Source organism: Ricinus communis, chromosome 5 (genome assembly GCF_019578655.1).
Source record: "Ricinus communis isolate WT05 ecotype wild-type chromosome 5, ASM1957865v1, whole genome shotgun sequence".
NCBI lineage: Eukaryota > Viridiplantae > Streptophyta > Magnoliopsida > Malpighiales > Euphorbiaceae > Ricinus > Ricinus communis.
Window position 1 is genome coordinate 13,792,716 of NC_063260.1, and position 69,012 is coordinate 13,861,727.

Genomic DNA, 69,012 nt, shown 5'->3' on the forward strand with positions numbered 1-69,012 from the left:
AAGACAAAAGAAGAAGTGATACCTGCTCTTTCTTTTAACTTTATTTTATTCTCAATTATTAATATCAAGAAGTAAAGAAGGTCCTAAATTCATTTTTAAGGAAGGAAAATGATGGATTGAATGGATAATTACATAAATAATTAATTATATATTTATAAAATAGAATTGAAGTATTGATATGATAGAGAAAAAGATATTTTTTAATTATCATTACATACGCTATTTAAATACTTAATAATTAATATTGCATAAAAGATCTGAATTAAATTCAGGAAAATTCATATGTTTCATCACAAACTACTAGTGCATATTTGTGGGGCAACAAGAAAAAGTAAAAGGAAAATTCAAGTCTTGGACCTTTTTCTTGTCGTTTCTTGTACCAAAGCTTCGTTGGAAATAAAGAAGATTCAACCTTCCTCATTCCTTCATTCCATTTTCGAAGACTATATAAAGGCCATGCAATTTACCAGGAGGACACATTAAGCCGTTTACTTTCTATCACATTTTGCTTCCTTTTGCCCCCGAGAATGGCCAACCAAACCCCAACTGATATGCAGCAACTGAAGAATCAAAACCAACTTAGCGTGCAGCAACCACCGCCAAATCAAGCCCAAGCCAATCAGCAGCAACTGATGAATCCAGCCCCAGCCAATACGCAGCAGCTGACTAATCCAGCACTAACCACTATGCACCAATTACCCTCTGCTAAAATGCAGCAGCTGACTAATCCAGCACCAACCACTATGCACCAATTACCCTCTGCTAAAATCCAGCAACTGATCAAACAGACCCCAGCCAGTGCGCATCAACTGATCAAAGGTGACAGGCTCTTGTTCTCAAGCTCTGATGAAAATGCAATGACAAAGCAAATTCAGGCCACTCATTCTCCTGATGGACGTGAGTTCGACGTCAAACCTCTACTTAATATCGTTGAGAACATATTTGATCGTGCAGCCCCAACAATCGAGTCTCTTGCTCTACCAGCGGTAATGCTCTAATGATTTTCAAATGTTGTCAATATCTAATCCGCTTATGTTGCCAATAATCATTGAACAGAGAGGTATATAACAGGAGACGGTAATCTTTCAAAAAGACACCTGATAGAGAGCTTTTAGCTAACTAGCCATCTAAATAATTAAGTGCTAATCCATCTTTACAATAATGTAGGCGGCTCATCAAGCACGTCCTGATGCTTTGGATGACAAGACTTACCATAGCAGCTTCATGGCCATGCTTGAAAGTTTGTCATTTGTCATTGATCGAGTAGCTAGCGAGGTAATTAGTCTCCTTACATTTCCGATCTCTATCTAAATGCTTCCTGTATGCATCTCTAACTAGCGAGTTTCTTATTGTTTACAGATAACATACAAGTGCTCAAGTGGTGGTGAAGCGCATGCAATTACTATGTCAATACTCAACACACTATCAAGCTACACATGGGATGCCAAGTTGGTATTAGCACTAGCAGCTTTTGCAATGACTTATGGAAACTTCTGGCTGGTTGCTCAGAACTACACCTTAAACCAACTTGCAAAATCCATGGCAATCCTGAAACATATGCCTGATATTTTAGAGCATTCAAGCATGCTTAAGCCTCGATTCGATTCGATCAAACATCTCATAATGGTTATGCTAGCTATTGCCAAGTGCATCGTGGAGTTCCAGGAGCTTCCACCTCAGTACATTACAATAGATGTGCCTGCATTGTCTGCTGCGATTGCTCATTTACCAATTTCTGTCTACTGGACAATCAGAAGTATAGTGGCCTGCGCATCCCAGATTACTGGCCTTATTGGGCTGGGGCACGAGTATGTATTCGATCGATTGATGTCTATGAGGTTTTCTTTCTCTATCAAAGTTGCATGATAATAAAATTTATATAATTGACATATGAATTATATTCGTTGGTTATAGGCATATAGCATCAACTACAGAGGCCTGGGAACTATCGAGCTTAGCTCACAAACTAAGCAACATGCAAAGCCACCTACAAAATCAACTGGGACTCTGCTATAAGCACATTGGTAAGTTTCTTTAAGCAAAATATGCAAGGAAGAGAATCCATTGCAAAAGAAATGGGTCCAATTAATTAGTTGAATGTTCAAATATTTACCCTGATAAAAATGATCTCCGTATAATTAATGCAGATGAAAGGAAACATATGGAAACTTATCAGAACCTTCTACGTTTGTTTGAGATGGCTCACATTGACAACATGAGAGTTCTGAAGGCATTGATTTATTCGAAGGATGATATTCAGCCACTTCTTGAAGGAACCACCAAGAGGAGGGTTTGTGCTACTTTCTTCCCTTTCACTAATCAATTCAATTGATTACCTTCTTAAGAAAAGTGATGCTCTTTCACGATAGGTTATAGTTCTAAGCTATGTTTTGTCCTTCTGCTTGAAAAACAGGTGAACATTGACGTCCTGAGAAGAAAGAATGTACTGCTGCTAATATCAGATCTTGACATTACACAAGATGAGATTTCAATCCTTGAACAGATCTACAATGAATCACGGCTACATCCTTCCAAGCAGGAAAGTCGATATGAGATTGTCTGGCTACCAATTCGTGATCCAGCTGTCCCTTTCAATGATAATATGCTAAAGAAGTTTCAGGCTCTGCAGTCTGGCATGACTTGGTACTCAATCTACCACCCTTCTTTAATAGATAGGGCGGTGATCAAGTTCATAAAAGAAGAGTGGAACTTTGGCAAGAAGCCTATTCTTGTTGTTCTCGATCCACAAGGAAGGGTTGCCTGCCCAAATGCACTCCACATGATGTGGATCTGGGGCAGTGTAGCATTCCCTTTTACCACCATAAGAGAAGAAGCTCTATGGAAGGAAGAGAGTTGGAGACTTGAGATCCTCGTTGATGGCATTGATCCAATAATTACGAATTGGGTACGTTCGCCTGGCATAACATTCTTAGTTTTCATCAGCAGTTAATATTATAAACTAATATATACTAAGCATATCTCTCTCGCTTTTTAAAAGTTTTGATCTATGGTTTTATTAGATCGATGAAGGAAGATACGTATGCCTCTATGGAGGAGAGGACATGGAATGGATTCGAAATTTCACCAACACTGCACGTGCAGTAGCACAAGCTTCAGGTATCCCGTTGGGGATGGTTTATGTGGGAAAGAGCAACCCGAAAGAGCGAGTCAGGAGGAATGTCTCAACCATCATGGTAGAGAAGCTCAGCCATTATTGGCAAGACCTGACTTCAATTTGGTACTTCTGGGTTAGGATTGAGAGCATGTGGAGATCCAAGAATCAACTAGGAAAAAACTCTGAGAATGATCTCGTAATGAAAGAGATCATGTCAATGCTCAGCTTTGATAGCAGTGAAGGTGGATGGGCTATTTTCAGTAGAATGGCAGATGAGGTAGTGAAAGCCAAGGGAAACATATTCTTAACTTGCCTGTCAGATTACACTGTTTGGAAAGATCAGATTCAGCAGAAGGGTTTTCTGCCTTCAGTTAAGGATTACCTTAAAGGCCTACACACTGAACATCACTGCAACCGGCTCATTCTCCCCAGTTCGGCCGGAATGATACCTGAAAAGATAGTTTGCACAGACTGCGGCCTCAACATGGAAAGGTACATCTTGTATAAGTGTTGCGATGAATAAATAGCCATTTAAAGGGCAGATGTTACAGGCTTATGCTATATATGTCACTGCGGTAATGAATAAGCAGCAGTAGCTGCCACTATATAACTTACGCTATATATACAAGTGATGGTGGTGACGATGTTCAGGTTGCTTGATATACTGAACTTTTTGCTATATACTATGATGAAGAGTGAAATTTACTCGAGAAAGTGTTATTTATATATGCAATGTTGTGACTTGCATTATTATTTGTTGCCTTCACTATGCAATTTTGCATGATATAATAAAATCCCTATTTGCCTTCATAATTATGTCCTCTTTGAATTGGTGTTTTGGATCTATTTCGGGAAAAATAATGTTATGATTATTAACAATATAGTCCATAAATGCACAAATAAATTCCAAATAGTCTCATATTTCTACCCTTTTTCTTATTTATTATTTTAAATTTAAATCTAAAGTAATTAGAAAGTAATTGACATGTTTTCTTTCTCAGATTTTAATTTTATTACAGAAGTAACATAAACAATAATTACTTATAATCGAATCAAAACAAAATTTGATACATAAAAACAAATGATTTATTAATTTTATATCTATCATTCAATATAGTAACTATAAATAATCAAACACTTCGTATTAATAAACTACGAGCTATTGCTTATTTTTATAACAGTTTCGATAAACAGCTTAGCCAAAAAAAGCCTCTGTATGTTCATTCTAAATTAGGAAAGATGCTTAGCATGAATAGTCAGATAAAAGAGAGTAAAAGATATCAAATGGTTCATCTTTATTTATTAATGACTTATTTTATAAATTAAGCTTAATTGCCAGACTGCCATCTGTTATTAAAATTAGTATATAAATTTTTAAATTTTCAAATTTTGACACTATGCTAATATTGATTTTGATTTTAACTTTCAGTATAATTATTAACCAAATTTATTTACATGATATAACATGAATTTCGACGATAATAAAAAAAATTAAATTAATATTAGAGTGGTTAACTCGTCTTATTATTAAAATATTATTATTTAAATATATATTATTATTAGTTTTTAGTTATAGAATTTCATTCATTTTATAATTTCACAAACGGCAAATTTAAACTTAGAAAAATTCTAATAAAAATATAATATATGTTGATCTATATAAAAAAACTGATAAATAATTAATACATATTTTTTAATTTTAAATAATTAAATAAATATCAATTATTCAATCATCCAAAAAAAGAATTGCCAAGTTGATAAACAATTATGCTTTTTACCCTCCCACAATGAGGGCCCTGTTGCCTTGGGGGGCGTTGAAGCTTGCTTCATCTCCAGAATTTTCTTGGCCATCAATGGGATATGTCCTTAACAGAACCCATCTGATTCTCTGAACTCACTACTAATCATTATTTTTCATTTGAGTCCTCCTAAAATATTTCATCAAAGGGGCAGACCTAAACTGGGGCCAAAATCTGTCCCCTCAAAAGTTGAAAATTCACTATAATCTCAAATTGGTCTTTTAAAACTTAATATGTCTGAATTTCAACTTCTTAAAACATAGTTTAATTTGTAGATTTTCAAATCCCACACTATACTAACATGAACTCTTTTCCATTTTTAAATATTATATAAAGATAAATAAAATGCTTTTAACCAGTATGTATTTACATTATTAATAGAAATAAACCTAATAATATTTAATGGCATGAAGAAGTTAAATGTTTAAGATTTTCTTAATTATAGTATTAAATGGAATAAATAAATTCAGATACTTGCTTGAATTAAATTTTGAAAAACCAATAATTTCATTATCACAGAAAGAACTAAATTCTATGTTGGGAAAATATATAATTATTATTAAGAATTGAGAATTTATATTTATAAAGAAATCCATATAGTAAGACCAACTAAAGAGGATTCGACATATCTCTAAAAAATTAAAGGATTTGAATAACATCTGAAAATAAAATTTAATAAGTTTTTTTTCTCATTACTTTTAGTAATTTTCCTTCTATCAATTTGCTTATCCTTTAACCCATTTTCTGAATCTTAGTCTATTCTCCTCTATGTCTCATATTTCTTATTTTTTCATCAAAATTTTATTCTTTTGGCAGGCCTATTACCTTCGGTTATTGTATATTTTTCTAAATTTTATATTAGTTAATTTTAATAAATAAATATTAACTTAATTTTTTATAAAATTGTAGAGTTGAATTATTTTTCTATAGAAACAATAATATGGATGTTAAGTTCTTTCCATGGAAGTGGTGTAAAAATTAAAATATGTTATTCAAATAACCGAGCTCATAAAAGAATATTTATGAAATCGAAATATGAGTTAGTGTCACTAAGTAAAACGTATTGTAATTGTAATTTAATATTCCCTCAAATTATTATAAATAATACTTTTTATATATATTTTATAATGTTTAATATTTATTTTTAACTTGTATATCAAAATTAACCTATTAATTCTACGTCTATATATTTTTTTAAAAATAATTTAATACTTCAAATCTAGAACTTGAAATCAAATGAATGAATTTGAAGTGCAATGCAAGCAGACTGAGAAAAATAAAGGAACTTACATACTTTTTGCAATTAGAGAGTTGTAGCGCTTTTGAAATAAAAAAATATCGTGTGATTTTATTTTTTTACATTTTAACTATTTTATAAATTAATATATTTATATTTTTATGATTTAATATTAATATAATATTTATTTTCAATAATAAATTTTTTTATAGATGATTTGCTATTAAATCAACTATCAAAATACTTTTAAAATATATTATAATTTTATTTTAAAAAGTATTTCAATTTATTTTTAATAAATTAAAATTATATATTAATTTATTTAATATGAATTCAATGTAGTTAGTTATATACTAAATTATTTAATTAATGATCTTATTACAAAAAATGAGAATTATATTAATATTAAATTATAAAAGTTTAAAAATATTAGTTTATAAATAGTAAAATGTAAAAGAACTAAATTCTATAGTATTTTTTGTTATGAAAAAAATTAAAAATTTAGAATATAAAGTGTTAAATCACATTAATAATTTTTTATTTAAAAAAATAAAAATAAATGAAGCATTATGAAGAGAGGTGAAAGAGGAGAGGAAAACAAGAGTTTATGACTTGATTCAAAATCCTTGTTTGATGCTTAGATGTTAAGGATATTGAGTTAAAATTTTGTTTCCTCCTATGATATGTTAGGATTGACAATTATGTCATGCCTCCTAACAACCACCCTCGATTTTTGCTAAGATATGTCAAATTTAATATATTATAATTATTTAAATTGACTTATTTAAAATTTAACGATTTATTCATCGAAATTTTTTATATATAAATCTTCTAAATTTACAATATAAAACTTTTAATGTCATAAAATGAAATATTTAATTCTGAAATCCTAAAGTGAAGCATTGAATCTCAATTCTTAAAAATCAATTTCAATGGACTGATATTATAGACAATCAAAAGAAAAAGCATTCATATATTTAATTCTTTATATCTACTTATATACTCGTTATTTTACAATTAATATTCATATTAATTAATTTAATAGCGGGACACTCATTTGATATTGAAGTTCTTGCTAGGAACGGATCACACATTCTTAAGTAGACATGTGGACATGTAAGAAATGTAAAGAAAATGATAACTTAAATACAAATAAGTGTAAAAATATTACTAATTTGGTGATTGGACAATTTTTTATTTTCTATTTTTCACTTTTTTCTTTCTTATTTATTTATTATTATTATTATTATTATTATTATTATTATTATTATTATGATAATGATAATGATATCTTGATAAATATAAAAAAATAAAGATAATTAATATAAATTAATTAAACTGAAAAAGAGAATGTTATTATAAAAACAAACAAATAAAGAATAAAAAAGAAAAAAGAGAAAAAAGACAAGAATCAAGATTCATTATAGCCTAGAGAATTTTTAAAGCCTAAAATTGGATTTGGTCTTAAATTATATTAATAATTTGGTTAAATGTTATGATGACTAAAATATTGGCTTGTCAATTTTTTTACGACATGTGTTAGTCTTATATTTAAATGCTTTAGATATATTATTATTCCAATAAATTAAATCATCAAATTTTTAAATAAATAATTATTAGGCTAATTAATTTAAAATTAAACGATTGCAATGAAAAATAAAACTGAATAAAAAGTTAAATCATCGTCGTATAATTATCCCCTGAACTTTAGAAGAATTTGAAACTTGATTCTGCTGAAAGAAGATTTGACAAGGATTAGAAGCAACCACAGAATATGGAAATCAACTCCTCAGATAATCTATTACTCAGATTGGGTAGGTTAATGGGATCAAACTGATAATAAAAATATTTCTTCCTTTCCACATGCACCAGCAAGTGATACCAATTCTAGTATATAGTGAAGTCCTATCCAAATTTTAACCATTGACATCCACCAACTAGCCATATAGAAATAATAATGTTACTATTAAGCATATACATAAGGAAACCAAGTCTGTCTAACTTCTGATTGATATCATCTTATTATAAATTCAAACTTTAAACTTTTTAGAAAAATTAAAATCTATCTTCAGAAAGTGCTTTTCTAAATAAAATATAATTTTTTAAAAAATTAATTAAATATTTAATCAATGATGCCAAACTAAGTTCTTCACTAGCAAGTACGTAATTTTTTTAAAAAATAACCATTTTTATTTTTTAAATTTAATATTAAGAGTTAGTTTAACTAATTTAGAGTGTGCCGAGTAAAACCGAAATTATTCAACCTAATTTAGAGTATGCTAGGTAAGATCCTTATGAGCGCTAAAATAACTGCATATCCAAAACTCAAACTCGAAACTTTAATTGAACTAGAATAGATCTTTATCATCTCACCTAAATGCTTTTTGATAATAATTAATTTATTTTATTATCAATGCATATACACACACATGTGTATAATTTATATATGTACTAGTTCATATATAATTTAAAAACTCTAAGCAAGATAATTATACCAATAGTCACTTAATTTTATATTAAATTTCGTATCGATCATATATGTCTTTTTTTTTTTTACAGTTATTTAATTTTAAGTTGAATAGCAGATTAATCATTTATCTAAAATCTGGCGGTTTAATTCATTAGTATAATGACAAGTTTTAAACATTTAATGTTAGACTAACACATTGTAAAAATTTGATAAATCACTTTCCTCATCATCAAATCATTCAATCAAACTATTAACCTAACCCAAAACCATTCCATCTTTAGGATTTAAAAATCCTCTAGACTTTGATAATAAATCTTGGCTCTTATTTTTTCTTTCATTTTCTTCTCATCTTCTATTATTTATTCATTTATTGTTATAATAATATTTTCATTCTCATTTTTCAGCTTAATTAATTCAGCTTAATTATCTTTTTCTTTATTTATACTTTACCAAGACACTATTTTCAAAATAATAATAATAATAATAATAATAAAGAAAGAAAAAGGTGAAAAATAGAAAAAGAAAGAGTGTTCAACCATCAAATTAATAATGTTTTTGCTCTTTTTTATTTTTAAGCTATCATTTTCTTATTCTTTTTTACATGTCCACATATTTATATAAGGATCTACAATCAGTTTTAGTTTAGTGTAAGAACTTCAAAAATCAAATGAGTGTTGAACCACCAAATTAACTAATATCAATACTAATTGCAAAATGACATAAAAAATTTACAGTTTATGAGTGCATTTTTTTCTTGATTGTCTATGAGATCAGAATTAAAATCAATTTTTGAAAATTAGATTCAAAACTTTACTTCAAGCTTCAAAATCTGAAATTTTGTTTTATAGAATTAGTGATTTTATGTTTTAGATTTAAAAAACTTTAAGATTTTTTTTTTCTCTTTTCTGACAATTAAATCAGATTTTGGATGAACTAAAAAAATCATATGACCAAAATAGAACTTAGTATAAATTAAGTGATAATTGATATAATTATCTCGGTTCTTGGATTTGCCAAAAGGAAAAAAAAAAAAGAAAAGGAAGAAAGGAATAAACAAACAAACAAAGCACAAAGCAAAAAGCATAAGTGATACTCTACCCTTTCTTTTAACTTTGTTTTATCCTCAATAATTAATAGCAAGAAATATAAACTATCAAGTAAAGAATCATTTAAAACAAAAAGTTCAAAGAGTTATTTTGAAAAGCTACAGTGCAGATTCGTGGGGCAGCAAGAAAAGGTAAAAGAAGATAAGGGTGTAATGATCATCCATGTCCAGGACTTGTTCCTGTCGTTTTTGTACTAAAACTTCATTGGAAATAAACAAGGTTCAACCTGCCTATATCCTTTATTCCATTTTCGAAGATTATAAGGCCATGCAATTTGCAAGAAATACACATTAAGCGCTCTACTTTCCATTGCACTTTGCTTCCTTTGCTCTCTTTGTGTAATCCCAAAAATGGCTAACCAACCTAGTGTGCAGCAGCCATTGACGAATCAAACCCAAGCCAATCTGCAGCAACTGATGAATCCAACCCCAGCCAATACACAGCAACTCAACAATCCAACTCCAAGCACTCTGCAGCAATTGGCTAATTTAACCCCTGCTAACATGCAACAATTGATTAATTCAACTCCAGCCCGTATGCAACATCCTATCAATCCAACCCCAACCAATATGCACCATCCCATCAATTCAACCCCTACTAACATGCAGCAACCGACCAAACAGACACCAATCACTATGCAACAACAGCTCAAACAGTCCCCAGCGAGTGCGCACCAACTGATCAAAGGTGATAGGCTCTTGTTCTCAAGCTCTGATGAAAATGCAATGACAAAGCAAATTCAGGCGACTCATTCTCCCGATGGACGCGAGTTCGATGTCAAACCTCTCCTTAATATCGTTGAGGACATATTTGAGCGTGCAGCCCCAACAATCGAATCTCTTGCTCTACCAGCGGTAATGCTCTAATGCTTTTCAATTGTTGTCCATATGTAATCTGCTTATGTTGCCAATAATCATTGGACGGAGAGCTATACAAAAGGAGATACAAATCTTTCAAACTTGAGACCTGATAGAGAGCTTTTAGCTAACTAGCCATTTAAATTAGTAAGCCTAATTCATCTTTAAAATTTGTAGGCGGGTCATCAAGCACGTCCTGAAGTTTTAGATGACAAGATTTATCATAGCAGCTCCATGGCCATGCTAGAAAGTTTGTCATTTATCATTGAACAAATAGCTAGCGAGGTAATCATCTTACTTTCCTGATCTCTATCTAAATGCTTCTATATGCATCTCTAACTAGCGAGTCCCTTATTTTGCGCAGATATCATACAAATGCTCAGGCGGTGGGGATGCACATGCTACTACTATGTCAATACTCAACATGCTATCAAGCTACACATGGGATGCCAAGTTGGTTATAGCACTGGCAGCTTTTTCAATGACTTACGGAGAATTCTGGCTGGTTGCCCAGAACTGCACCTCAAACCAGCTTGCTAAATCTGTGGCAATCCTGAAACAATTGCCTGATATTTTAGAGCATTCGAGCATGCTTAAACCTCGATTCGATTCGGTAAAAAGTCTCATAAAGGTTATGCTAGCAATTGCCAAGTGCATTGTCGAGTTCCAAGATCTGCCCCCTCGATACATTACAATGGATGTTCCTGCATTGTCCACTGCAATGGCTCATTTACCAATTTCTGTCTACTGGACAATCAGAAGTATAGTGGCCTGTGCATCCCAGATTATTGGCCTTATTGGGCTGGCGCACGAGTATGTATTTGATCGATTGATGTCTACGAGGTTTTCTTTCCCTATCAATGTTGCATGATAAGAAAATTTATATAATTGACATATGAACTTCATTCGTTGGTTATAGGCATATAGCATCAACTACAGAGGCCTGGGAACTATCGAGCTTAGCTCACAAACTAAGCAACATGCAAAGCCACCTACAAAATCAACTGGGACTCTGCTATAAGCACATTGGTAAGTTTCTTTAAGCAAAATATGTAAGTAAGAAAATTCATTTCAAAAGAAATGCGTCGAATTAATTAGTTGAATGTTGAAATATTTACACTGATAAAATGATTCCCATATAATAAATGCAGATGAAAGGAAACATATGGAAACTTATCAGAACCTTATACATTTGTTTGATATGGCTCACATCGACAACATGAGAGTTCTCAAGGCATTGATTTATTCGAAGGATGATATCCAGCCGCTTCTTGAAGGAACCACCAAGAGAAGGGTTGTTGCTACTTCTTCTAAGCATTTTTATTTATTACTTTCTTCGGAAAAGTGGTAATTATAATTCTAAGTTATTTCCTACCTGACAAAACAGGTTAACATCGATGTCCTGAGAAGAAAGAATGTGCTGCTGCTAATATCAGACCTTGACATTACACAAGATGAGATCTCAATCCTTGAACAGATCTACAATGAGTCGCGACTCTATCCTTCGAAGCAGGAAAGTCAATATGAGATTGTCTGGCTCCCAATTCTTGATCCAGCTGTCCCTTTCAATGATATCATGCTAAAGAAGTTTGAGGCACTGCAATCTGTCATGACTTGGCACTCAATCCACCACCCTTCTTTGATCGATAGGGCAGTGATCACGTTCGTCAAAGAAAAGTGGAACTTTGGCAAGAAGCCTATTCTTGTTGTGCTCGATCCCCAGGGAAGGGTTGCCTGCCCAAATGCAGTCCACATGATGTGGATTTGGGGCAGTCTAGCCTTCCCTTTCACCACCATAAGGGAAGAAGCTCTATGGAAGGAAGAGAGTTGGAGACTTGAGCTCTTGGTTGCTGGAATTGATCCAATAATTACAAATTGGGTACGTTCGACTGGGATGACATTATTCTTAAATGTCATCAACATTTAATATTACTATATTATAGATTAACTATATATACTAAGCATATCTCTCTCGCTTTTTAAAAATTCTCAACTTTGATTTTATTAGATTGAAGAAGGAAGATACATATGCCTCTATGGAGGAGAGGACATGGAATGGATTCGAAAATTCACCAGCACTGCACGTGCAGTAGCACAAGCTGCAGGTATCCCATTGGGGATGGTTTATGTGGGAAAGAGCAACCCGAAAGAGCGAGTCAGGAGGAATGTTTCAACCATCATGGTTGAGAAACTCAGCCATTATTGGCAAGACCTGACTTCAATTTGGTACTTCTGGGTTAGGATTGAGAGCATGTGGAGATCCAAAAATCAACTGGGAAAAACCTCTGAGAATGACTCGTTAATGAAGGAAATCATGGCAATGCTCAGCTTTGATAGCAGTGAAGGTGGATGGGCTATTTTTACTAAAGGAACAGAAGAGCTAGTGAAAGCCAAGGGGAGTGTATCCTTAACTTGCCTGTCAGATTATACTATTTGGAAAGATCAGATTCAGCAGAAGGGTTTTCTGCCTTCACTTAAGGATTACCTCAAGAGCCTTCATACTGAACATCACTGCAACCGGCTCATTCTCCCTAGTTCCGCAGGAATGATACCTGAAAAGATAGTTTGCACAGAATGCAGCCGCAATATGGAAAGGTACATCTTGTATAAGTGTTGCGATGAATAAATAGCCATTTAAAGGGCAGATGTTAAAGGTTATGCTACATATGTCACTGCAGTAACGAATAAGCAGCAGTAGCTGCCCCTATAACTTATTCTATATAAGTGATGGTGGCGATGATGTTGAGGTTTGCTATATACTATTATAAAGAATGGAGTTTTACATGAGAAAGTGTTATTTATATATGAAATGTAATGCCTTATATTACTATTTGTTGTCTTCACTATGCAGCTCTTCATGATATAATAAGATTCCTGTTACCTTCATAATTATGTCCTCTTTGAATTGGGAAACAATTGGTGCTTAGGATAAATATTCGGGGATGGAGAAAATCATTATAAGAAAAAAGAAAAATCTATATCAAATGCAGTAATTCATATCTCCCGAATTTGTTAATGACACTGTTACAAGAAAATAAGTTTTTTTTTTAAAAAAAAAAAACTAAATTCTTTTAAACTTTAAAATTGTGAATTGTATTCTATAAAAGTCATAAAATTAAAAGAAATTGACTAATGATTTAGATCTTATTTATTATAGAGTCAAAGGGTAAGTATTTAACAATATTTCCTAGATATAAAAGAATTATGTTTGATCTTCATTATTTTAAAGGAGAAAAGTAATTCAGAAATTTAACCTTTTGAATTGAATTTATTTTTTATTCTTTTATTCTATTTTCAAGTATCAATAGATGTTTTATTAAGGTGCTCGAATCCTTCTCCTAGAATGTTACATCGAAATCCTAGCAGGAACAGATTGCAAACAGAGGCAGATTCAAACAAGAGGCCAAAATTTGCCTCCAGCCCCGGTTCCCTCAAAAGGAATAGATTACTTTCAAAATTCAGCATCTCATTTTGGGAATTTCTGTGTCTAAAATTGGTGTGATTTTATCTATACACCATTAACATAATTTATTAATTCTAAATGATTGATTGTTTAATATCAAAATGTCAATACATATATATTATTTTTTTTATTAATTGTGACATATATATCAAATTTACATAAGAATATTGTATAAAAGTAAATATTCATACCCCACCCCACCTATAATAGTAACTTGTTTTTAGGGATTTAGGTAGAAAATCCGAAAAGAAGGAAGTAGTAATATAATTCACAATGGTTGTTGGAGAATATGTGGAAAGGATATATGAAGTAGGGCATCTAATTGAAGTGTCCTTGTATGACATGATAGGATAGGACTTTGTCAATATATACGGTGACAAACTGACAAAAGGAATGATGTACATGGGATTAACCTACCCCAGCTTTTGCCGGAAATCAGAAACATTCCTTAAAGTAAAGTCTTGCTGGGCCAACCCTTTTTACCCTTTACACCTTTCAATAGTTCAAAATAGTGATTTTTCATTTCAATTCTCACTTTGTTCTTTCAGACCTCACAACTGTCTCAGCCCATAACATACATCTAAATAACGATTTTCACTGGGAAAAAAATTCCTTATTATATATTCTTTTATTTATATTAATTATTATATATTATTTAATATTAAAATATAATATATATCACTTTTTATTAGTTATAGTATATATATATATAATATAATTAAAAATTTTGAAAGAAAAATAAAATAAAATCATATGCTACAAGCTTAGATGGCAATTTATGTTCCACACTCCAATCCACCCTATAGTGTGGGCGGGAGACAGGAAATACGTGCAGGACTTTGTCCCGCTTCAATAGATTTGTTTCTTTTATATATATTTAAATTTATATTAAAATGAATTATAAATTACATATTAAAATATATATTAAGTAAATATTTTTATATTAATAAATATTAATTTTTTATTTATACATCATATGATTGTTATAATTATTTTAATTTTAAATAATAATATAAATTATTTTATAAATAAAATTAAATAAAAAATTTAATATTTTATAGATATTTATGATTTTTTAAAAATAAAAAATTAAGTAATTTTAATGTCTTTTTTAATTTTTTACATAAATTTAAATTTTATGTGTTAAAATAAGTACACATGATAAACTGTGTCAAAATATGTTAAAAACTTTTAAATCAAAATTATATATATATATATATATATGTATATGTAAATTTATTTATTTATATTATAGTAAATAAAATTTTAAAATTAACATAATTAATAACACAATTTTTTTATTTTTTAATTAATCATATTTTAAAGAATTAAAAAATCGATATACTTTTGATAAATAATAAAATACATTATCTATTAAAATTAATATAATATAATTTTTAGAAAATTTTTATATACTAAAATTTTATATTATTGGTGAATAAAACTAATTTTCTTTACACATTTGACAATTTTAAGAACTTTTTCAATATGAAATTGATAATTTCATAACTAAAGTATTGCATTTTTATAGTGGATATCAATATATATTTATGATTTATAGAATAATATTCATTGTTTACTATAATGATTTTTATTTTATATTTCGTCAATTTTTAAATGCTCATTATTTTAGTGAAGAATATTCATAATTTATGATCTATATATTCATTAATTTGTTCTTGTCAATTTAATAGTTATAACTTTATTCCGATTTTTGTAAATACTTATGTATCAATATCTCCCCCAGCCTCGGTTTAAAAAGCTCCTGCCCTTCTTGCAGGCTCTCAATGAAAAAATCTGGTTTTGGGAGTTGCCGGTGTGAATCCCGTTCGTTCCTTTCTTTCTTTTCTGAGTCAAGTGCTTGGGTCACAGCAAAGAAAAACAAGAAAGCACAGATATATTGAAACCTTACGGTCAGATAGGCGTGTCAGCAAAAGCTGTCGCACCCTCAAAAAAAATCCTACTCTATTTCAAAAATTTCCACAATTGCAATTGTTTGGAATATAAAGGGCGTCAGCAATGACCCCACGCGTAGATGTCTCGACGATCTTGCTCGGACCAGGCTTTAGTCCTTGGTTGTCATCCTGAAACCAATGGTTAGAAGATCCAACTATGTATCAAAATAGAAGCAAAAATTGATTTCTCAAATTACTATTAAATATTTATTTTCAGATGAAAATGATATTAATTTTTTACAGAAGTTAAATTCATTATTTTTATGATGCATGTTGAAATATTTTTATAGTTGATATAAGTTTTCATCATTTATAGGCATAATATTTATTAATTTGTTAATAGATATTCATAATTAATGAATACTATATTTATTAATATATTGAAACAAACATATATAACATAAACATAATTAATGAATATTATATTTATTAATTTATTGAAACAGATATATATAATATAAACATAATATAAATCGTTTTTAGAGTTAGTAATTATCAAAATTTATATTGTGGTACAAATATCTTTTTAATAAAATAAACTTAATAAAAACTAAATATTTAACTTTTAAATAATGAACATTCACTATATATTTAATGAATATAAATTAATAAATATTCAATACTGAAAATCAAAATTCTGACTCACGCGTTACATCTACCTGAACCACATTAATGTAGTCCGTAATGCATGATATAAGGCTCCAGGTTAGATTAGCTCAGATGGGGCACAAGTAAGGCAAGCAAAAGAAAGGCTTCTTTTCGACGATTGGGAAGGCAGCCATCTAGTTGGCTTATTTTTGTAAGTAAACTTAGCAAAGCAAAAGGAAGAAAGTGCTCCAAAGGTACTGGAGCACCCGAGTTTCTCCAAATAGAAATAGACAGGTTTTTTTTTCACCAAAAACAACATAATTATCTGCATGCATGATTAATTAAAACATGATAACCAACCCTGATACAAGCAGCTTGATTTCAGCATAAGATATGGCTATATATGTCAGCTTTCTCAGAATTTCTGTCCATTTTGACTGCAACGTGAGCCTGAAATTGGGAAGAAATTTGAGACTTGATTCTGCTGTCGGGGAGATTTGACAGGGACTAAAAGCAACCACAGGATTACAAGATATAGAAATCAACTGCTCAGCTAATCTATCGCTTACATTGGCTGGGTTAATGGGATCAAATCTTTGCTTTTTCAAAGTAAAAATATCCCTTCCTTTCCACATGCACTAGCAAGTGATACCAATTCTTTTAACATGTGCATAGTCGAGTCCTCTCCAAGTTTTAACCATTAACCACCAGCTAGCCATACAGAAGTAATAGTATTACTATTAAGGATGTATATATAAGCAAAGCAAGTACGTTTAACCAGAGAGCAAAGTTTGTTTAACCTGTGATTGATATCATCCTATTACACTGTTACATAAATCAGAACAATATGTGTATATATACATACGTATCAGTTACTTTTAGCTTTTTAATTACTTCATTGATATGTATTAATCAGGTTACTTTAATAATTATTTATTTAAGCTTTGAGGCAAAATCAATATATATTTCAGAAAGTACTTTTCTACACAAATTATCAAAATGAAGAGTTGAATTCAATATTTTTAATCGATGGTGCCTAAATTATTTCCTAAAGGAGTATGTACTTTAAAGAAAATTAACCCATTTTTTTTATTAACAAACTAACAAACAAACAAACAAAAGCCAAGGGAAAGAAAAAGAAGAAGAAAAGAAACAAAACAAAGAAAAAGCAGAAGAAAAGAAACAAAACAAAGAAAAAGCAGAATTGATACTTTTCCCTTTCTTGTAAATTTGTCTTATTCTCAGTTGCAAAAGATATAATTATCAAGTAAGAAGCAAAATATTTTAACTGGGTCCAAGAATCATTTTTAAACATACGAAATTTTAATGTTACAAATCATCTCTGCATTGAGCTTATCTCTATTTCACATAATAAAGATCTTAAATAATATTCATATGTTTTCTCAGAAACAGCTGGTGCAGTGGGGCAGCAAGAAAAGGTAAAAGGAGATAATGGTGTAATGATAATGCATATCTAGGGACTTTCTTCTGTCGTTTCTTGTTCTAAAACTTCATTGGAAGTAAGGAAGATTCAAACCTGCTTCGTGCTTTATTCCATTTCTGATGATTATATAAAGGCCATGCAGTTTGCCAGAACACATGTAGCGCTTTACTTCATTCGCATCATTTTAGCTTCCTTTGCTCTCTTTGTTTAATCCCAATAATGGCCAACCAAACCCTAGCCAATATGCAACAACTGATGAATAAAAACCAACCCAATGTGCAGCAACCGCTGCCGAATCAAGCCCAAGTCAATTTGCATCAACTGATGAATCCAACCCCATCCAACATGCAGCAAACACCAGCCACTATGCAGCAATTGACCAATCCAGCCCCAGCTAACATGCAACAATTGATCAATCCAACTCCAGCCCATATGCACCATCATATCAATTCAAACCCAGCTAATACGCAGCAACTGATTAAACAGACCCCGTTTACTATGCAACAACTCCTCAAGCAGACCCCAGCCAGCGCGCATCAACTGATCAAGGCTGACAGGCTCTTGTTCTCAAGCTCTGACGACAATGCAATGACAAAGCAAATTCAGGCGACTCATTCTCCTGATGGACGTGAGTTCGATGTCAAACCTCTCCTTAATATCGTTGAGGACATATTTGATCGTGCAGCTCCAGCAATAGAATCTCTTGCTCTACCAGCGGTAATTCTCTAATATTTTTTAAAATGTTGTAAATAGTTTAATTAAAAGTTAAATTTTTTAAAATAAATTAAAATCTTGAGATAATATTTTGTCACTCTTAAAAAGTGGTTTTAGAGTGAGACTTGTCCACCAATTAGATTTGTGAAAAACTAACTTTTTTTAAAAAGATTAATTTTTTAAGAAATTCTATAATTATTAGAGGTTTTTTTTAGAGTATTAAGAGTTTTTAGGAATTATTATCCAAAATTTGATTAGGGAATTTAAAATTGTAATTTTAATAAAATTAAAACTGATATACTCAATTATATATTAATTTTGTATTAGAGTATTTTAAATTTAAAATATACTTCAATCGTAGTTAGTTAATAAATTTTTTGAATGATAATGAATTTTTTATCAAATTTTTCTAGGGTAAGTGATTAAGTAAAATTAATTTTTAAAATTAAGAAATGATTTATATACCTATAAAAAGTACAAATATCATCATTTAATAAAATACCATGTAATCAAATTGATTTTTAAATTTTTTATAAAAAGACATAAAAAAAAAAATAAAGCTATGAAGATAAAAGAAAATGAGGGAAAGAAATAAAGAAGAGTAGAATGAAATAAGGACAAAGCTTGCAAAATTTCCGCTGAACCCTATGTTGTTGCTTCAGCTCTCTGTCTTCCTAAAATTGAAATTATGTAAAATTTCATCCTAAAACGAGAACGTTTTCTAAAAACTTTAAATTAAGAAAAATCCCATGATCCTCTTATGTTTGCCAATAATCATTGGACAGAGAGCTATAAGAGGAGACGGAAATCTTTCAAAGATGAGACCTGATAGAGAGCTTTTAGCTAACTAGCCATCTAATAATTAAGTGCTAATCCATCTTTACAATAATGTAGGCGGCTCATCATGCACGTAATGAAGCTTTGGATGACAACACTTACCATAGCAGCGTCATGGCCATGCTTGAAAGTTTGTCATTTGTCATTGATCGAGTAGCTAGCGAGGTAATTAGTCTCCTTACATTTCCGAACTCTATCTAAATGCTTCCTGTATGCATCTCTAACTAGCGAGTTTCTTATTGTTTACAGATAACATACAAGTGCTCAAGTGGTGGTGAAGCGCATGCAATTACTATGTCAATACTCAACACACTATCAAGCTACACATGGGATGCCAAGTTGGTTATAGCACTGGCAGCTTTTGCAATGACTTATGGAGAATTCTGGCTGGTTGCCCAGAACTACACCTCAAACCAGCTTGCAAAATCCATGGCAATCCTGAAACATATGCCTGATATCTTGGAGCATTCAAGCATGCTTAAACCTCGATTCGATTCAGTCAAAAATCTCATAACGGTTATGCTAGCTATTGCCAAGTGCATCGTGGAGTTCCAGGAGCTGCCACCTCAGTACATTACAATGGATGTCCCTGCATTGTCTGCTGCAATGGCTCATTTACCAATTTCTGTCTACTGGACAATCAGAAGTATAGTGGCCTGCGCATCCCAGGTTATTGGCCTTATTGGGCTGGGGCACGAGTATGTATTCGATCGATTGATGTCTGTGAGGTTTTCTTTCTCTATCAATGTTGCATGATAAGAAAACTTATATAATTGACATATGAACTTCATTCGTTGGTTATAGGCATGTAGCATCAACTACAGAGGCCTGGGAACTATCGAGCTTGGCACACAAACTAAGCAACATGCAAAGCCACCTACAAAATCAACTGGGACTCTGCTATAAGCACATAGGTAAGGTTTTTTTAAGCTAAATATGAAAGGAAGAACATTCATTGCAAAAGAATGCGTCCAATTAATTAGTTGAATGTTGAATTATTTACACTGATAAAATGATTCCCATATAATAAATACAGATGAAAGGAAACACATGGAAATTTATCAGAACCTCATACGTTTGTTTGAGATGGCTCACATTGACAACATGAGAGTTCTCAAGGCATTGATTTATTCGAAAGATGATATTCAGCCACTTCTTGAGGGAACCACCAAGAGGAGGGTTAGTGCTACTTCTTTCCCTTTCACTAATCAATTCAATTTACTATATTCTTAAGAAAAGTGATGCTCTTTCACGATAGTTTATAGTTCTAATTTATGTTTTGTGCTTCTGCTTGAAAAACAGGTGAACATCGACGTCCTGAGAAGAAAGAATGTACTGCTGCTAATATCAGACCTTGACATTACACAAGATGAGATTTCAATCCTTGAACAGATCTACAATGAGTCAAGGCTCCATCCTTCGAGGCAGGAAAGTCAATATGAGATTGTCTGGCTCCCAATTCTTGATCAAGCTGTCCCTTTCAATGATAACATGCTAAAGAAGTTTGAGGCACTGCAATCTGTCATGACTTGGTACTCAATCCACCACCCTTCTTTGATCGATAGGGCAGTGATCAAGTTCGTCAAAGAAAAGTGGAACTTTGGCAAGAAGCCTATTCTTGTCGTGCTCGATCCACAAGGAAGAGTTGCCTGCCCAAATGCAGTCCACATGATGTGGATTTGGGGCAGTCTAGCCTTCCCTTTCACCACCATAAGGGAAGAAGCTCTATGGAAGGAAGAGAGTTGGAGACTTGAACTGTTGGTTGATGGCATTGATCCAATAATTACGAATTGGGTACGTTCGCCTGGCATATCAATCTTAGTTTTCATCAGAATTAAATATTACAGACTAGCCATTAAGCATCTCTGTGTTCTCCTTTTAAAATTTTTGATCTGTGGCTTTATTAGATTGAAGAAGGAAGATACATATGCCTCTATGGAGGAGAGGACATGGAATGGATTCGAAAATTCACCAGCACTGCACGTGCAGTAGCGCAGGCTGCAGGTATCCCACTGGGGATGGTTTATGTAGGGAAGAGCAATCCAAAAGAGCGAGTGAGGCGGAACATCGCAACCATCATGGTAGAGAAACTCAGCCATTATTGGCAAGACCTAACTTCAATTTGGTACTTCTGGGTTAGGATTGAGAGCATGTGGAGATCCAAGAATCAACTGGGGAAAACCTCTGAGAATGATTCCTTAATGAAGGAGATCATGGCAATGCTCAGCTTCGATAGCAGTGAAGGTGGATGGGCTATTTTTACTGGAGGAACAGATGAAATAGTCAAAGCGAAGGGGAGTATTTTTTTAACATGCCTGTCAGAATACACTTCTTGGAAAGATCAGATTCAGCAGAAGGGTTTTCTGCCTTCACTTAAGGATTACCTCAAAGGCCTTCATACTGACCATCATTGCAACCGCCTGATTCTCCCGGGTTCCGCCGGAACGATACCTGAAAGGATAGTTTGCTCAGATTGCAGCCGCAACATGGAAAGGTACATCATGTATAAGTGCTGCGATGAATAAATAGCCCAAAAGGGCAGATGTTACTGCAGTGATGAATAAGCAGCAAGGAGCAGCCAGAAGCATACACTATATAACTTATGCTATACAAGTGATGATGGTGATGATGTTGAGGTTGCTTTATATGTTGCAGCTTTGCTATATGCTATTATGAAGAGCGAAAATTTACTCCAGAAACTCTTATTTATATATGCAATGTAATGGCTAGTATTTCTATTTGGTCTTTTCACTGTGCAATTCTTCATGGTATAATAAAATTCTTATTACCTTAATAATTATATCCACTTTGAATTGGGAAAATATTGGTGGTTAGGATGAATACTTAGGGAAGAAAACAAAGAAATTAAAAAGAAAAAGAACAATTCATATCAAATGCAATAGTATGCGTCTTTCTTATTTATTAATGAGCTATTACATTTGTTATTTTCCATTTATTAAGAAGCTGGAGGATACATAAACAGGCGCTAAACTTCATTCCTTGGGGTGAGAAAACTTTTGAATAAGAAAAAAAGAAATAGGTTATGTTGGATAAGCTGTTTCGGTTTAACCCAGTTATCTAAACTGGAGTAGGTTATATTTTATATCTAAATTGAAGTAAGTTATATTTTATATGAAACTGAACAGTGTTAACGATAGTTTTTCAAAGTCAATGGTGACAGTGAAATAGATGCAATAACTATTAATTTTGATTTTTTAATAAAACATAAAATATTTGATATATAAAATTTTAAAAATTTAAATTTAAATTTTATTGAAATATTAAAAATTAATATTTATTTAAAATTTATTTTATTTATCTAATTTAAATAATAAGTATGATAAATATATTTATAATTTTTTCAATATTTAATTCTATTTATTTCTTAAATAGAAGTTATGTGCTTATTAATTAAAATAATTTAATTAGAATTATTTGATCCTAGGCTACAAGTTGAAGAGGAATCCTTTATCCAATGTATTATTGAGGAGCCAAAAACTTGTAGTTGAAGTAAAATCAGAAGTGTAAACTAAGAAAATGATAACATTTATGTTACATTATTTTACTGTGCGTACACATGCAAATTGCCAGCAAGAATTTCAAACGAACAAGTGGAATACATATCAGTGAAACTTAAATTAATCTATATAAAGTTGGTTATTTTGTCAATTTGATTAATTCAAAAGAGAAGGAAACAACTCTTGTAGCCGAGTTGAACCATCTTCTTCGTCTGTTTTAAGCACCTGTTACAATTGATTCTAGCAAATTCATCAAAACTTCAGACCCTTAATCCACTGGACATACAGAGTATAGCAAATCCTGATTAAGTAGAGTAAAATTATGTCTTTATTGAAGGCAAGAATTGTAGATGCATAAATCAGAAGAACATCAATATATACTAATGTTAAATTTATTTGTTTCATGGTTCAAAAGAAGCCAGACATGAGTGATCAATCCTCCCCCTCGCCTGAGCTGTTCTGTGTGCCGAACCCATGGACAATTACTGGCAGCATAACAAAGCATTTCAATCCATATGCTCGCCAGGAGACTCCATCTATCTGCCCTGTCTATCAGAAGCTCAGCAAGTAGTTTGGCTTCCATTACTACATCCCAGTCTGATATGATTGCATCGCTCGTATGAAATCCGTCCACTACATCATCAACATCAATCGTCACCTGGTCGCCAAATGCACTATCTTCGAAACGACTTTCTAGCAAATTCCTTGAAAAGCAATGTATCATAGACTCTGTTTCTTTTCTAGTTGATTCTATGTTCTTCAAGAAGATTGCCAATTTAGCACAAGCACCTTCGAAAAGAACGTTCCTTGTGCCAATGGAAAGCATGCAAGGACGTTCAGCTAAGAGAAGCATCATGTAATCTGATAGATATTTTGCCATTGCAAGCTGTTGTTGATGATCATAATTGGTATTCTTACTCTTATTAAATTTTTCCGGTGCGTAATACCAAACATCAGTTGCAATATGCCATATGATTATAGCCCTTCCGAAACTGGTTTGCTGGTTTGCTTCAGTGGTATAATCTGTCTGTATGCTCCAGTTGAATTGGTCTAGACATTTGAACCTCTCCAGAGCCCATTCCCCTCTTTTGCTGAAAGGTTGCCAAACCCTCTGTCCAGAAACCTCCTCTATCTGTTCAATTATCAATTTCTTCATGTTTCCAGGAACTATAACGTAACTTGTTAAACGATACCTCTTCAATCTTTCATCCCAGCCCCTAATCTTGAGGATCCTACTGATTAGTCTACCAGACAAGGTAGGATCATGGTATAGACAATATTGCAGCAAATTTAACTGCTCCATACAATTGGACCACCTAGGCCACCGCATTGGGACCTGACGAGCGAAAAGTTGAAGAAGATTTTCCACAAAAGGACTCTTGCGATCTTTAATCATATAAAGTAGTGCCCAATCTGAGTAAAGGATCGATGCGAGTGCATAAAGCTCCAGTGCAATTGCTCCAGATAGCAGCAGATAGGTAATGGCAATGTCTACCATTTTGTCATATTTTCTTGAGACAAGAATAGTTAAAAGCCGCACATCAGCGTTCCTGAACAAGATTGCAAATCCACACAAGCTGAAAACTAGAGAAAGGAAACAAATGAAACGTCGAAGAAAACTTGCCCAGGAATAATTAATGGGAGATCTAGTGAAGAGGACATCATACATAAAGCCTAACTCAAATTCTGCTATTCTGAAAACATCTTCAGGATCATAATAATATGTGCTCATTGAAGGGAAGTTTATAGACAAAGGGTGACCTATCCAATTCTGAAGATGTGGCTTTAAATGCTCGAAACGTCTATAGGCCTTCACAAGCAATTCTAGACCTGGAACGGAGGACTTGAGAAACCATACCCTCTCTGCTTCAAGAATATCGCTGTTTGATAAAGTATCAAAGACGGATTGTGTACTAGCTGAGCACCTCAGACACCAAACTCTCTCAAGACTTTTAATTGCTCCACCAACAAGCAAAGTCAGGGCTATGATTGAGAGCCAAGAATTGTTCCAAGCCTTGAGAAAGATTAACAGGACAACACCTATCTGGACTCCTAATTCAAGAAATTGTCTGTAACCCAACCTATTATCTTCCACTGCGTAGGCGGTAATGCTATCAGGACCGCCAATGTGCACCAGAAGCAATGGTGCCCATATAGCCCTGAGCTCATTGTTTGTGACGTTCACTTTGCGAACATCGCCGTAAGTGATATTGGTAAGAGCAATGGAGTCATTACTGGTTTCAGTGAGCTTGCCAAGGGCAACTGTGGAGACGTATGTGCCCATTAAATAGCAAAACCAAACAATGAATCGGACATAAACTCCTGAGTTGTACTTCCTGCGTCTGCCATATACTGCAAGTACCATTTGAAATCCTAGACTTGTCACTACCAGCGCTTGGATCTCAAATGCATCCCATAGTTGCCTCACCAAGTCTGAGCTAAATATTTCTTTGGCAACCTCCCAACTCATTCTTGAAAATTGCTATAGATCAAGAAAGCTAAATGTTCATCAGCGAAAGACAAGAAAACATAGCATATTTAAACACAAGATAAGAGTAGAAATTGCTAATGCGACAATTAAAATCATTCTGATTTATTTGTTTATTTGTGTTTTATATTTTCTTTTATCCCTTGAGGTTTAGTCTAATACATAAATTGGTCTCTACATCTTCTTTTATTACATCAAGATACCTTTGAGTTTTAATAAAACTAACAACCAGTCTCTGCCGCGATAGTCGAAGGACAAAACTAGTAATTTAAAATTATAATTTGATCTTTAAACTTATTATCAAGTACTAGACTCATTCAAAATTAATTTTATTATTAAATTAGGATAAAATCATATTTTTAGCACAAATTAGTTTTAGTATTTAATTAAAATAATAAATTTAAAATTCTTTTACTTGTTTATGTCTTTTATTTTTTAACATAATCTAATTCTATAGAAATTTAAATGTATTAAAAGCACTTATTTTTATTTAATATTTTTAAATTACTATGTAGTATAATTTTAGATTTTAAAATAAAATAAATAGTTAAAAGTAAATATTTTTATTAGACACTAAAATGTAATTATATTAAAAATAAAAAATTTACTCGTATTAATTTCATTTGAATGGTTGATAAACAGTTTTATTTTAGACATATAAGATTATCATGATCTTCTTTATTAATAATAGACTTGTCAACTACAGGAATTTTTTTGTAAAATTAATTGGTGTCTAGATTACTTTTAATGTAGTCTAATTATAATATATAATAGAATAACAATAGAATGGTATTACTCTAGTTTGATAATTATTTATTAATTAATTAATTTAATTAGAAACTAAAATTAATTTGTGCTAAAAAAATAAAAATCTTATTCTGTTTTAATAATAAAGTTAATTTTATATGAGTTTGATATTTGATAATAAGTTTAATGATCAAATTATAATTTTAAATTATCAGTTTAATTCACCGACTACCACACAAAGGAAAGTAGTAATTAGTTTTATGAAATCTTAAGAGGTTTTGGAATAATAAAAAAATACAGTGTTCAACTTGTATATTAGACCAAAACTCAAGAGAGAAATAGTACTGAATTCTATTTTTTTATAGAAAATTATTAGACCTTTTATACTTCAAAGTTTATATACTCAGGTTTACATTTTTCTATAAAAAAGAATTATTTTTAAGTGATTGTAACCTTCAACTAATTATTGTGAAATCAATAAATAAAAAAATATATCAATGTTTCTTTTCCTAAATTTGACTAGGGGTAATATTTTAAATAAATCATATTATATTTAAGACTTTTAGCAATCAATTTGATACAAAATCACTTAAGAAATATACAAATTTCATATTATATTAGCACAAAATAAGAACATTAGTTTGATTTTATATTAAATTATAAAATGGTAACAACTGTAAATTTAAAATTTATAAAGAAAAAGAAGAAACCATAGACTATGAGGAAAGAAATCAAGCAAACAGAATTGACCATAAATGAACTGAGATTGAAATAAAAACATCGATTAATTAAATTGATAAATTCGGTTTTGGTTTATATTTTGTAAAAGAATTTGGTTATATTTTTAATTATATAAAATATATATAAAAATTGTTAAATAATGTTTATTTAATGTCTTATTTTTATTTGAAAGTATATGGAGAAAAAATGCAATGTAAATGAAGAACGTCTGAAAAGTTTGAAAAGAAAGCTGCCAATTAATACCTGAGTGGCGGCGGAGCTGAGTCCGAGTAATTAGCAGAACTCCTGAAGACAAAAGGGAGTACGAAAAACGTTAATTCAATTTCGAAGACTCTGAAAGTTGGTTTATGTATCTAACAACTACCTATATATATATATATATATAAACAGAAGATGACATCATATTAATTCCTCTCCTCTCTCTCTCTCTCTCTCTGTCCGTTTCCAATTTAACAAAAGTGAAAAAGAAAAAAAGTGAAAAATTGAAGTTCTTATTCTAAATGATGCTTTGCTTGTTGAGCTCTGTTTCAAATTCCTGCTCTTTTCCATAAGATCCAAGCTTTTTATTTGTTTCATCAGTGGTCATTAAACAAGTTTTACTTAGTTGTAGTTTGATTATTTCACTATAATTTTGTTAATATTTGTTGCAATTTGGTCCAATTGTCATCGGAATTTACTTAAATTTACTTTCCACTTGGGCTTTTAACATTGCTTTGCAGTTTATAAGTAATTAAATTACAATAAATTAATACTTTAATGATGGAAATGAAATCAAGTACATACAGGATGGAAGTGTAACTCACTATATTCTATATCAAACATCGGATAGTTCAAAAAAAGAAAGGAAAGGATATAGAAAAGAAAATAAATAAAAGATTAGATAAAAATAAAAACATGATATAATAATATAAATGGTGATTAAATTTAATATTTTATTTCATTTTAATTATAATATTTTAATTTATTTTTATTTCAGTCATTTAATTTTAGTTTTATTTCACTTTAACATATGGCAAAATAATTAATAAAATTAAAATAATTAAAAAAAATATGATATGCCAATTTCTTATTTGCAAAGTGACTAAATTATAACTAAAACTAAAGTTGAATGATAAAAATGAAATAAACTAAAATTTTATAACTAATATGATATTGCCAATTTCAAATTTTTTAAATTAATATGAAACTAGTACAAACTTTATACCCATTATGAGTAAGGAAAGCCCATTATTAAGCTTATAAACAACCTTATTTAAAATAATTAAAACTAATCACTTAAATAATAATAAATATTATTATTATTAAAAAGAGATATTATTTTAAAGATATAATCACATTTATATACATAGACCTTCAAATAGTGAAAAAAAAAGAAAACCGTTTGGTTTGGTTTAGTTTCCTTTTTCTTTTTTTGTGTGCCTCGCTATCATATTCTCTTTTGTCCTTGCAGAATTGGTATACATAACACTACTATAACTAGTGAGCATTCAATGAAATTAAATTCGATTTATTGATATTGAAATCTTCCCTAGAATTGTAGGATCTCAGGTTCAAACCCTACTTAGAGCGAATGAATTGAAGGAAAAGAAAAAAGAAAAAAAGAAAAGCTAAAGCAGCCCCAAAATTAAAGTTCGAATGATGGGGTAAAGAGAATACAAAATTCTCCAAGGCTTCATATTTAACTTTCACCAAGTTTGAGAGGTGGACCACAAAATTCTCCAAGGTTTCATGTTTAACTTTCACCAAGATTGATTAAAGCGGAAGCAAGGAAGTTATTCCATTTATATATAACGTAATGCAGCAAGAAAACAAGCCACAGACCACACCTGTGCTTGAAATCAATTACCTTATTTTGCTCTAAAGTTTAAAACAAAAAAAAAAAAAAAAAGAAAATGAGCCAAACCACGGTATCACATTCGGAGCTGAAAAAAAAGCCACGATCGGCAAGAAATCTTGACGATAACTCGATCATGGAGGACCTCAAGGTGGAAGGTACGCCTGAGGATCTCCAACCATTTGATGTCAAGCCTCTTTTCCATCTGGTGGAGGACATCGTCAATCGTGCAATCCAAAATGTTAATAGCAGTGTCATGGTATATATGTACATTCATATACATTGCCAAGGCATAAATGCTTTTTTTTTTTTCTTAAACCAAACCAAGTATGAGGTACGTGCCTTGTCACTTTAATTGTTGTTGATTGTGCAGGACACTAGAGCATACATGGAAGACAAGACCCACAAAGAAGAAGTCATTCGTATACGTGAAAGGTTCTCCTTTAAGATGGATCAAATCTCGTACAAGGCAATTGCCAAGAAGCAACTTCTGATTTGAGCTACTTCGTACAAATTAACATTATTTTTTGTTTAAGACTAAATATTCATATCTGTGAATTTGCAGATAGCATACAACACTTCGAGCGGAGAAGATGAACACGCCACACTACTCTCAATAATAAATAAAATTCTATCAGGGCATTCCTGGGTAGCTAAATTAATATTAACTCTAACAGCTTTTGCTTTGAACTATGGAGAATGCTGGCGTCTTGCTCTCATCTATTCTTCAGACCAGCTTGCCAAGTCCATGGCAATTCTAAAGCAAGTAGCTGACATTCATAAGCTATCTGGACTCTCTGCTCCTCCGTTGGAAGCTGTTAACGATCTAGTCAAAGCAATGATGGACGTGACGAGGTGCATCATTGAGTTTCAGGACCTGGGAGCCCAACTTGACAAGGCACACCAAGTAACAGCATATTCTGCAGGACTAGCCCAGATCCCACTCACTATCTACTGGGTTATCAGAAGTGTATTGGCTTCTGCATCTCAGATTACCAGCCTCACCAGCTTGGGCTTTAAGTATGCTTTCTGATGATCTTGCACCAGTAACCACTCAACTTTAATTACACTTGCAGTACGTAATTTTGGTCATGACAAAAATTTAATCCCTGATAATTTTAATCTCATTAATCTTAAGCTTACTTCCAGTCAAAATGTAACTTGAATATCACATGATGCCCGATTGAAATTCATCTAGATGGTCTAATTTGCTATGAAAATTGAAATATAGTGATAGTTGTCTATTAAATATTTTGGGCTAATAATATAAATAGTCACTAAATTTTATAATAATTTTTATTTTAGTCATAAAATCATATTTAATTTCATTTAATTATTAAATTTAATCTTAATTATATTTTAGTCACATTATAGTAGGAAACTAATATATTATGTTTCTTTTTATTTATTCTTTTTTCATTGGTTGTGTTTTGACACGTGATATTCTTTTATTTTAAAATAATTAAATTAAAATACAATTAAATATAAATGATTGAAATGAAATAAATTAAACAAAATAAATTAGAATTCTGTGACTAAAATAAAAATTAATTTAAAATCTAATGACTATTTATATTATTATTTAAATATTTTATATTACTATAACTAGCTAATGATAGTTATTACAGATGCAGTGATAATTATAGTAAAGTTATAACACTATATGTGAATAATGATGATTTCAGCTATGTAATATCAAGCACAGAGAAGGAAGAACTAATCTTCTTGACAGAAAAGCTTAACAACAAGAAAAAGGAGATTAAGAAGCAGCAAAACTTATGCCTTCCGATCTTAGGTAAGCCGTAATTGATTAATTAAGTAACTAATCCTAGTCTAAACTCTAATTGATTAAGGAGGCTGTACAAATAGATGAGTAGTAATTGTGTGTGAATATAATGCAGAGAAGGCAACCATGAAAAAGCGTCTGGGTATAATTAAGAGCCTTCTTGAACTTCCCCAAGTTGACAACATGAATATTCTCAGGGCAATTATTTACTATAAGGATGATCAACAACCACTTGTTGATGGTTCCAACAAAAAGGTTTCTTTTTTTTTTTTTAGTTTCCTTACCGAGTTTATTGATTGCATTATCCAAGTTCAAACTTTTTATTTTTCCTTTTTGTAAATTTTATTAAAGAATTTGCTTGAACTGCTATTTTGTAGAGAAATATCCTGAGAAATAATAGACTCAAATTATGGTAAAATAATTATGTCAATCAGCAGAAATCATTCGTCACATAAATAATAATTATTAAATCCGCAATATATAGACTTATCTAATTCATTATATATATCATAATAAATAGTGAATTGTATGTAAATTGAATATTTTATAGTCAATCATTCACTACTAATAAATATTTTATTTTAATTTAGTATGGAACATATTCACTCAAAATAATTAAATATTTTTATTTTAATTAAAAACTATTAGATTTCAAAAAAAAAAATAATGAAATAAAATAAAATTTAAACAACTTAATAAAATAAAATTGAAAATTCAGACCCTTAATAATAAATTTTGCTTAAATAATATTCTAAATGTGGCAGGAAAGATTTGAATCAAATTACTCTTCTAAATTTATTTTCCGGACTCACAAGTACTAACAAAATATTGAATGGTAATTGCTTGCTTCTAATCGGCAAGAACAGGTTGACGTCGACGTCCTGAGGAAAAAACTGGTGCTGCTGCTAATTTCAGACTTGGACATTCCGGAAGATGATGTAAATGTGGTGAAACAGATATATGACAAGTCAAGGAACATCGAACAAATAAAGGGTGAAGACCAATTTGAGATCGTTTGGCTCCCAATTGTTGACCCATCCTCCTCTAACTCTGAGACTGCTAAAAGAAAATTTGAGGAGAAGAGGAACTCTATGCCTTGGTATACTGTGAACCAACCTTCACTGATTGCTCAGGAAGTTATCAAATTGGTTAAGGAGGAGTGGCATTTTGATAAGCAGCCAATTATTGTGGTGATAGACGCGCAAGGCCAGGTTGCCTGCCCAAATGCACTACCCATGATGTGGGTCTGGAGGAATGTAGAATACCCTTTCACTATAGGAGCACAGGAAGCTCTATGGAGAGAGAAGAGTTGGAACCTTGAGTTGCTGGTGGACGACATCTTGCCATCAATCCTTAAATGGGTATGTGTTTTACTTATCAATAAGAAAGATGATTGGTGAAGTACCCAAATATACAGTGTTAATTCTATCCCAGTTTTTAGAGTAAACTAACATAATATCCATTTGACAGATAGGTGATTTAATATTTATTATAGCTTGGTTTCATTACTGCGACTCGTTACATACTCTGATAAGAAATTCTTAAATAAATTCGGTCTATCCCGTCACGTGGCAGACAAAATGTTAACCTCCTTAATTGCTAATATCATTAATCATTACATATTTCACACACAAACCAGTATCCAACAAAAATTAAATGCATAATTGAGCACCTAATTACTAAACTTCAAGCTACTGTATATTTATTGTTACAATCATCAGATGAGAGAGGAAAAGTGCATATGCCTTTATGGAGGAGAAGATATGGAATGGATCAAGATGTTCACGACAAGAGCACCTTATGTAGCAAAAGCAGCTGATATTTCGTTGGAGATGGTGTACGTAGGGAAGAGAGAACCTAGTGAACAAGTTCAGAGACACATTACAACGATAACTAGTGGAGGACTCAGCCACTCCATGACAAGGGAGGAACAATGGCGCTTTTGGAAAAGAATAGTAAATATGGGGCATTCCAGGATGCAGTTAGGCAACACTATTTATGAGGATCCCATAATGCAGGAAATCATTTCATTGCTTAACTTGGATGCCACCGCAGGCGTATGGGCTGCTTTTGGTCATAAGTCAGATTTAATCATCAAAGCAAAAGGAAACGAAATCTTGAACAGCTTAATTCATTTTGTTGAGTGGAAGGGTAGTGTGGAAACAAAAGATCGTTTCGTTCCTGCCCTTCAAGATAGCCTCATTATGCATCAAGGCCAGATTGGTGAGATTACTTGATATACTTACTGAATTATTGGTCTCGCATTGAAAAGTAGAGGTTCTAATATAATTTTCCAGTATTGCAGATGTAATTAAGCACATCGAATCTTTCGAGAAACTGGTAAGTCAATTTAAGACGACCCAACAAATTGACTGCATGAGGGTTCTCAAGGCTTTGATTTCTGGGAAAAATCATTCGCAGCCACTTGTTGATGGAGCCACCAAGAAGAGGGTAATTTGATTTCATTCCTTTCTACAACCCGATTCATTAGAAAAATATAATATCAAAGGAAAACTTGATTTTTAATTATTCACTAATTTTTCATTATCAGCTTGATGATCTTGTCGATTTCCCCAAACCCCCAGCCCCAAATATTAACAACTTCCTGTAGAACAATAATTGGTTACATTAATTCGGTCCAACTGTTGACATAGCCCAGAGCTTATGGTTTGGCTGTTGAGTGGTGCTTGAACTGGCTCAGGTGTTTGTTCGTATGACCCTGAAATTCAAAAATTTAGACCTAAATATAGTTAAATTTTTTTGTTAAAGAAGGAAAAAGAAAAAGAAGTTAACTGTACAGAACTACAAATGCTCACTCGATGTAACTCTATATTTGGAAATCATTGAATGTAATTTAGGTATGTTTGATAAAAACAGGTTAACATTGATCTTCTGAGAAGAAAAGAATTGCTATTGCTGGTGTCAGACCTTAACATAGAGGAGATGGACATTGTTGTAAAGATATACAATGGTATTCATCAGCAGCAACAGAAACAGAAACCAGAAAGTTCATATGCGATTGTATGGCTTCCAATAGTAGACCCAGCTATCATGCGGACGTCAGAGAGGGCGCTAAAGCAATTTGAGAATCTGCAGGCCCAAATGCCATGGTACTCAGTGCACCACCCTTCAATGATTGACCAGGCAGCCATGAAGTTCATCAAAGAAGTGTGGGGTTTTGATCAAAAGACTATTCTTGTGATGCTTGATCAGCAAGGGAGGGTTGCATGCCCAAATGCTCTTCACTTAATGTGGAATTGGGGCACTTCATCCTTCCCTTTAGCCAACTTAAAGGACAAAGACCCCTGGAAGGATATTAGCATTTTGAAGCTTGAACTGTTGGTTGAGGGCCTCGATTCGCCAATTATAGATTGGGTATGTTTATAAATATAAAATCCTTTTTAATTTTGATAAAACTCTACTTTGGCCCTTTTCTTTTTATGATTTTGTTAAGTCTTGATTTCTAAATTATAAATTTTCCTTCTAATCGAAGTCATATATTTAGTACTCATTTATTTTTTTCTGGCAAAAAGAATTGAAATGTTGTTTGATGTCAGATTAAAGATGGAAAATTCATATGCCTGTATGGCGGAGAAGACATGGAGTGGATCCGCAAATTTACTAACACTGTACGTAAAGTGGCAGAATTTGCTAGAATCCCTTTGGAGATGCTGTATGTGGGGAAGAGCAATCCGAATGAACGAGTGATGAGGAACATGGAAACTATCAAAACTGAAAAGCTTAGCCACTGCTTGGAACAACGGAGTCTAATCTGGTTGTTCTGGTACAGGATACAAAGTATGTGGAACTCCAGATATCAACTAGGGAAAAAGATTGAAGATGATCAAATAATGCAAGAGCTGACTTCGTTACTTAGCTTTGATGGTATTGATGAATGCGGATGGGCCTTAATTTGTAAAGAAACAACTGAAATGGTAAAAGCCAGGGGGAGCGACTTTTTGAATTGCTTGTTGAATTATAGCGAATGGAAAAAGAATGCATTGCAGAAGGGCTTCTTGGCTGCGTTTCAAGAAAAGCTTGTGGGCAGTAGTGCACCGGAGGAGTGCTACCAGCTAGTGCTTCCTGAGTCGGTTGAGAACACATTAGGAAGCGTTGATTGCTCACAATGTCACTACCCCATGGAAAGGTTCATCGCATTTAGATGTTGTGGCTGATCATATTCTTTATCGTTCCCAGGAATTCATGTCCTTCCCTATTCTTGTTTTTCCTTCTCTCTTTTTTTTTGTTTTTTTCTCTTTTCTTTTGTTTTTTTAAGTTTTAAATTGTCCAATGGCTACGTCTATAATGTGAAACCTAAATTATCATATCAGATACATTTTGAAGTTTGGTCTTTTGGCACATCAACTCTAATAATTGTTTCCATAAAATAAAAAATAGAAGTTATTTATACTTGATTTACCGCATATTAAATATTCTTTATTGTTCTTCTACTTTCCAAGTGATGTGAGAATTTTCATCTCAAAAGAAAAGTGATGTGAGAAATTCTTTTCCAATCCTCTCTTTAAATGCAACTAAATACGGAAGAATAAGAAAATGAAAGGCATGAATATTTTACATTTTAGCATATTAAATAATTAACTCATATTTAATTATTTAAGAATAATAAATACTACATCTATTAGCTCGGTTTATAGATTGGAACATCCACCTAGACTAAGTATGATTTTAATCAATGAATTTAGGATCAGCTTTAACTCAAATGGCCAAATACATATTTATATATTTGAACTTTAGTCATTTAGTCAAATTTAACACTTGGACTTTTGATTTAGTCTAACAAACACATAAATTTATTTTTTTATGATATTTTAACACTTTTTCACATGTATCTTTATTTAATATGTCTACATATATCATACAAAAATATTTAAATATTATCAAAAAATAAAGTCCAAGTACATGTCAAGTTAAATTGAAAGTTAAAAATGTTTAGATATTAAATAAATAAAATTCAAGTATCTATTAGGTTAACTCGGAAATTAAAATGCTAAACCGACTGATCGATACAATTTTAAAGGTATAAAATATATATTTAGCCAATTCAAATATAAGAAATTATGGTGAGTCTGGATTTGGAATGGGTTTTAGTAATTGTCACATCTAGTACTGTTTCTCGGTAATTCAAAACACAAGACTTTGCTTTAAGATAGTTTTAAGGATTCAAAATATTTGGAGATGCATGTAAGAAAAATATGTTTAAATCTAAATGTTTTTCGTGTTATATCATTGCAATTGTAGCCAATGGATCATGTAATTATTAATTTGTCCTTTATAAGTGGAGCTTCCAAATGCAAAAGCATAAAAGTAGTGAAACTCTAATCTTCAAGGCTTTCAAAATTCATGAATCTTTCCCGTGCGTTACTCCAAATTAAGTATCATCTTTTTAAAATGAGTTACTCCTTTTCAAGAGAATTTCCACATAATCTAATGATTTATAGAAAATTATAACTATGTTCAGCTTGTTTGTGTCTTTCACTATTAGGCCTAATTGAAATTGAACCCAACCCCTTGTGTTTCTTTGATTCAATTTTGATTGGTTTACCTCAATGGGCTCCGACACTTTAATAAAGTTAACGTCAGAAAATCATAGATATATTATATAGTCCCTTTCGAACAAAAGAAAAAGAGCCTACAGTCTTCTCTTTAATGTTTAAATTCCAAACGAAGCAAAGAATTGTTTTTTGTTAGAATAGAAACTTTATTCCATTTGCGATTGCTATAAATAAACGGGAGCTTCAACAGATATGGTTAGTGAAGGTATTGAAACATACGATCTCACAATGATCCGCTGGGCCAAATCCTCGTTAACTGATGATCAGAAAATGAAGCAAATTTTGGCAACTCATTCACCAAATGGCCTAGAGATTGATATCCTACCTCTCCTAAAAATAATTGAAGATGCTTTCTCTGATCGGGCCATACTTCATGTTGCTTCACCTGTAAGTACCCAGCTAAGCTTCTTCTTTCTTTCCTATACTTTTATATAAGAATAATTTCTATATAATGATAAAATTTACGGTTTCAATTTAAATCAGTTATATATAGAAATAAACTCTATATTGTAATAAGTTATAAATTTTTTAAATCCCGTCTTAAGAAAATATTCCTCTATATAGTAATATTTTTATATATATAACTTCAAAAATTTTATGTTATACTATTTTTTATTTTATTATAGCATTGTTTTGCCTCATCAATTTTATTTATATAATATGACAAAAATATCTACATATCTCACATGTAGTTTTTATCATTTCACTAAGGAGATTAAATATTAAATTTTAAAAAAATTAATATCCAAACAAAGAAAAAGAACAATCAAAGAAACCAAGAAAAGATAACAAAAAGATAATAACAAAACAAGAAAAAAAAAAAAGGACAAAACAATAAAGGAACCAATTCTACCAAAAATTGTTTAATTGCCAAGTTTTATCACTTTCAGAAGCATGTGATGAAATTAAATTTATAGGTTTATATGTACAATTATTCATAGCATATTAATGTTACCAATATTTCCTCTAAAGCACAAATAATAAATTATTGAGTATTGCACTAATTAGAGAAAATGATAAACTATGACTGTTGTGCTATTTTTCTTCTTCCAAGAAATATAATTCTCTTTCTTGAAAATTTAGATTATTTTTAAAGCTATTTTTCAATGAAAGAAATTTTTAAAAAAGTACTATACGAAAGTAAATAAAGGTAAATATCAAAAGAAAAAATAAAATAAATAAAAGAAAATAGATTCTCATCATAAATGAAAAAAAGATATAATTAATAAATAAATAAATATGAGAAAAAGTTTACAGTTACTAGATGTGGAGGAAATTAATCGTCAAATAAATATATGCAATTATAAAATATTTACATATATGTAAGTAGATATTTTCCCAACTCTCTCTCTATATAAATTTATTTACACATATTACAAGTCATCTGTTTTCTTTTCTATTTTATACCATATGAAAAATTCATAGTTACCCACTTAATCTAAAATAAAAAAATAGTCAAAGATAGATCTAATTATGGTGACTTCTGATATGATGGTTTACAAAAGTATAAAAAGAAGAAAGTGGAGAGAATTATATAGATCTATAATGCAGATAGTTTTATTTTTATTGGCATATAATTTTTGAATTCGGAGAAAGCTGGGGCAAAGTTAGAATTTACTTTCAATGGATCAAAACAAAAATAAAATTGCAATGGATATAGGTTTTAAGTGAAGGACTTGATTGCACATAAGAAAACCTTTTTGGATAAAATAAAATTCTATTACAATTTTTATACTATAATACACTTTGTAGTGTTTCTTGCTTCTCTTGACAGTTTAATTCTTCAACATATTCTTCCTTCATTCTCAAGTTTAGAAACATCTTTTCATTGTCAGCACTTGTATTTGATTAGTCTTGAAATTTTTCTTCATAATTGAGTTCTTCTTTCAAAGTAAATTCTTCATATAAGCTCGATTCCATAACGTTTCATTTTTCTTTTTTTCACAAGACTCTTCAAGTTAACTTAGCATAGCTGAGGATGCCAACACATCCCTTTTGTCATCACTATCTATAGCTTCTTCAACGGCACATGATGTTTGGATGTCAAACTCCCAGTCCTCTTCGCTTTCAACTTGGGGCTGACTCGACATCACAACATTCCCTTCCTCTTTCTTATACCAGCAATCTCGAGCATAGTGACCTTGTTTGCCATAAACGAAATACTGAATATTCTTTCTACGATAAGAATTGTCCTTCTATTGATCTTGAGTTTAGTGAACTCCCCCTTACTGCCAGCTCCTTGTCATCTTTTCTACTTTGGTTTTTTCCATTTCTTGATCTTGCAACGTAAAGAGCCTTTCCCTTTTTCCTACTAAAGAGGCTTTCTTCTTTTATTGATTGATACTTTAGACATGATTTGCTAGTACATTTTCTAACTCATTTAAAGACGGCTTCTTAGACTATCCTCGAGTTATCACGATGAGTGCATTAAGCTTGAGACGTACCTGTGAATTATAATCCTCCCCGTTCTTGTCTCCGTAATTTGATTTTGAGGATCTAATTTTGAAACATCTTGACATAAAGTCTTAACTTTAGTAAAGTATTCAATCATTGTCACGTTATACTGTGAGATTAATAATATCTCGTTGTCGAGTTATTGTAGTTTAGTATCATTTGTTCGAGCGAATAATCTAGCAAGAGTGTCATATGCCTCCTTAGGTGTCTTTGCATCCTTGATGTACTGCAGTAAATCATCCTCTACAGATACTGACAAAGCATATATAGCTTTACCAACCTTGACCTTCCATCTTTTAGGATCATCATGATTTATTGGAAGTATCGTTTCACTCTCTAATAATTTTCCATAAATATTAACCGAGCGAATAAAATTGCATGCGAGTGTTTCAAGTGTTATAATTATTAATATTAAATTTTTCAAAATTACTTATCGAACTGGATATATCCGCCATTGTGACTTGGTTATCCTCTCTAAGTAACTAAGTAAGCTCATTTCCAAACCAACGAGCTCCATAGTTCAGACCGTACATCAGCAGCACCTCGACATAACACGATCCCTAATTGTTTGCCCTTAAAGCATTTGGAAGCCGGTCCCTAGTCGCCTGCTTTAATACCAACTTGTAGATTTTAAGTGGAGAACGTGATACACAAGCAAACTTCTTTGACTCTCACTCTCTCGCCACACACTATAATTATTCTGCACTTATTCATAAGCACATACCATACTAAGGAGCCAAGCTCCTTTTATACTGTTGCTGAGTAGGTTGTTATTGCCGACTTTATCAAATCGGTAATTTTTGTTTTAATTATTAGATAAACATTGGATGATTCTGGAGAAGGAATTCTCTAGAATGGCGGGCGACGATGTAATTTTTAACAATGGTACAATTTCAATTTGTACTGAAAATAATAATATAAAATTTGAAAAGTTTCTTAAAAACTTTTAAACTTTGTGTGGATCATTGAAGGTAATGTGGCTCTGTCAGTATTTACAGTCGGTTTGTAATTAGTATAACAAGCTAACGAAGAGTATGCCAAATTAATTTGATCTTCACAGCATCATATGTGGCAAAATTCACCCCTTAACCAAAAAATATGTGGCATATTGGATAGACTTATTTTATTTCAGAATATTCTTTTTGAATAAAAACCTATTATAAAAAGAAAAGGGAAAAGAATAGTTGGATTCATTTAAAATTTGGAAAAAGATGAAATTTAAGTTAAAAAATACTAGAAAAATCCAAGAATTATTATAAATAAATATATAAACTAAAGTTTCAGTTCGGTTAAAATGACTGAATTAACAATTTTTAATGTAAAAGTAAAAACCAGACTAAATATAAAGAAAATTAAAAATTAAAATAATACAAAACCGTTAATTGGTTTTCTTATTCGGTTTTGATGGGTTCGATTTTTCGGATCTTTTAGCTTGACCCGAGTAAGGAACTAAGGATGTTTTAGTTTTCTTTGGTTTTAGCAAAACGTCGTTCGGTCTATTATTGCAATTAATAACAGCTTTCGATTTATTTAGACTATAAATGCAGAAGCAGAAGCAGAAGGACAAAAGGAGGAAAAGGCTCTTGTTACTAAGCTTTCATTTGAAGCAGAATCAGAAGCAGAAAGGAGCAAGGAGCACAAGGCTCTTGTTGCCCCCCTTCCATCCGATATTGACAGAATTTCATCAGAGGTTTGTTTAAATGCTTATACAGTTAAAGTGTATATATCTATATATAGTAATACTTCTGTACAGTTATATATTTGGGACCAAATAAAATTTATTAGTATGAGAATGTTATAATTTAATAGAAGTCTGAGTAATTAATTTTCTTTTTAAACTTAATACTTAATCTTGTTGGTGAATTGATAAAAATCAGAAATAAAATAAATAAATATCTTATCATATTATATAAAAAAAATTAATGAAACAAAACAATACTATAATAAGATAAAACATAGCATAACATCTATTTTTTAAAGTTATATATATAAATATTACTATAAAAAAGTATATTTTCTTAAGAGATTTAAAAAATTTATAACATATTATAATAAAAAATTTATTCATTTTTATAACTAGCCTAAATTAGGACTGTAATTTTTTATTATTATATAAAATTATTTCTATATAGAATATTAATATAAAAATGTTTTACTGTATATATATATCGTAAATTAATTTCTGCACATAAATGATTCTTTTTACTGATTTAATAAAGTTAAATAATTTAAATTGATATGATTTAAATTGTTTTTCTCACACGATATATAAAAATCTAAAATGAACTTTGATCATGTTAATTTGTTACACTAATGATATGGTTTTTATTTCTTTGATATTTCAGATTTGCTACTCGACTCAAATTAATGGAGCAGATGTGGATGCAACGACGTTATCATTATTCAATATGCTAGCCAAATATTCATGGGACGCAAAGTTGGTGCTGACCATGGCAGCTTTTGCTTTGAACTATGCAAAATTCTTCCTCTTACTCCGCCTTTATCCCTCCACAAACCGAACTATCATCAAGACACTGGCAACCATCAAGGGATTGCCTTTCATCTTCGAATACACAAACGAATCAATTAAATGTAGGTCCGATGAAATCGACAAACTGATTCAGGCCATGATGGATGCCACTAGGTCTGTGGTTAAGTTCAGGAAGCTCCCCCCTGTGTACATTTCTCTGGAAGCATCAGCACTGTCCACAGCTCTTGCCCACATCCCAACTGTTGTCTACTTGATCATAAGGAGCATTGTCGCTTGCTCAACTGAATTTGCCAGTTTCACCAACGTGGCACTCGGGTAAGTCTGCAGACTTTGCAAAATTGGTTAGGCTCTTAACTTACAACTTCACAGCCTAGCCTGGAAATGACCCACTGCAATATCATCATTGGATCAAATGAAAAGAAAAAAACAATGTTAAATCTATCAAACAAAATTGTATTTTCGTAAGGATCAACGTTAAGGAATAAGGTGATATTGTGCTTCCTTGCCCCAGAATTGGCTAGTATATATGATTAAGTATAATTCCACTTATTTCAGGACTGTGAGGGAGCTGTCCGAATTGACTGAGAAACTAGTCCAAAGATGCAACGTTCTAAAGCAGCAGCTGGAAATTTGCCAAGAACACATAGGTTTGATATGCTTGCCAAATCTTCCTGATATGGCACATTTTGGATAACAATAGAATATAAGAATATACAGTGAAATGTTATTTTCGAGGCTTTTCCTACTTTGAATTTTTAGTTAAGGGTGAGGTTTTCTTTTCAATTATATTTTCCATATGGCTGCCTACCTATGTTCAAACGTAAATACTAAATTTGGAGATAATGATATAAATGGTCACTTAACTTCCACTTAGTTTTATTTTAGTCATAAAACTTCGACTTATTTCATTGTAGTCATTTAACTTTATTTTTTTTAATTTAGTCACTTTCCAAATAAAAAATTAATATGTGTTCAGAATAACCGATAAAAAAGTGTAATTAAATATAAAAAATTTTGACATATCAATTTCTTATTGACAAGGTAATTAAACTGCAATTAAAACTAAAGTCAAATGATTGAAATGAAACAAATTAAGATTTTGTGATCAAAATAAAATTAAATACAAAATTTAGTGACCATTTATGTTATTATCTTCCAAGTTTACTTAGATTTAAAAAACTATTACCAATAATTAGTACGTATCACTTAGTATAAGAAAGAACTTTTCTTTATCTAGACCAGCTTAGCTAAATATTTAGCTAACTAATTTTACAAACTGTCAAGAATATTTAAATTTTAAATTTTTGCTCGATATGAGAAGTTAACTAAAAATAATAATATGTTCTTATTTAGGCGCTCAATCACACTTATAAATTAAATAAAATCTTTCACTTAATAAATAATAATATTTATTATTATGAATGACATTATTAAAAAAACAATCCTTCAAAGTTTAGGCAATTTATCGTTTCCCATTTTAGTAAAGAGTTTTGATTTGAATATGCAGAAAAGAAGAGGAATGTTGAAGCCTATTTAAAGCTTCTAAATTGTTTCGATACAGCCAACAAGGACAACATAGAAAGCCTTAAAGCCTTTATCAAAGCCAAGGATGGCGATCTCCCACTCTTCAATGGAGCTACCAAGAAAGAGGTTTTGGTAGCTCTCTCCTATAGCATATTTAGTCATTAGCTAGCAAGCCCTTTCAATCTATACACAGGACTTGTTAATATATTTGTTACTGTATGTTAACAGGTTGACATTAATGTGCTGAGAAGGAAAAATGTTCTCTTGCTGATTTCTGGCCTAGACATTTCCCAAGATGAACTTTGGATTCTAAAGCTGATTTTCAGAGAGGCCAATATCATCGCAACCAGGCATGAGCGTCAGTATGAGGTGGTTTGGGTCCCAATAACAAACCATTCAGTCCAACGGACTGATCTAATGGAAAATGAAATAATTAAGAACCTGAAATATACCATGCCATGGTACTCTGTTCAGAACCCAACTCTGATAGACAAAGTGGTGATTAAATTGATCAAGGAGGTGTGGCACTTCCGCAATAACACTGTACTTGTGGCCCTTGACTCTCAAGGTAGAGTGGTTTCCCCTTATGCTCTCCACTTGATGTGGATCTGGGGATCGCATGCTTTCCCTTTCACTAGGTCGAGACAAGAATCTCTCTGGAAGGATGAGACATGGAGGCTTGAACTTCTAGTCGATGGCCTTGATGCAACGATACTCAGATGGGTAACATTTTCATACGTGTAATATAAATAAAAATGGAAAATGCTTGCATGATTTGTGAAGTGAATTATTGCAGGAATAGTATTTTAATGACTACCAAATAAGGTAACTATAGTAATAACTCAATATATTAAATAGTAGAACAATAAATTTTAGCTCAGTGGTAGACTGTAGTCCTTGTAAGGTTTTAGATCAGTAATTACTTAGTCGAAGTATATATTCTTGTTTGTGCACCAAACTGATAAATAATTAATGCATATTTATTAGTTTAAATTATTAAATATATGTCAATTATTCGATAATAAAGTGTAAAACACTTACATATATTTCACATTTCTATTTAATAAAGTAAATAGATAATAATTAGTCATTAGAGAATTATTAATCCATGATATATATCATTATTGGATAAAAGCTGAGGTGATTGATATAATAGCAATCATTATACACAGCAAATAAAATATGTGAGCATTCGTTTCATTCATGACTTTGTGCCAATTCGGTTAATTTTTTATTTTTTTTCGTTTAAATAATTGGCGTAGGCTTTTGAAGAAAAGCACATTTTCATATTCGGAGGTGATGATGTTGAATGGGTGAAGACTTTCACGGCCACCGCACGAGAAATCGCACATGCAGCACGTTTCCAACTGGAGTTAGTCTATGTGGGAAACAGAAGCAAGAGGGACAAGATCAAGCAAATCATAGATTCAATAGAAAAAGATAAACTCAATACTTACTTCTGGCATGACCTTACCGCAATATGGTACTTCTGGACCAGGCTAGAAAGCATGCTATTCTGCAAGATTCAGCTAGGAAATAAGTTTGAAGAGAATGATGGAATCATGCAGGAACTCAAGAAACTTCTTAGCTATGAGAAAGAAGGTAGATGGGCTATGCTTACGAGAGGCTCTAATATTATGGTAAACGGTGCCGGTGCTAAAGTTCTGCATGCGTTAACAGAGTATGACCCATTGAACGATCTCAATTCTCCTAATCAGGACTTTGGTCTATCCTTCAAAGACCACTACAACAAGATTAATACAGGCACTAGTGTTCATTCTTGCTGCCGCTTCAGTTTTCCCACTGCTGCCAGAAGGTTCCCTAAGCGCACGACATGCCCCGAGTGTCACCGCATAATGGCGAAACAGATTGTGTTAAGCTGCTGCCACAAGGGCATCTCAGAAATACCCTTTTAATTAAGGGTGTCACTCTAGCATTCTTGAAAAATTTCTCTACATATTGTTTGTCATTTGTTGTTTATGATATGTTTGGTTAAAATTTTGAAATATATAGCTCTACATCTTCATTTTATTGATTTTAATAAAACCATTCTCTTCATTTCTTTTATTGATTAGTCTCACTCAGATTCAAACTTGAGAAATTTAATAATTATGTAGACATTATTTCAATATAGTGTTGAGACTTGATAAAGTAAATTAACTTTCTATCGGCCATAAAATAAAAAAAAATCAGAAAAAAAAAAAAACATCGTCCAACGTCTAAACCATTTCAAAGAATATAAATCTCATACGATTAAAGAAAAAAAGTAATTAATATTTCTTAATATAAATCAGTAAGTGATAAATCTTTTTGAGGATACTACTTTATTTAGCCCAACATACAACTTGACAATCTGTTAGTAATTTCCTGAAAACAGTTACAAATCAAAGTAGTCTTCCAGAACCAAAAACAAAAAAATAAAATAGTAAGTGAGAGGGTTCAAAAGTCCATGGACTTTTCTACACCCTAAAGATATAAAGATGTCCACCAATTAAACTAAGTCTAATCCGCATTTTGAGTGTTCCATTAAGAAAAATATACAGATTACGACATTAAAAATTGATGACCATAATTGTTAGGGTAAATTAATTAAAGACAGTGATGAAACTCATCAGCTGAGGTCCTATAATTCTTAGTGAAAGAGGAGATGGGACATAGAGTTCACAAAAGTGCATATGGTTTTTCCTTCAAGTTGTTAACATTTTGATTACAATAGAAGCAAGGAAGTTGATTCATTTACTTTTACTTTTCTTTTCTTTTCTTTTAACAGGTTTTTTTAAATAAAAAAAATTAAATATGGGAGAAAATTCAATTGTCTGCCTTTATTCCTTCTCTCTTTTTCTTTTCTGAAATGGGTTCTAAGACCATGAAAACTCCTCAATTAAGACTAATCCAAATTTCATCATCCCTTTCCGTTTCTGATTACTATATAAAAAGAGTCTCATTAGCCATTGCAACAACACCACTTCTTCTTCGCTTCTTCTCTTCTTAAAACCTCAAGTCCTTCTGTAGCTACCTATCTCGCCATGGCTTATGCAGCAAGCACCAGCGCTTCCCAGCATTTGATCAAGAGTGAAGGAAGCATGGCAGCATTGTCTGATGAAGATTCGTTGATGAAGCTAGTTCAAGAAACTCATGCACCTGATGACCGTAAGTTCGATGTAAGGACTCTTCTGAATGTCCTGGAAGACATCCTTATTAATTGCGAATCTCGTGAGATTGAGAGCATTATGCCGGTAAATTCAGCAGCATTATTCTCCCTTCTCTACATTAAGATCGTAGTGTTTATATCCTAGTTAATTAATAAAAGGAAGTCTCTGTCAGTTCTAATCGCTTCTGCTTTTCAGGCGACCCAAACTCACAAGGAAACGCCGGACAACAGCCGTGAAGTGCTTGAATCATTATCTTATATTATTGATAAGCTTTCTTCCGAGGTTAGGATTTCCATATTGTTATATTATATTAGTAATATAATATATATATATATATATATATATATATATATATATTTTATAGTGCCTTCTAAGCCTATTTTACTTTACTTATATAATGAGATTACACTTCATCATCTGATGATTATTAACAAAATAAATTTATTTTTAAATAAGATTTTTCACATTTTTAATTTACTAATTGATTCGTTTATAATATAATTTATAAGTCGACCAGTTAAATATAATTATAGATAATTTAAAAAAAAAATCATTTAATTGCAACAAGTGATGTCTTTTTAATTATTATAATGTTAACATTGATTTAATTAGTTTATTTTAAAATAAATGATGATAACTTTATCTTTCATAAAGTAAACTTTACTTTATTTTTAACCTCCATTAATTTTATTATGTGATGATAATTAAGTAAATAATCATTTCTGATGGATTACCTCAATCATTTTACTTATTAGATCTCATACAAGGTTCTCAGTGGAGCAGATGGGCATAGGACAACTATCTCATTCTTGAACATGCTATCAAACTATTCTTGGGATTCTAAGTTGGTTCTGATAATGTTAGCTTTTGCTTTGAACTATGGGGAATTCTGGCTCATTGCAGAGATTCGCTTCTCAAACCCATTTGCAAAAACAATGGCAACCCTGAAGCAATTTCGTCCTTTCATCCTGGAATATGCTGCTACTTCATTGAAGCCCACGTTTGATGCGCTCAACAATCTGATAAGGGTGATGAGGGAGGTGACTAAGTGCGTGGTTGAGGTCGGGGAATTATCATCTGAAATACCAGCATATCTTGAACTTTCCGCCCTCGTTCAACGTGCTACCTACTGGACCACAATAAGTGCTATGGCTTGTGCTACTCAGATTAACACCTTGGCAAAGTGAGTACATAAATATGTACTTTACTTCTGTTTCGTTTTCGTCACATTATATGCTTTCTTGATATAATTAAGCATGGATGACAGAATCTCATGTTATTAGTTGTAAATACATATTCACCCAATCAGTAATAATATCTTCATATTCATCATTACAGGCTTGACAATGCTGATCAACTGGCAGGGGAGCTATCCACCTTGGCTGACAAACTCCAAAACATACATGATCGTCTAAGAAGCCAGCTGACAATTTGCTACCAACAAAAAGGTTTGCTGCTAATTAATTAACAATTATCATAATATATATGAAAATGCTGTAGGGAGGCCGGTTGCAGATCGATCAGTGACTAACAGTACGGACTGAAATTCAGTGGAACTTAGATCATTAGTCCAAAATCCAGTGTCAACTAGGGAAACAGATATACTCGATCCTCATACAAGTTAATGATATCTAATTTACAGATGACATGAGTTATCAAATGCTTTTGAATCTTTTCAAAAGCGTCCACATTGACAACATGAAGATCCTCAAAGCCCTGATTTGCTCCAAGAATGATATCCAGCCGCTTTTTGATGGCTACACCAAGAAAAGGGTTTGCTCTTTCTTCCACATCACAGATACTGCTACTACCATTATCTCTAATTCAAATGCTGCAAGATATTAACCCAGGAATTTGTCAATTTGTTATGATTTTATATATAGGTTAACATTGATGTGCTTAGGCAGAAGAATGTGCTATTGCTCATTTCGGATCTACACATTCCCGACTACGAGATTTTTTTTCTTGAGACACATTACAGAATTACCGGTAATCATCTGTTCGAGGTGGTTTGGATCCCAATTATGGACCGAACAATCAAGTGGAATGATCTCGGTCAAAAACAGTTTGAGTCTCTGCAGTCTAAGATGCCATGGTACACAGTGTACCACCCGACACAAATCGACAAAGTGGTCATTAAATTCATTAAGGAGGTGTGGCACTTCAACAACAAGCCTATCCTGGTTGTGCTTGATCCTCACGGCAAAGTGGTATCCCCTAATGCCCTACACATGATGTGGATTTGGGGAAGCCATGCCTTCCCTTTCACTAGCTTGAGAGAGGAAATGCTCTGGAAAGAAGAGACATGGAGACTTGAGCTTCTTGTTGATGGCATTGACCCAATGCTTGTCAACTGGGTAAGTAATAATAATATCAGCTTAGCTGTAGAATAAACTCAAATTGTTCTAGGGTTTTGAAATCATTTTAGTATTGGTAATTTTAGTCAACAATGTAAAATTAGTTGAATCTTTAGCTAGCCAACCAATAATTTGGCCAAAATATATAAAATCTGATAATGTTAAGTTGCAGCTTAATTAGAGTATAATATCATTTAAAACATCAAATAGAATTGGATGATAAAGGTCCTAAAATTGTTAAAGTGCAAAAGTTTATTTTGATTTTATTTTTTCAGTAATTGGTTAACTATTATATTTCTTTTTTACCTTTTAACAGATATTTCAATCCACTAAGCTGCTATATTGTACAATTTTGACAAATTGAAATGTCCGGTAAAATTTGCAATTAATTTGATGAAATAGTCAAAATTGAAAACAATGGACCAAAATTTTCAAAACTCACAAGGGCTACAGGCTTTTCTCTGGCCTAATAGTTTAGCAAGAAGCACTTCCCTCCATTTACGGATATGCAAACTATAAAATAGTTGACGAGTATGAATTAAATTTCTTGGTACGCCAGGTTGGAGAAGAAGAGTACATTTTCTTGCATGGAGGAGACGATGTAGAGTGGGTAAAGGAATTTACGGAGATGGTAAGAAAAGTTTCACAGGCAGCACAAAAACCTGTGGAGATGGTTTACTTAGGGAAGAGCTATAAGAAGGATAAAGTGCGTAAGATCGCAAAAACGATCACTGACGAGAAACTTGGTCACTCCTGGGATCCTACGATGATATGGTTCTTTTGGACGAGGTTGGACAGTATGCTATTCTCCAAGATTCAGCTACGCAAGATTGATGAAAATGATACCCTGACGCATGAAATCAAGAAGCTCATTAGCTATGATAAAGAAATGGGGTGGGCTTTGCTCAGCAAAGGACCTAACATCGTTGTCAATGGGCACAGCACCACAGTCTTGCGTGCATTGACAGAGTATGATAAATGGAAGGAGAATGTGCCTGTAAAGGGCTTTGATTTGTCGTTCAAAGAGCATCATGACAAGCTTCAAAGCACCAATGGGCCTTGCTGCCGATTTGAGTTCCCTAGCACCTTCGGTGAAATTCCTGAGCACCTCAAATGCCCCGAGTGTCTCAGAAGCATGGAGAAACACATGGCTTTCCGTTGCTGTCATGACTGTTGATTAATTAATTAGTTTTTACTCCACATCTTCTCTTTTGTTTTTGTTGCTATGTATTTCCATTTGTCTTTGTTGTGATGACCAACGAACTCAATCTCTAATTCCATCCATATAATTCATTTTTATTCTCTTAATTATCTAATACATTAATATATTCCGTATGATTCTAAAAATTAAAGTGGATCGGATATTGTTTGGTCACTATTCAATCTTTTCAAATGTGATAAATTGCTGATTGTACCAGAGGTTGATTATCTCAAATAATTGCTATAAATGCAATAAATGTAAGATATGAGACCGTTTGACTTATAATCTAGATGATTATGCAGGTAATAAAGAAACTTAAATTATTTTAATTTCTTAGCTAAGTGAATGCAATTTTGCTAAATCGACACGTAAAGCTTATTAATAAGCTAAAAGTCAAGCTAATAATGAGCTAAGGCTAAAAAATTGAGCTGTTAATGACAATTATAAAACTAAAAATCTAAAATTGAGCTTAAAAAATAAAACTAAGAGCTAAATTATAATAAGCTAAAAGTGATGATTGAAGATATAAGCTAATGAACTTAATTGCAATAAATAAATGTTAAAATAGTAACTAGAAAGCTTCAAGAATTTGATTGTATAAAGTAATTGACTTGCATATATAATTGAATGTAAAAGAACACTTAAGAGCTTTGAACTTACTGTAAATTACAACTAAGAATTGCTTGACTATACTAAAGATTACTTTTCTTATCTAAAGATTGTTGTTCTAATATAAAGATAGCTTTCTAATTTGAGAATAAAAGATAAAAATAAAGCTTATAGATTTTGGGTCTATTTTGATTTGATTGATTGATTAGGTACGATATGCTCACTAGAGGGTTCTTACTAATTTATAGACTTCTATAGCTTGAAAAATATTTTAGTATATTCTTCATCTTCTATTGGTCCTTAATTAACTCTCCATCCTATCGTTCTTTATTTTGCATTCATTGATGATGTAACTTTTTTGTTCCACTTTTTTACTTTCCTCAACTTACTGTCCTTATTTCTCAATTTTCTACTTTTGCTCAATTCCATGGCTCATTTCCTTAGATATATTTCACTTCCATGCCACTTCTTTGTTAACTGCCACGTGTACTTCTTCATTTCCACTTCTAAAAAACGTGTTTTAAATTTTCAAAAGATTCTATAATTTCTTTTCGCTTGTTTGCTTTCTTGGATCTATACTAAATTTGGATATAAAAAAATACCTAAATCTATACCTAGCTCAATTTTGAGAATTATATATAGGAGAAATATTATAAATACTCATATTTGTTTATTTTTTATCAATGTTTTGGTTTTTTTAGATCTTTTTATTTATACTGTGTTAAAATATTAAAAATACAATTTCTTAATTTTTTCAACATTACAGTTTTAGTTATTCTTTATTTTCTTGATAAAATAGTAAAAAAAACTGAAAAAACAACGGAAAAATAATTACATTATAAATTTAAAAAATAAAAATAAAAATATTTTTTAAAAGAAATTTATGCAGTAAAAATGATAACTTTTTATTAATTTTAAAATATTTTTAAAAAGCTCTCTTACATATGTCTAACCAAGCCTAGAAAATATTCGGATTAAACCTAACGGGTAAATGGGATCCATGAAAAGTCTAAAATACCTAAAAATAAAAAAATTGTCACTTACAATATATGAAACACAATTATTAGGCCTATCCTTTCCTCTTTTTCTAATGTTGGTCCTTCTCTTTCTCTCTCTCCCTATTATGAAAATTAGACTTTAGATTAAAATCATTCAGTTACATGTCAGCAATCCAAGTTGGTTGTACCATGAAATTACAAATCTTTTCTAAATTGGTCATAGATTTGGTTACCCCTTTCTTCTTCTATTCATTTTACTTGTGCTCCTTCCAGTAACCAGAAAGGAGCTGCAATGACATTGTTTAATTTAGACATATATTTTTATTTATACATCAATTTAATAAATAATTAATATATATTAATTTTAAATTAAGTGAATATATATCAATTATTTAATAATTTTACATATTTTGGCATTATATATATATATATATATATTAATTTTCTATTTGTTATATGATCCATATATTTCATATAAATAAATTCTTTTATATTTTAATATTAAATAATTGATATATATTCTATTATATATCAATTTTATACTCATATAACACATGATTTGTAGATTAAAACTAACCGGTAGTGTAACGGGAGATTCGATTGTTTCTGAAGATCTTGCGGCTGTAAGGACATAAAATCATTAAATGATTATGTCTAATTCTATTTCTAGATTCAGAGATTAGGTGGCCGATGCTTTAACCGAACAAGCTTGCTCTTGTAATGATTTTTCTATGGACTCCGACACCCAATGTGCATGGCTGCAGGAATCTTTTACTTTATAACAGTTTTCATCTTATTAATGGAATTACCTATCTTGTGAAAAAAAATAATAATAATCTTAACCCCAGATATCATAAGATTAAGAGAGAGTTTAGTAAATATATTATATGTGACTAATATATATAAACATTAAGATATTTTTTTTTACGAGAAAAAAGAAAAAAAACAACCAACGGTAGCAACCTTTACTAAACGGGATTATAAGAATTCTCCTCTTCTAATATAAAATGTTTAAAGAGTTATAATTTAGCTTAAGACGAGGTACAAACTTATCACCGCAACACCAACTTTAATGCCAAACAAAAAAGATCCGATAAACATGTGACCTAAATAGTCTTGTTAGAGACATAAATTCTTCAAAGAACCGACCCTCAAGGACTCGAATTCAGGCTCTTACAAGCGTAGTGGAAGCACTTCTTATCATTAATACCACTCTTGGTGGTGATAAAAACTAAGGTAAATAATAGTGAGATGTTTAGTAATTTTTGACAGAATATTGTGGCTATAATATAACTCAAAAAGCTACCTAAAATAGAAACTAGATGTCTTTATGGATTTACCGGATTGCCGGGTGCTGGGAAAAATCGTCCCAATTAAAGCATATAACTTTTGATTTAGGTTATTGGTATAAGATTTGCCTGGCTGTTAAATCAAGATATCTACAGTTTGCCTTAAGCAAAGCATGGAATCAAATCTCACTTTTTTACTGTTTACTCCTTTTTACTTTTATTTATTTTTTCTGGGTGGTGTTGTTTTAGAATATAAGAAAGCAAATTCTCCCATCTTTCTTTAACACGTAAAAATGGGAATCAAGAAAGGAACTGCAACCACAGCAGTAGCAAATCAGAGTGTTTCTCGTGGAATGCATATATATATTTATTTGAAATAATTATAAAAATAGTATGCAAAATTTGATAATCAAGTATTTAAATTTTTAAAGGTATAATTTAATGTGTGAACTACTTACAATTGAGTGTATATAGTAGGTCAATAACTTATGCCATATATTATTAACTTAGTATATTAAAAAAATAAAATATTAAAAAAAAATTAAAAGGGTATTTACTTTTAATAAATTAATACATTGTTCTTACTACTACCATCATTATATTATTCTTTCTATATTTTCATCAATTTTTTTAAAGAGATTTCTATCCAAGTTTGAGCGACACTTTATTTTTTTCAATCAATCACTATAAACATTTAAAACAAAATCGATCATTGTTGGGAATGATAATTTTAACTATAATGTTAATTACTACTACATGTCTTTATGACATGTATAATATTTATTTATATATTTATATCTATCTTTATAAATTTTATTGTTTATGTGAAAGATTTATTCTCTATCATGTAAATATTATCTTTCACTATGAAAATATAATAAAGTTTCATTTGACTGCATTAGATCTTTTTTATATGTAATGATTGATTTTACACACTCAAATATTAATAGTTTTTAGTTTTACATAATAAATTATAATTTTTAAAAATTTAAATATTTAATTATTACATTTCAACAAATTTACATAGATATGAATAACTTGTAACATGTTGACTTGCTATGTACACTCAAACGTAAATATTTACTAGATTCATACACTAAAATATAAAATTTAAGAGTTTAAACACTTAATTATCAAATCTTAATAAGTTCAAATACTATTTTATAGTTATTCATATTTATTTGATGGAAGAATCAATCAATTCTTGTTTGATATTGTATATTACTCTTCCAGAACAATTTTTACCCTTGTGTTGATTTAGAAATGAGACTGTTTCCATTATAGTATTGCTACATATGATTGTTTCTTCTCTTTTTTCTTTTTGTTTTTTGAATTTAGCAATATATTCATTGTATTACTTCTCTATGCAAGTCCATACTAATTGATAGTATTTGGCTTTGTTTTGTGTCCTTATTCGCTATGAAGGGCAATTTGTACTTTTTCGATCATTACTCATTCCAACCCTGTCCGGTTAAATTAAATCTATCTGAGTTAACCGGGTAATAAGTATGGATAATTTATATTTGAAAAAATTATATAGATATAGATAAGGTATAAATATTATACTACCTTATTTATATTTTACTCAAAATAATTTTTTTAAATTAGATGTAAAATATTAAAGAAATTTATAATTAAATTTATTAATTTTAATTATCAAATATTTTCCATTTAGATGCCATTAGGTTCTAAACCCTAAGGGGTGTAAATTACTATAGGTACAGCTATTGTATGAATCTCATTCTTTTTCGAAAAAAAGTATTCTAAATTTAATTTTAGAAATAATTATGGCTAGAATTACACATATATTAATAGATTTTCGCAAAAAAATAAAGCCGCGATGCAATTCTGACCAATCAAGTCAATAGTTGGAATTTGTAAGGGGAAACTTTTCCAAGCCTTCCCTTCTAAGCCCTCGAAGCGAAGCATTCAATTGCCTACGTCTCCTATTCGAATCGGCCCGAAGAATCCCCCCCCGGGGGCATTTGCATTTGCTTTAGCCTGTTAATTCTTCCCGAAGCAATGAAGTAGAATTAGACAAACTATTTAGTTATTTAGTTTTTCTAATGTTTTATTAATTTTATTGTTTTAATATAGCCTATTTGATTATATTTTATATTTTAATTAAATAAAATTATAAATTGAAAATCATGTACTTAATAAGTTTTGTACATGTAGGTTAAAATCTTGATAAATGATGAATAAATTAATAACATTAAGTAAACAATAAAATTTCTCGATCCCGACTCGGATCAATGTACTAAATGAATGATCTTGCTTAATGCATAAAATAATAAATTTATTTAGCATGCATGTATAAAGCCCCTATCATTTATATATATAAATAATAATTCTTAAATTTTATATATATGCACACTAATTTTTGACTATATTTATACAATTTATATATAAATCTTAATAAAACTACATAAGTAAATAATTAAAACATAAATCTTTTTAATTAAATATTCATTGATAAATACATACTCTCTGTAAAAAATAATTATTTTTAGTTAATAATATTAATTAGCTCTATTTTAAAGATTTTTCTTATCAGTTGTAGTTGATTTGAATTTATTTATTTATTTAGGCACTATTTACTCTTATTAAAAACTATTATTAATAACTTACTTTAAATTGATCTTGTATACTTAAATTCATATATTTTATAAATAGTTATTATGTTAAAATCATTCTTAATAGTTAAATAATTATAATATTTATAATTATGGTATTTAAAATTAGAAATTTTTATTAGCAGAATTTAAATTTAAATTTTTACTTTTAAAATAACTTTTATAGTAATAAAAAATACAACTGAGCTAAATAAAATCAACTATAATATTTTTAATTATTATAAGTTATTTTTAATTAATTTGTATCATCGAATATAATATAATAAAATAAAATATATTTAATGATAAATTATATTTTCAATTAGCATTTAATCTACTAACAGCAACCGCTAATAAAATTTTATCAAATGATTTAATTTATCAGCCGTCAGTTATTGATTATTAGCCATCAGCCATCAGTTGCATTGATCAACCGAACCAAATTGACAACGAACTTATAACACTACTCTATCGATACTCTAATCATTATCATCCCTATTGGGCTTGTTTCATGTCCCTATCCCTCCATCAATATGTGTTAAGAGCAACTATCTTAATTTGGTTAAATGGGAGGTTCAAATTAAAAAGAAAAATACTCTAGTTAAAAAAAATATTATAAATTATTTCTGATTTCGAGATTAAATACTGAAAAGAAAAGAGATGACCTTGATGTATAGCTTGATTCCAGTTTTGGTACAAATTAATTAATATTGTAATTTATAGTTAATAAATGAATTATTTCCTTCTAAGAAATATGAATAAGTTTATGAGGTAAAAACATTTGATCCATTGGGAGGGTCAATAACCGCACACTTCATATAACTTTTTTAAAGATGAATACTTCATACATAAAAATAACTATGTAACCAAATTCCTATTAACATTAACAGTCGGTTTACTTCAAACAATCAAACTAATTTTACTAAATAAATTTTGATTTCTTGAAAATAAATCAAATCAAATTAATGAATTCTGATTTCGGTTAATCAGTTTGGTAATTGAGAATTGTGGTCAACCCTGGTAAGAGTCAGCTCAATCAATTAATTGATAAATAATTCTTTTGTTTTGTATTTAATTTTGAAAATTTCAAATTCTAAGACGAAACTAAAAGAACTGTGGCAAATTACGATGTAGTCCCGGAGTATGATTAATCTTTGACCAATAGAATCAATCAATTTAATACATAGAGACCGAAAAGAGAAGCGTAAGGAAAAAAGAAAAAGAAAAGAAAGGAAGAACTTTATATGTGGGACATGATATCATAACTGCATGCCGTGAGTGTTGAGGTAGATTGGATGCTAAGATTCTGTCCAAGGAAGAGATGGGACATCGGATTAACAGAACTGCGTATAGTCTTCTTCCCTTTGATGTTTTAATATTTCGGGTACAGTGGAAGCAAGGAATTAATTGATTCATCATAGCCACCTTTACAGCTTTGCTCCATTTCTCATTACTATATAAATAGGGCATTCATTGGCCATTTCAACCACACAAAGCCAATCGCCTTCCCTTCTTTTGCCCTTTATTAAACCTTAAGTTTCCCCAGTAAGTACCTATCTATATTAGCCATGGCCTTCAGGTCACTCTCAGCAGCGAGCACAGGCACTGCTGCCCAGCAGCTGATCAGGAGTGACCGAAGCATGTTTGCACTGTCTGATGAAAATTCAATGATGAAACAAATTCAGGCAACTCATGCTCCTGATGGTCGTGAGTTTGATGTTAGGCCTCTTCTCAATATCGTTGCAGACATCCTCAGTCGTGCCAATATCCCTCATGCTGACACCGCTTTGACGGTACATTCAGTGCTTAAATTAGAAACCGGCCATAATTCCTTAATTTTGTTGGTTTTGCTAATAACTTTTGGTTCAATGTATTGTAGGCTTCTCAAACTCATGCAGAAATGGAAGATAAGAATCGTCAAGCCAATTTTATTGCCATGCTTGAAGCACTCGCTCACGTTATTGACAGAATTGCTTGCGAGGTAAATTATGTATTATTATTATTTCATCATTCTTTAAGTTAATTCGGCAAATTTATCTACAATGCTTTCTAGTTCAGTGGTACTGAAGTTGTCCCCCATAGATCTTCCTCTGCATTCCTGTAAAGAGATCTTTTTTTCATTAACAATGTACTAAAATTGAACTGCAATTTGCAGATTTCGTACAAGGCTCTAAGTGGGTCAGACCCACATGCCACAACTATGTCGTTACTCAACATGTTGTCAAGCTATAACTGGGATGCTAAGTTGGTGCTGACCATGTCAGCTTTTGCACTGAACTATGGAGAATTCTGGCTTCTTGCCCAGATTTACTCATCAAATCCACTTGCCAAATCAATGGCAACCCTCAAGCAGCTACCTTACATCCTGGAACACACAGTCCCACTGAAGCCTAGATTCGATGCACTTAACAAGCTGATCGGGGTCATGATGGATGTGACTAATTGCGTTGTTGAGCTCAGGGAATTACCAACTGCTTACATTTCAGCTGAAACCGGGGCATTGACTACAGCTATTGCCCACGTCCCTACTGCTGCCTATTGGACCATAAGGAGCATTTTGGCTTGCGCTAGTCAGATTACTAGTCTCACCACCTTGGGACATGAGTATATATAATCTATCAACTCCATTACTATTTGCTTTTGTTCGGATCATTTCGATTGTTGCCTTATAGATCACATTCTTATATCTCTTGCACTTAATCTGCTTCAGGTTTGCCACTACTGAGGTATGGGAGCTATCCACCTTGGCCCATAAACTCCAAAATATAGATGATCATCTAAGGAAGCAGCTGTCACTTTGCCACCAACACATAGGTTTGCTACATGCTTATAATATAATATACAACATACTGCATGAGAATACAACAAATTCGATCCTAATTATAGAAGTTAATGATGTTTAAAATGCAGACGAAAGGAGGAATGTCGAATCCTATCAAATGCTTCTGAATCTTTTTGATATGATCCACATTGACAACATGAAGATCCTCAAGGCCCTGATTTATCCCAAGGATGATATCCAGCCACTTGTTGATGGCTCTACCAAGAGAAGGGTTTGCTCTTCTACCATAAGATTACTTTTACTTTTACTGGAACACATGTTTAAAATGAGGCTAATGAGGACTTTCTTTTAATTGTGTGCGTGAATATAAATAGGTTAACATTGACGTGCTGAGGAGGAAGAATGTATTATTGCTCATTTCGGGCCTAAACATTTCCCACGATCAGCTATCAATTCTTGAACAAATCTATAACGAGTCAAGAATACACGCCACCAGGATGGACAGTCATCAGTATGAGGTGGTCTGGATCCCAGTTGTGGATCGTACAGTGCAATGGACTGATCCTATGCAGAAGCAGTTTGAGGCCTTGCAGGCAACAATGCCGTGGTACACGGTCTACAGCCCAACACTGATTGATAAAGTGGTCATCAGATTCATTAAGGAAGTGTGGCACTTTAGGAACAAGCCTATCCTGGTTGTGCTTGACCCTCAGGGAAAAGTGGCATGCCCTAATGCACTGCACATGATGTGGATTTGGGGAAGCACTGCCTTCCCTTTCACTACCTTCAGAGAGGAGTCTCTATGGAGGGAAGAGACATGGAGACTTGAGCTTCTTGTTGATGGCATTGACTCAACAATTCTCACCTGGGTAAGTATAATTTTTATATTGGGTTGTTATTAGAGTTTGAATTCGTGAATTCACCGTCTTACTGAGCCCAAGCTCATTGGTACACTGAAGCAATTCCAGAATTGCATATACCCATTACTCTATGCATAAACTCATTTTTTATGGGTATAGAATTTCTTGTATTTATCAGATTAAAGAAGAAAAGTACATTCTCTTGTATGGAGGGGATGATGTTGAGTGGGTGAGGAAGTTCACAAACACTGCGAGGGCAGTGTCACAGGCAGCACGCATACCATTAGAGATGGTTTATGCAGGGAAGAGCAGCAAGAGAGATAAAGTGCAAAGCATCATAGCCGCAATCCCTGTGGAGAAACTTAGCCAGTACTGGGATCCTACAATGATATGGTTCTTCTGGACAAGAGTAGAAAGCATGCTATTCTCCAAGATCCAACTAGGCAAGATTGACGAAACTGATCCGATGATGCAAGAAATTAAGAAATTGCTTAGCTACGACAAAGAAGGTGGGTGGGCAGTTCTTAGCAGAGGATCGAACGTTGTTGTGAATGGATATAGCAGCACAATGTTGCTTACAATGATAGAGTATGATCTATGGAAGGACAAGGTGCCTGTTAACGGATTTGATTTGTCATTCAAAGAGCACCACAACAAGCTTCACGATCTTGCTCATCCTTGCTGCCGACTCGAGTTTCATAGCACCACTGGCAGGATTCCTGAGCGCCTGAAATGCCCCGAGTGTCTCCGCAGCATGGAGAAGTACATCACTTTCCGTTGCTGCCATGAGGAAGAAGCTGCAGAGATACTATATTAAGAGTACTTACATACATATATGTCTGCATTCAATCTCTATAGCAATATTACTGTTAAATAATGATGTTTGTAGTACTTACGTGTGTACCCTTAAATTAATTTCTTTCCACCTTTCATTTAATATGAAGCCAATTGCCGCCATGGCAGGCTTAAGTTGACATTTGAAGCCTTCAATAAGATTCATTCAGAGTGTGTGATGTAATCTACAATCAGTTTATGGATTAATTTGAAGTGCACTTTTTTTTGTTTTGTTTAAAGGTATGATATATGCTTTATTTGCAGCTTTTCAATTGAGGCCTGGAATATTAGACATTCGTACGTCTACTTTCCTTGCTTTGCCGCCATTTTCATTTTTCTTTCAAATGTGTAGAGAAACACTAAATTTACCATCAAACAATTGAAGTTTGTATAACTTGGAACCAAAATTACATGAGCCATTCCGGGCGTTTTTGAATTCCTGATTTTTTTCTTTTCCTGTGTTGATATCTATTTCGCTTTATTTTAAATGAATGAATAAGAAAAAAATGCTGTTCCTTTTTTCATGAAAATAAAAAACAAATAAAAATAAATCACAGAATGAAATCCTATCTTACTTTTTTACTTTTACCCTCCTATTATAAATTGATCAAACCACAACTATATATCCCAATTCTGAAGTTCAAAATTTTTAACAATTTCATATAGTTCTTTTAGAATTTATAAATTCTATATTAAAACTCAAGGTTTTTTTTAATTACCCGTCGATAATAATTTTTAATTAAACTGCTGACGCGATATCAAAAGTTAATAAAAATATTAAAATTAAAATCAAAATTCACTTGATCCAGAAACATCATTTGAGAAGGAAAAAAGAAATCACTTTCTTTTTTTCACAATAAACCTATTTTCACAATGAGTTTTTTGGACCTATAGCAAACAGATAAATTCTATAAAAAAGTACATAAATTTTCTTTACCTGTGTATTTTATTCCCTTTAAAGTTGTTGGTTTGTTTTTTATGTTGTTAATTTCTTTTTCTTTTTTAGGTTTCTTATTGAGCATTCAGAAAGTAAAAGAAAAAGAAATATAGTAGCATAGAAAAAATTAGGAAGGAAGGATCTCTCTCTTTTGTTCAAAGGGTGTTTTGGAAAACCAGATTGTTGAATCATTTTAGTAGCTTTCAATGCCAAATTTGTATTTTAACAGAAAATTATTACTGAAGGTTAATTATTTTTTAAATTTGGATACAATTTTACAAACTCTGGAAAATTACTAGCTATAAATATTATAAATCCCAAAGTTTAAATTTTTTAAAATAATTAGATCATTCAATTTGAATTATTTTCCTATTTTTTAACAAACTTCAAGTATGTTTAAAATAGAGTAAAATAAAATAAAAGAATGTTATCCTCTTTAACTTTCTAAACTTTTAACTTTATAAACAATTAACCACTAAACCTTCTATTCATATTATAAAAAAGTTTTGGTTCAATCTTTATTTATGTTAGATATATATGTCCGTAATTAATAAAAAAGGTATATATATTTATAATTTATATTTTAATATTAAACGATTCATACATATTTAAAATTAATAAATAAAAATTAATATTTGTTAATTTAATATATATATATATATAAAATATACATTTAATCTTAAATAAAAAATTCTAAAATTTTATTTAAACATTTGAATTTAACTATTTTATGTAAATTCACACGTCAAGGGATATTCTGTTTAAATAAAAAGAAAAAAAATACTTCTTAATACTATGCTGTAATTATAGTCCATTTTTTCTAATTAATATATTTAATAGATTAAAAATATTAAACATTAAAAATATTAATTTATTAATCCTGTGAAGAAAAAACACAAAATAATATAAAATAAAATATATTCAAAATAAATCACATATATATATATATATATATATGTATATTCAAACCAATAAATTACTATATAAAATAGGAAGTTTATTTTAAAATTATAATTAAAATTAAAGTTCAATAAGTGATTATCATGAAAAGTCATGTACTATAATATAATAATTTTATGATGATTACACTCTCTTTTAATATATAACATAAGTTGAGTTTGTTAATATATAATATAAGTTGAGTTTGTTTTCTTCCTTCTAATAGTACTTGCAAAAAAAGTCTATTTGTCCTTAATAATATCTAAAGTTTTAATTTTAATATAAAATAAACATTAAAAATAAATTTAAGTACTATATTTAGTTAAAATTATTAAAAAATTTATTTTATTTATAAATAAGATTTCTATATTTTATGTATTAATAATACTTATATATTTCACTTATAGATGAATTCGTGTTTAAAATAAATTAATTTAAAAAATTATTAAATTAAAAAATACGAGAGAAAAATAAAAAAAAAGAAATAAGATAAGATGTGAAATAGAAAATAGTATTTTGATTTAATAAAATTTATTGAATTATTAGTATAGAACTTATTTAAAAATTTCTATTTATATTATAATAATTTAATTTAATTTAATTATTATTTTATTAATTAAATAGATTAAATTAAATAAAAGACTAATTTAATTAAATATATAAATTTAAAAATTATAAATAACTCCTATAAATTTTATAAAAATTTATTTCAATTAAACATAATGTAAGAGGATTATACATAAATAATAAGCATTACTCTTAAATATTTTATTAATAATTAATAATTATATATAATTATTCTAAAATGTTGTTAAATTAATAAAAAAATTAATTTATTGAATATTAGATATATACCTAAATATTTCCAAGAAGAGTTGGCTAATGCTAATCCACGTGATGGTAAAGTCCAACTCTAACCCTAGTCCAGAACATCCAAAACCAGGAAACAAACATTTCTTACTCATTTACCTAAGCACGGCACAAAAACTAAGCCCAAAATCGCAGCTGTTCACAAACTTTAGACGGCAAACAGCAATGGCAGCATTATCAACTCTCCAGAAAATCTTCAAACAGTCACCATCTCCATCAAGAATCCTTGCTTCTCTGCACAACCCATATCTACTGCACTCGCAAAAGCCCTCTCAAACCCACCAACATGTTAACATCACACCGAATAGTGATAACCAGACTACCAAACTCTCTCCCTTTTTTGGTTCATGTAAAGATGGGAGCTTTACCCATTTTGATTCTCTGCCTTTTTTATCGATCCATCCATTAGGGTTATGTTCAAATCCGATTTTAGCAACTGGCTCGATCCAAGACTTGCAAAATAATAACGATGAGAATGATTCAGGGATGTGGGCTGATAGCGTGAAGAAGAAGAGGAAGAAGAAGATGAATAAGCATAAATATAAGAAGTTGAGGAAGCGGCTTAGAAAACAGACTTAAGGTGTTGGTTCAATTATTGTGGTAACTAATAAGCTGTCTCTTGATAATTTTATACCCATTAATGGAAAACGTCTGTTTAGATGGCTACTTTTGGTGTTGGGTTTAAAGAAATTATTTTGCAGTTCAAGTTATCAGATGTGTTATTGACAGTGAATTAATATTTGGCATTGTTGCCTATTGGAATTCTAATGTGTTAGAATTAGAAAGAGAAAATTCTCGGATTTTTGCTAATCATATTTTAGAATGGTTTGCATTCATAAATTTGCTTGATTTTAAATTCTTCTATGTAGTTATTATGAAGCTGATGAAGTTACAGCAGATGCTGAGTTGTGTTTCTCTGTTGACATGATTATACACCAACAAGCGTTCTCTACTCGTAATTTAAAATATATATTTTTTTGATGCATGTGTATCCTAAATGAGAGTTGGTCTTGCGTCTTTATGTTTAGAGTTGAGGTTCTTATTTTGATTCAGTCATATAGTTTGATGGTGTTTGTTAATCGTTATCATTTAGTTTGCTAATAGTGTATATGGTGTTTGTTGTATCCAATGGAGTAAACTTCTCAAGGTTCTGTGGAGTGGCATGTTCTGTTAATAGTTCAAAATTCAAGTGTCTGGAATATAATCCTTGTGTACTTAGTATGTGCAACTCAATTGGTTAATTGGATCAACTGACCGATTATCCCACCTTTCTTAGGTGGGTATGAGTCTATCTTGATAGCCCTTCTATGCCCGCAGAAGATAGAAGGTTTTGATGAAATTCATTAAGTAGAAACTACGTTCGGGTATGTTATGACTAGGTCGAACCTTTCCAAAGCGAGGAAAGAGAAGAGTCCGCATATAAAAGGATGTAGACAATAAGGCTATCGTTGGAAGGAGAGTCTCCAGTTGATCTAAGGGAGGAAATCCCGAGATGGAGAATCCTTTCCGAGAGCAAAGAGGGCAATAGCTCAGGCTTTATCACGTGCTTGCTACTAGCTCGGCTGGCCTATAGCATCTCTTAAACTCTGTCACTTTTATGGACAGTAAAGCTTTCTATTTAGATGTCCCAGTTTGTTTGCACAAAAGTATGACACTGTTAGACCCTTGCCACATGCTAAAATTTGGCAGCAAGAAAGGAAATATTTCTATTTCTTTTTCCTGTACATTCTTACTCTTAAAATAATGAAGGAATTTTCTTTAATTGGTATAACCTTTCATATTGGATTTAAGGCCTTTTTTGTCACTACTGTTCCTGTTGCGTGCATATAAAGAAGTGTGTTCCTTTCATTTTCTTCTCATTTCTCAGTGTTCATTCCCATGATATCGGAAGTCTTGCTTCAAGAGAGATTAAGAATTGGTTCCCATACATTTATTTATATGGAGGCGGTAACGGTGTGTTGCTACAGCTAGTTACTCTGTTTTCGAAATGTAGAAATTTGCTGATGGTGCATTCCCATGTGTTTATATCTCTCTCCTTCACCCACACTCTCAATTTTCCCCTCTTCTTTCATTTTTAAGGTGTATTAGCAAGCATGCAGGGTGGATAATTGCCATTAATGGGATCTTCTTGTATTGCACTATTGGTTTATTCCTCTATAGCAGCATGGAGTTTTCTGTTTGGCTATTCAATGGTTACTCCATAGGAAGCAGTTTCTACAAGTAGATAGAATCATATTGATGCATAAAATAGCAGGAGGCCGGTATAGCTGCATTCTTAGAAGATAGGAATTAAAACTTGCAATAAGATTGATTATATAAGTGCCTTTGCAATCTCACCTTGATTTATGGAGCTTTTTTCCTCTTGCCTTTTTTTTTTTTTTTTTTTGATAAATGTGAGTGTGTTGTTATTGAATTCTTCAGTTTTATTATTTCAAACATCATAAAATCTTTGTGGCATCTTTTGTTTTCAAGTCATATCAGGCCATATCATATGCATCTGCTAGATAGAAAGATGTCTGTTTGTTTAGCAATTAGGTGCAGTGAAAAGTCTTCTTCTTGGATGTTCAAACCTAGACGTGGGTCTGGAAATAGCAAGATATCTGAATACTACTTGAGTGTACAGTATAAATGTGATGAATGCACCTTGACGTGGTTTTTCACTGGCTGGTCGCCCAAAAGATATTGGTTTGGATTTAGTTCAAATACTTATATTTGTTCTCTAAGGTGGCTGAATGTACTTGTGCTTCTAAAGAATTGAAATGTAGGCTCCAGGTTCTGTTTGTTCCAAGCACAGCAGTTAGAAAATAGAAGCACTTTTTTGGTAGGAGAAAGTTTGCACGTACGCTGCATTCCTAGGGCCTGGATGGAATCTGTGTTACAAAATATTTGTGATTAAAAAGAGTAATAGCTGCCAAGAGAAATTGTAAATTGTAGCTTGACAAATCATAACAAGGTTTGTGGTTGAGCAGGAGTCTGGCAGTTTGTTTTAGCGCTTTTAAAGTGAAGTATGACCTTAGCATTTGTGCTTGGAAAATAAGTACATATTAGGCACAGTTCTCCTGCAGAAATGAAATGGAGTAAATGAGAGGATCAACGTATCAAAAAGATGCTGAGGTTAATGTGCTCATTGGGATAGACTGCTCTCCACTTGTGAGTGAAAAGTGTAAACAAACTTTGTTGGTTCAACATTAATTACTTTATTTACTGCTTCTTAGCCTTGTAATAACAAGTAGCAGAGCTCTAGTCTTGTATTTTACAATTTGTATTTTGTGGGTTCTTTTAATTATTTCGGAGTTGATACGTGAAACTACAATTCGACAGCTGCACGAAGACATTTTTGTATAAATGCCATGGGAACCTGAGATTTTCAGCATACATTAGAAGGATAACTGTGGTCATGATTTGTTTTTGAAGTCAGTGAATTTACTCACATTTTCACACATTTGATTAGAGGTACGAAATCTAAGCTTTTCAGCATATTTTAGATCAGTAAATTGTGGGTGAAGATGCTCCAGATGTTTCTTTCAACCTTAGCTTGGCCGAATGCGTCTGTATTTGTGAGTGATTGTGTCTGTTTATAATCTTCTTTTGTTTTTATTTTATTTTATTCTATTATTTGTTGTGAGGCCCACTGTTCTTGATGAAGGGAACACACCTGCTAATTATTAACAAAGTCAAATTACTCTGCTATATAGTTCTGACCAGCACCACACAAGCGCTGCCACCCAAGAAATTATTGGGGTTGCTCTTGTCATATGATCTGAACTTGGCAGAGAAATATGAAACTTTGTACACATCTACCTTTATGTTAGAGCATGTCATCTGGGGTTCTTGAATATTTTCACAAAATAAAACTTGTACTTCTATATTTGATGTTCAGCTGTTATTTTTATCTAATGCTGCTTTGTTTTTTGTTAAGCAAAATTGATTGTGCATTATAGCAAATATTATGAATCAGGCTCCTCTATGCTGGTCATTAATTTGTTATTCTGGTATGAATACTTTTCAACTGTTGATATATCTTCTTAGGTTACTGATCTCATCTTGTCTGCATAGCTCAAGCACACTTGATATTGATAACTAGGATCATAAGGACCACCCATAAATGTAAAGGAATTATGTGAGACATTGTTTTAACATCTTTGTTGCACATTAGGGACATGTCTCATCATCCCATCTCAAAAACAATTAATCTGATTGAGATTTGAGACCCACTGCTGTTTTTTCCTTTTCCTAATCACAGACATCCCTTTTATTATTCTTTCATTTGTTTCATATGCTCCCATCTCACCATCCTCTTGTATTTTTTTAAAAATTGAACGCCTTTTGTTTTTTCTTCTTCCTTTTCTCACTCAGTATATTTGGGGAGGAGGCCTAGTTGGTCCTCTCTGGCCAGGCTTTATCTGATCTGGCAATATCAGTAATTCCACTAACATTTGATGGATGTAGAAACAAATTGTGGCATGTCTGGAAATTTGTGTCCATCAGCTGCTTATTTGATAATATAACTTGCAAATTTATATGATGATTAGTTATGACTAAAAGACCCGTAAAATTAGCAAATTCTTTTCAACTTTTTCTTCCTGGGCTGGTTGGAGATACTTAGGAAAAACATAGTTTACATGATGAGCTGGAAATCAAAAGAATTTGTCTTCTTTGGTTACAGATACATAATTTCATAAGAGTGAGGTGGATCTACAAGCCACTAGTAACAGTCGGCATTTTGTTTCATGTTAAAAAGATAATGAACTTTAACCTAGGGTTAAAGTGCCCTTCTATCTTTCCTGGAGACCAACCTTTTCTGATACTGGATTCAAGGATGGTGCAGGTGCAGGTGCATGTGCATGGCATTATGAGCAGTGCCAGTGATCACAAGACTTAATAGGGGGGTTCATACATAATCTTCCTTCCTGTTCAGTGTCTAATATCATCGATTAAGCAGTATAAAGGGATCTCATTTCAGGGTAATGACAGTTATAATCTTTAGTTTCTCGGTGAGTTCTCTTTGTGCTGTTGTTTTGACCCTGGAGTAAAATGTAAGACATCATTGCTTGCTGTTTTTAACCAACCCCCTTCTTTCTTTCTTTTTTTCTTTTTCTCCTATTGATCTCAATGCAGTCTCAAATTTTCTATTTTGTTAGTGTATTAAAAAGGTTATCAAGATACGTTGTGGGTATTATAATGAATATTATTAACCATTTTGAACACTTTTACATGGTATGAGAGGGCCATTTAGAGTTACTCTTTAAAGTGGAAATTAAATTAATGAAATTACTAGCAGCTGGTTACAGAAATGATTATGATCATTACGAAGTCGGTCAACTGGTTAAATCATGTACCTTTTTTTTCTCAGTTAAAAGGAAGAAACACGAAGAGTAAAAATTGAAAGAACTGAGATATGTTCATCTACCTTATAATTTGATATTTATAAAGTTATAAGTAAATATTAGTTGAGGAGATTGTTTTGGCCTCTCTTTGCTTGCAAAGATTCTGATACCAACCACCAAGGTTGATCGATTATTACAGGAAGAAACGTCATAGGTTTGTGTTAGGAAACATCAAAAGGCTGATGATGATGATGATTAAGGCATATCATATCCTCGAATTCATATTTGATTTGATTTGATTTATAATTTTGGAGTTTGCACTTAATCCTCTAATGGCCGCTAAAGAAACACTCTTAGTTTAATTGTTTATTCGCAGGACTACTGTTGTTATTTTTAATTATAAATAATTGATATTAAAAAATATAATAATATTTCTAATAAAAAATTTATGATTTTTTATGTTTTAAGAAATAATAACAATTTAATACATTTTTAAGTATCTTTTGTCAATGATGTTGATGTAATAGATTAAAATATTTTTTAATTGATTATTATGTATATAAAATTAATAATTAAAATATAATTTATTTTAGAATTAAATATTATTATACAGAAAAAAAACACCATCTTATCAGTTAATATAATTTTGAAATATAATTAAAATATAATTTTTTAGAAATTAGAATTACTGTTTAATTTTTTAAAAAAATTATTAAAAAATATAAAAAATTATACACGATCTCTATATCTATAGATCAAAGTTATTACATCATTGTGTCTATTAGAAATATTTTATTTCTCATTTTTCTATATATACACATAGATATTCATGGAGCCAACTTATAACAAAAACAAGATGACTATTTCATATTAATTTAGCAGTTGTAGGGAAAAAAAGAAATCCCACATTGGGCAAGCAAACTTAGAAGAAAAAGAAGAGATGCCATCACTTCTTTTGGACAAGTTAATTAAAATTTATAGCTCATGCAATGGAACTATATCAATGGCAATGGAATTGAAATGAGGTAGCTAATAAGAATGGTAACAGGGTGTTGTTGTCAAGCAAACTTTGTCTTTTCATTCCCACTTTATTGAGAAATTGATTTTTATTTTATATTTAGTCTTGTGAAATAGTCCTTCTACTATCTATTTCCATATTAAGAACCTTCAATTCTCAAATTTTTATTATTATATAGCATAATTCCTTTTCTTTTAATATACATATATATTAAACCAACAGCAAAACGTTAAATCAAATGAAATTGATAAAGAATGTGGGTTTTTCTAGTTTTTTCAATACCTTTGAGGTTAAAAACTATCTGTTTTAGTATCATCTATATGTGTCGAGTCATGTACTAATGGAATATATATATATATATATGTAACATCGATTGTTATTATACATTAGATTATGACATTTTATTTTGACCACTCAAACAATTTAAATTTTTTCAATTTTCTTACAATATTTGACAACAGAAATTTTGGTCTTAAAAAAAAT

General features: G+C 31.3%; 8 protein-coding genes across 9 annotated transcripts; 7 read left to right on the forward strand and 1 right to left on the reverse strand.

Moving 5' to 3' along the window:
• Window positions 1–468: 468 nt before the first annotated feature.
• Window positions 469–3,925, forward strand: LOC8260350 (protein SIEVE ELEMENT OCCLUSION B). The gene is made up of 7 exons (XM_002526920.4): window positions 469–986; window positions 1,168–1,275; window positions 1,360–1,808; window positions 1,915–2,024; window positions 2,148–2,290; window positions 2,414–2,905; window positions 3,021–3,925. The coding sequence occupies exons 1-7, from the start codon at window positions 528–530 to the stop codon at window positions 3,636–3,638; spliced, it is 2,379 nt and encodes a 792-aa protein (XP_002526966.3). The 5' UTR covers window positions 469–527; the 3' UTR covers window positions 3,639–3,925.
• Window positions 3,926–9,903: 5,978 nt separating this feature from the next.
• On the forward strand, window positions 9,904–13,470 carry LOC8260349 (protein SIEVE ELEMENT OCCLUSION B). The gene is made up of 7 exons (XM_015724048.3): window positions 9,904–10,581; window positions 10,762–10,869; window positions 10,949–11,397; window positions 11,504–11,613; window positions 11,736–11,878; window positions 11,972–12,463; window positions 12,593–13,470. The coding sequence occupies exons 1-7, from the start codon at window positions 10,078–10,080 to the stop codon at window positions 13,208–13,210; spliced, it is 2,424 nt and encodes an 807-aa protein (XP_015579534.2). The 5' UTR covers window positions 9,904–10,077; the 3' UTR covers window positions 13,211–13,470.
• A 4,702-nt stretch (window positions 13,471–18,172) lies between these two features.
• On the forward strand, window positions 18,173–22,385 carry LOC8260348 (protein SIEVE ELEMENT OCCLUSION B). Its single transcript, XM_002526918.4, has 7 exons — window positions 18,173–18,751; window positions 19,643–19,750; window positions 19,835–20,283; window positions 20,390–20,499; window positions 20,622–20,764; window positions 20,888–21,379; window positions 21,493–22,385. Exons 1-7 carry the CDS (start codon window positions 18,254–18,256, stop codon window positions 22,108–22,110), a joined length of 2,418 nt encoding a protein of 805 aa, XP_002526964.1. The 5' UTR covers window positions 18,173–18,253; the 3' UTR covers window positions 22,111–22,385.
• Window positions 22,386–23,408: 1,023 nt separating this feature from the next.
• On the reverse strand, window positions 23,409–27,413 carry LOC8260347. The gene is made up of 2 exons (XM_002526917.4): window positions 27,323–27,413; window positions 23,409–25,585 (listed from the first exon to the last, which is right to left on the reverse strand). Exon 2 carries the CDS (start codon window positions 25,571–25,573, stop codon window positions 23,474–23,476), a length of 2,100 nt encoding a protein of 699 aa, XP_002526963.2. The 5' UTR covers window positions 25,574–25,585; window positions 27,323–27,413; the 3' UTR covers window positions 23,409–23,473.
• A 1,116-nt stretch (window positions 27,414–28,529) lies between these two features.
• LOC8260346 (protein SIEVE ELEMENT OCCLUSION B) lies at window positions 28,530–35,026 on the forward strand. Its single transcript, XM_015724014.3, has 10 exons — window positions 28,530–29,172; window positions 29,287–29,382; window positions 29,479–29,933; window positions 30,599–30,708; window positions 30,815–30,954; window positions 31,566–32,060; window positions 32,421–32,922; window positions 33,005–33,150; window positions 33,577–34,074; window positions 34,257–35,026. Exons 1-10 carry the CDS (start codon window positions 28,972–28,974, stop codon window positions 34,872–34,874), a joined length of 3,261 nt encoding a protein of 1,086 aa, XP_015579500.2. The 5' UTR covers window positions 28,530–28,971; the 3' UTR covers window positions 34,875–35,026.
• Window positions 35,027–36,476: 1,450 nt separating this feature from the next.
• On the forward strand, window positions 36,477–44,947 carry LOC8260345 (protein SIEVE ELEMENT OCCLUSION B). 2 transcript variants are annotated; one of them, XM_048374934.1, is made up of 7 exons: window positions 36,477–36,659; window positions 40,261–40,416; window positions 41,072–41,532; window positions 41,773–41,864; window positions 42,725–42,873; window positions 42,970–43,464; window positions 44,004–44,947. In XM_048374934.1, exons 1-7 carry the CDS (start codon window positions 36,501–36,503, stop codon window positions 44,655–44,657), a joined length of 2,166 nt encoding a protein of 721 aa, XP_048230891.1. In that variant the 5' UTR covers window positions 36,477–36,500; the 3' UTR covers window positions 44,658–44,947. The 2 variants fall into 2 exon arrangements, with proteins under 2 accessions (XP_048230891.1, XP_015579512.3); XM_015724026.3 differs by having other exon boundaries at window positions 42,725–42,867.
• Window positions 44,948–45,607: 660 nt separating this feature from the next.
• On the forward strand, window positions 45,608–49,588 carry LOC8260344 (protein SIEVE ELEMENT OCCLUSION B). Its single transcript, XM_002526914.4, has 7 exons — window positions 45,608–45,977; window positions 46,089–46,175; window positions 46,649–47,076; window positions 47,232–47,341; window positions 47,536–47,666; window positions 47,777–48,250; window positions 48,810–49,588. Exons 1-7 carry the CDS (start codon window positions 45,768–45,770, stop codon window positions 49,425–49,427), a joined length of 2,058 nt encoding a protein of 685 aa, XP_002526960.2. The 5' UTR covers window positions 45,608–45,767; the 3' UTR covers window positions 49,428–49,588.
• Window positions 49,589–56,431: 6,843 nt separating this feature from the next.
• Window positions 56,432–59,677, forward strand: LOC8260343 (protein SIEVE ELEMENT OCCLUSION B). The gene is made up of 7 exons (XM_002526913.4): window positions 56,432–56,755; window positions 56,842–56,943; window positions 57,118–57,566; window positions 57,673–57,776; window positions 57,873–58,015; window positions 58,119–58,613; window positions 58,783–59,677. Exons 1-7 carry the CDS (start codon window positions 56,531–56,533, stop codon window positions 59,419–59,421), a joined length of 2,157 nt encoding a protein of 718 aa, XP_002526959.1. The 5' UTR covers window positions 56,432–56,530; the 3' UTR covers window positions 59,422–59,677.
• The last annotated feature ends 9,335 nt before the right edge of the window (window positions 59,678–69,012 follow it).

Excerpts from the sequence above, each read along its gene's own strand:
- LOC8260350 (XM_002526920.4), top strand. The coding sequence starts at position 528 with ATGGCCAACCAAACCCCAACTGATATGCAGCAACTGAAGAATCAAAAC. Across the intron at positions 2,025-2,147 it reads ACTCTGCTATAAGCACATTG|ATGAAAGGAAACATATGGAA; the intron begins GTAAGTTTCTTT and ends TAATTAATGCAG. Across the intron at positions 2,291-2,413 it reads AAGGAACCACCAAGAGGAGG|GTGAACATTGACGTCCTGAG; the intron begins GTTTGTGCTACT and ends CTTGAAAAACAG.
- LOC8260349 (XM_015724048.3), top strand. The coding sequence starts at position 10,078 with ATGGCTAACCAACCTAGTGTGCAGCAGCCATTGACGAATCAAACCCAA. Across the intron at positions 10,870-10,948 it reads TTGAACAAATAGCTAGCGAG|ATATCATACAAATGCTCAGG; the intron begins GTAATCATCTTA and ends TATTTTGCGCAG. Across the intron at positions 11,879-11,971 it reads AAGGAACCACCAAGAGAAGG|GTTAACATCGATGTCCTGAG; the intron begins GTTGTTGCTACT and ends CTGACAAAACAG.
- LOC8260348 (XM_002526918.4), top strand. The coding sequence starts at position 18,254 with ATGGCCAACCAAACCCTAGCCAATATGCAACAACTGATGAATAAAAAC. Across the intron at positions 19,751-19,834 it reads TTGATCGAGTAGCTAGCGAG|ATAACATACAAGTGCTCAAG; the intron begins GTAATTAGTCTC and ends TATTGTTTACAG. Across the intron at positions 21,380-21,492 it reads ATCCAATAATTACGAATTGG|ATTGAAGAAGGAAGATACAT; the intron begins GTACGTTCGCCT and ends TGGCTTTATTAG.
- LOC8260347 (XM_002526917.4), bottom strand. The coding sequence starts at position 25,573 with ATGAGTTGGGAGGTTGCCAAAGAAATATTTAGCTCAGACTTGGTGAGG.
- LOC8260346 (XM_015724014.3), top strand. The coding sequence starts at position 28,972 with ATGAGCCAAACCACGGTATCACATTCGGAGCTGAAAAAAAAGCCACGA. Across the intron at positions 30,955-31,565 it reads TTGATGGTTCCAACAAAAAG|GTTGACGTCGACGTCCTGAG; the intron begins GTTTCTTTTTTT and ends CGGCAAGAACAG. Across the intron at positions 32,923-33,004 it reads TATGCATCAAGGCCAGATTG|ATGTAATTAAGCACATCGAA; the intron begins GTGAGATTACTT and ends CCAGTATTGCAG.
- LOC8260345 (XM_048374934.1), top strand. The coding sequence starts at position 36,501 with ATGATCCGCTGGGCCAAATCCTCGTTAACTGATGATCAGAAAATGAAG. Across the intron at positions 41,533-41,772 it reads TTCACCAACGTGGCACTCGG|GACTGTGAGGGAGCTGTCCG; the intron begins GTAAGTCTGCAG and ends CACTTATTTCAG. Across the intron at positions 43,465-44,003 it reads ATGCAACGATACTCAGATGG|GCTTTTGAAGAAAAGCACAT; the intron begins GTAACATTTTCA and ends TAATTGGCGTAG.
- LOC8260344 (XM_002526914.4), top strand. The coding sequence starts at position 45,768 with ATGGCTTATGCAGCAAGCACCAGCGCTTCCCAGCATTTGATCAAGAGT. Across the intron at positions 45,978-46,088 it reads AGATTGAGAGCATTATGCCG|GCGACCCAAACTCACAAGGA; the intron begins GTAAATTCAGCA and ends TCTGCTTTTCAG. Across the intron at positions 47,342-47,535 it reads AATTTGCTACCAACAAAAAG|ATGACATGAGTTATCAAATG; the intron begins GTTTGCTGCTAA and ends TCTAATTTACAG.
- LOC8260343 (XM_002526913.4), top strand. The coding sequence starts at position 56,531 with ATGGCCTTCAGGTCACTCTCAGCAGCGAGCACAGGCACTGCTGCCCAG. Across the intron at positions 56,756-56,841 it reads ATGCTGACACCGCTTTGACG|GCTTCTCAAACTCATGCAGA; the intron begins GTACATTCAGTG and ends AATGTATTGTAG. Across the intron at positions 56,944-57,117 it reads TTGACAGAATTGCTTGCGAG|ATTTCGTACAAGGCTCTAAG; the intron begins GTAAATTATGTA and ends TGCAATTTGCAG.